The 72,089-nt window shown below is 45.3% G+C and overlaps 1 protein-coding gene and 1 long non-coding RNA gene across 2 annotated transcripts in view; both read right to left on the reverse strand.

Moving 5' to 3' along the window:
* Window positions 1-15,359: 15,359 nt before the first annotated feature.
* On the reverse strand, window positions 15,360-39,669 carry IL12B (interleukin 12B). The gene is made up of 11 exons (XM_075599192.1): window positions 39,245-39,669; window positions 38,504-38,781; window positions 36,570-36,583; window positions 30,347-30,487; window positions 27,930-28,011; window positions 25,179-25,445; window positions 24,136-24,247; window positions 22,286-22,464; window positions 21,719-21,855; window positions 18,360-18,478; window positions 15,360-16,732 (listed from the first exon to the last, which is right to left on the reverse strand). Exons 1-11 carry the CDS (start codon window positions 39,667-39,669, stop codon window positions 16,627-16,629), a joined length of 1,860 nt encoding a protein of 619 aa, XP_075455307.1. The 3' UTR covers window positions 15,360-16,626.
* Window positions 39,670-62,972: 23,303 nt separating this feature from the next.
* LOC142496003 (uncharacterized) overlaps window positions 62,973-72,089 on the reverse strand; it is a 15,897-nt gene continuing 6,780 nt past the window's right edge. The window contains exons 3-5 of the long non-coding RNA XR_012801882.1: window positions 66,576-66,680; window positions 64,577-64,852; window positions 62,973-63,035 (exon numbers count right to left, since the gene is read on the reverse strand). This is a non-coding gene — a long non-coding RNA (uncharacterized LOC142496003). The remainder of the gene's footprint in view (window positions 63,036-64,576; window positions 64,853-66,575; window positions 66,681-72,089) is intronic.

The raw sequence follows: 72,089 nt of genomic DNA on the forward strand, positions 1-72,089 counted from the left end.
TGAGTTGGTCTATTTTATATCGTGGCAGTGAGGGGTGCTGTGCGTTGGTTGTGACTTGAGCTGTGACAGGGGTCTGGGCTGCATTTGTGCAATGCTAGTAGGGGAGGGGGGGGATGCAGAGTTGTGAGGCGTTTAGCCTGGGCGAAGTGTTAGTCCCGTTACCAGGGTTGCAGCTTCGGCAGCGATCCGATCGATGAGAAAAAAAAAAAAGGGGGGGAGGGGGGGAACGTGGCTAGCACTCTCGTATGGAGTCCAGACTTAACGTTTGTCTGGGGGGGGGGGGGGGTAGGGTGGGGCAGTCAAACCTGATCTGGGCGTTGTTCACAGGCAGGTCGAGGAGTTCCCAGCGGGGCCTGGTCGGTGAAGTGACCAGTGGATCGGGTTTCCCCTCTCCCGCCACCGCGCCTCTCGACTCGCCTGTGCTGTTTATCCAGGTGCAGGGATGGCTTTTGCGGATAACGCTCTGAGGTACTGGGATCGCTGCGGTTAGCCGGTTGTACAAGCAGCGGCATGCGGTACTGCTCCGACGTGTGTTCCTCTGGAAGGGCGACTTGGGTTGCCGGTCTCTGGGCTGCTCCTCTCAGGATTTCGGGCTGGTCGTCTGGGTGTTCAGGGTTGATGTTCCTGGTGGCCCGCCAATCTTTCAGAAGCTCGTGTGGTTCTCCGCTCCTGGCTTGTGTCTCGCGGCTCTCTCCGTATGGTGTTTCTCATTGGAGGCAGCGTCAGGCCCAGTTCGCGGGCGAATCCCTGCATCTCCTCAGGGAGCCTGATGGATCTTTGTTTTCCGTTCCTGTTGACCACCAGTCGGAACGGAAAGCCCCAGCGGTAGGGGATGTTGTTCTCTCTGAGTGCTTGGGTAAGCGGCTTGAGCTCCCGGCGGCGTTCGATCGTGATTTTAGCCAGATCACTGAAGATCTGCACCGGCTCATTTTTGAAGGTAAGATTGCTATTCTCCCTGCTTGCCGCCATCACTTTCTCCTTCGTGGAGTAGCTATGGAGGCGGACTATGATGTCTCGCCTCCGCTTCGGGTCATTGGAGCGAGGGCCTAGCGCACGGTGCGCCCTGTCAATTTCCAGATCCCTGTTATCAAGTCCTTCACATAAATTATTGAAAAGGTCGACCAGATATGGTTTTATTTGTTCGGGGAGAACCGTTTCCGGGACATTTCGAATCCTGAGATTCTGTCGCCGGTCCCGGTTCTCCTGGTCCTCGATACTGTCTTTCAGTAGTCTGACCTCCTCCCCCAGGCGCATAATCTCGTCGTCCGCCATGGCCTGTGCCTGCAGGGATTCTTCCAGCTTACTCTCGAGGTCCTCTGTTCTCTGCGTAAGGCCGCTTATCTCTTCCCGCATTCCTGCCATCATGTCTTTGAGTTCCTGTCTGAGGGTCTTTTGCAGTCTGTCATGCATTTTGGATAGGAGGTCCTCAAGATATGAGCGTGTAATTTCTCTGTCCAGGGCGGGTTCTTCTGCCTGCGTGCTTCCCTCCCTTTGCGGGGATGCGGCCGCGTGGCGTCCGACGCCATCTTGGGGACTCTGCATGCTCGCTAGGCCGCGTTTTTGTTGCGGCTGAAAGAATTTGGAGGCGCCTTTGGAGGTTGGGGCTTTTGCCTTCTGTGGCATGCTGTGGGGTTCAGACACTCTGTAGAGCTGTTTGCTGTGCGATTCAAGGGGTGGAAACGGCTTTTTTTATCGTTTGCTTCGTGAGGGTTGTTAGAGCTCCCTATTTAACCCACCATCTTGGATGACGTCACCGGAAGTCCCCCCGACGATATAGGCTTTTAAAGGCCTATGACGTCACATTTTCGTCATATGGTTCTCACGGTCCTGATTGGGCCGTAAAAACCATGTGTTTTTGCCGACAGAAAAAAAATGATGACGTCATTTAAAGGCAATGAAAGCACAGCCAATCAGAATTGGCAGTGCTTCAATTGCCTTTAAGATGACGTCATGAACAGAAAGATGGCCGGCCTCACATGGTACGGTAGCCAATCAGAGCATGGGAACTCCATCCCAACTCTGATTGGCTCAAGTAGACCATGTGACAGAGGCTTTGGAGAGAACGGATGTGACGTTCTTGAAAGCCTGTCACATGGTACTTGAGCCAATCAGAGTTAGGATGTATTCCCCACGCTCTGATTGGCTACCGTACCATGTGAGGCCGGCCATCTTTCTGTTCATGACGTCATCTTAAAGGCAATTGAAGCACAGCCAATTCTGATTGGCTGTGCTTTCATTGCCTTTAAATGATGTCATCATTTTTTTTTTGTCGGCCAAAACACATGGTTTTCACGGCCCAATCAGGACCGTGAGAACCATATAACGAAAATGTGACGTCATAGGCCTTTAAAAGCCTATGTCGTCTCATTTTCAGGCTAGACGCCGAGGAGGAAAGACCTCCTATGAAGAAAGAAGACCAGGGCGTGGCATATGAAGATAAGAAGACCCCGGAAGAAGACAGAAGAAGACGGAGAAGACCCCCCTATGGATTACAACTAGAAAAAAGAAGATAAAGACACTTGTGGATGGTAATGGTTTTTTTATTTTATGGTTACCTGGTTCCTGTTGTTGGATTAGCTGCTCCAGTGCTTCCGGTTCCCCTTGATTGCTGTGACGGGTTCATCTAATGGTAAGTAAAAAAAGAAAATGTATTGTAATTTTATTTTACAGGTTTTTTGGATTTTTTTTCCTGACGTCCATTTTTTTTTAATGTCCATTTATTTGTCCTGAATGTATGTATGTCACTATGGGAATACATATGTACAGGACAAATCAGTGGTTGTCTTGTATGTTCATTTTTAATGTGTTTCAATTGTTTTTCATGCTCTTTTATTGCACCTGTATTTATGTCTATAAACTATAGATGCACATACATACAGGTATAATAAAAACTTGTTGGCTTGCCTTGTTTGGATGTTTTTTGGAATTGCAATTGGCTGCTTTGTGTTAAAATGTGTTGCTAATGTACATTTAATTTTTGCAAATGTTTAGTTAAAGGCTGGTTGCTATAGATTATTTTAGTGGCTTGTTTTTGGAAGATAGATTTTGTTTGATGGTTACTTTGACATAGATTATTGTTCACAATGGTTTGTTTGTTTTATTTGAAGTGTGTAATTGATTTGTATTGTAATTGATTGGTGATTGTATTAATTGATGGTAAATTAATTGTGTTGATGCTTTGTTTTTCTTTAATGATTGTATTTGTATCTTGTTTGGATTAGTGTCTTTCATTTGGAGCATTGTTTGACATAGTATATATGATGCACAGATTATTTGTATCATGTACATATTGTCAAATTGAGTGTTTGTATTTTGATTTATTAGATATTGATTGAGCTTGGTGCTGTTTGATATTTGGAGAGATTTGTATTTGGCCATGTACTGTATTTATTTGTATATTGGTTAATCATGCACATACAGAATATATATATATATTCTAATATATATATATATATATATATATATATATATATATATGTATATATACATATGATGAAGCCACTGTACAAATAAATGGGTAAAGGGTGGGTATCGGGTCAGGGTGGCTTAACCCCTTAATGACTGTAGCGGTTAATAACCGCTAATGTCATTAAGGGGTTAGGGGACATTAGTTTGGCACTTTTTCTTATTTTGCATATTTTTCAGCGCCCAAGTGTATGGACGGGGAGGAAGATGCGGCTGGCCTTCATCGTGGGTGCCGGACAAGGGTGAGTACAACATGTATTTATTGTATTTATTGTATTAATGTATATTTAATGGGCAAAAGCATTATTATCCATTTGTGGATAATAGTAATTTTGCACATTAATGTAGTGTATGTGTTAGGGGGCGGGGTGGATGTGTGTGGTATATTGCTATGTTTATTGGGGGCATTTGTCCCCAATAAACATGCTATTATGCCTTAACCCCTTCATTGCCTTAGTGGATAGCCGCTATGGTAATGAAGCTGCTTTAATGTAGTTTTATTAATATTGTGCGGTAGCAGGGGACCCCCTGCTCCCACACACTATTATTAAAATGTACATTAATGCAGCTTCATTACCATAGCGGATAGCCGCTATGGTAATGAATTATTATTTATTGTTATCTGTTTTTTAATACTAGTGTAGATGTGCAGGGGGTCTCCTGAGCTGAACCCCATTGGTTTCAGGTCCGAGGACCCCCTACTTCAGGAGTTACAGACCCCGTTATGGGGTGCCGGTATCCCCTGCACTTTAAAACTCCCGCGTCACGTGACCGGGACATTGAAATTCTGCAGGGGATACCGGCACCCCATAAGGGGGCCTATATCTCCTGAAGTAGGGGGTCCTCGGACCTGAAACCAATGCGGTTCAGTTCAGAAGACCCCCTGCTCATATACACTAGTATTAAAAATCATATTTGGCCAGCACGATCGCCTGTAAGGACCATGCATTGAGACGCAGCGTCTCCATGCAGTTCTTACAGGCTGCTTTGTTTATAATAGTATCGTGCTAAATAACTTTTAGCACGATAACAGGGGGGGAAAGGTGATCGTGCGCTATGGCCCTTTTGGCAAAGGCCGGCCGTAAACGCGCCGAGCAGCCTTAGTGAATAGCGCTTATGGCTTCAGCCTTTTGTGGCCGAGCGATATAACCCATTTTACCGCTAGTTAACGTAGCTTAGTGAATCGGCCCCTGTGAGTTTAATGAGGGAATTAAAACAGAAGTCAAGAGTTCTGGAGAAACCCAAACAAAAATAGTTATTACTGTAAAAAGAAACGTAAGAGCCTAATACATTACAAACTCCGATATTGCCAATGCAAAGACGTTAAAAAAAAAACTGGTGAACTCATTTCCTTATATCTCCCCAACAAGATTAACCGGATTGGAGGTGGTGGGGAGAATGATACCTGGAAAGTATGCATATATAAGATATGTAAACATGATTTGCATGGGTTTCTTCCTATTTCACAGGTATCACTCTCCCCCATCATTTTCAACAAAAGACAATTTTATTTTTTGGAACCAAAACCAAAACATCAGTAAAAGTTGCCACCCCCTTACTTGTGTTTACTTTAAGCATTTTTCTAACACTCGTGTTCACTTTCAAGGCAACCTTTTTGGAAACAGTTAGTCCAACGTTGTTAACTCTGTCTGGGCAGAAATGCTCATTTTCCTAATAGGTCCACAGTACTAAAGGGTGCGCAAACAGCAAAAAAGTGTGTGCGAGATTTTCTGGGGGTGGGGGGGAGGGTGCGGAGCTTAAGAGGCCCCGTGCTCTTCCCCCAAAGCATTTAAATTAAATGCCAGGCCCCTGTAACTCTATTTTACCTGCTCTCCAGCGACGTGTCGCCATGACAACGCGGCATTAAATGGCAACGCAACGTCACATGACGTTGTGATGTCATATGACGCCGCCTATGCCAGAGAGCAGATAGGGGGGCACAAACCGAAAGTTTTGCGCATCCCTGCTCTATCCCACAAGTGATATATAATATTTGATGTGGTATGCTATCATATATCATGCAACATACAGATGTAACGGACATTGCTACCCGGATAACGCGGAATATTGCAAGAAATAATGCGGTAAGTAATACGTGTTAAGGAAATAACAAAGGCGTTACCATCATTTTCGATGGCGCGCGCGTTAAAACTTGCGGTAATAACATGGAAGCATTAATGTATTGCATCGTGTTAACAGGAGTAATAGTGTCTGCTATATCTGCAACATAATATAATATAAAATAATACAAACTACATTATAATGTAAATAAAATGTATTTCCCAGTGGCAGAACTGGTCACAAAAGGGCCCCGGCCCCCACCTGTGGAGCAGGTCCTTACACGGTGGCGGCGGAAACAGAGTGTGGCCATCCGGGCAGTGATTGCGAAAGTTGGTGGCCGACTTCCAGTGGGGCCAACTGTTTTAGGACCACCTGAGTGGGCTCCCTCCGCCATCGGTTATAGCCCTGCACCAAGGGTACTGCCAGAACAATGTTCCGGCATGTGGAGGATGGGCTCCTGTAGAGGGTGGACTCTGGTGCAGCAGAACCGGCTGCACATATAGTAGTCACACCACTGCTCTCAAGCCATTGAATTTCTTACATCCTTTGTTGTTTTATTGTTTTCCCAGGTTTTAAGCCCACCCCTCCCCACTTCCCAAGTCAGCAGGTTCCTTTCATTTTACTGGATATGGATCCAATGTTGGTCTTTCTCCCTCCTAATAGGGGTAAATGAGACTTTTAATCCTAATAGAGGTATATTAGTATTTTATCTGGTAGTGTCAGGACTTGCGAGCAGTGTCTGCCTTGTCGGGGCTCGCAGGCTTACAACGCTTTGGCCAAAGGGTTAAACTAAATGACCCTTTTTCAAGAGAGTATATAAGTATTTTACTGTGTATTTTTGTCATATTGGATGTAACATTGGGCTTCTCTGTCGCTTGTTGTATACAATTCCCACGCTCCATAGCTCTCCTTTTTGACACTTATATACATATATATTTTGTGGGGGCTCGGGTTCCCAAAAAGAGCTTGCTGGGGTTCTGTGTGTTGTTTTATTGACCTGAATTACCTGCCAGGGGACTTTTGATAAATAGACCAGAAATGTGTTAACTGCATTTCTAACTCCTATGGGATGGACAGAGGATGCTAAGAATTGAGGCAGGAAAAGGGTTAATAAAAAAAAAGCTCTCTCAAAATGTGTGACTGTAAGGTCAGTTTTACAAGAAGAAATGTCCTGTTCCACATTGGTCCAGGAGAGAAAAGCGATAAGTTCTGTCCGAGCGGTCACGTGAGGCGTGTATGCGAAAAACATTTGACACAACTCCAGAAATGTTATCTTTCAAATAGGTTTATTTATGCTTCAAAAATACATAATAAATCAACGTGAGCTGCAAGGTTACTAGAAGTTACCACCCTTTTTCATAAACATGCCTTTCAAAACTGAAGAAAATAGGGGAATTTCTCAGCGGGTCTGAATGTTCAGTTGTCTCCCTGACATTAACCTTTGTCAGGACAAACCCAGAAGCGTTTCTTTTGGGGATTTCCTGACAAAAGGTTTTTTTTACCTTGAAACATTAAATAGAATCTTAGCTTATACAACTCAACCCCCCTATAACGCTGTGCTTGGGGTCCAAAGAATCACATTGTGTTATAAGCGGTTTGCGTTAGAAATAATGTACAATTGTATGCATTGTACAATAAAGTATTTAAGATACCAATAATTGTGTTGTAAAGTATTCATAAATACCAAAATTGGGAGCCACGCTTACACCGCGTTATAAGCGGATTCACGCTGTAACGGATTGCGCTATAACGGGGTTGAGCTGTATTATGTAATGAACATGTTTGCATTTGTTTCTATTTTTCCTGTGTGCTTCCCCCTTCTTTTCACCAACAGGTCAGGTTTTGAGGCTATCCCTGCTTCAGCACAGGTGGCTCAACTGATTGAGCCACCTGTGCTGAAGCAGGGCAATCCTGAAAACCTGACCTGTTGGTGGCCCTTGAGGACTGGCGTTGGCCACCCCTGGCTTAGACCATAGGGGATTATAACCCCGGGAGTTTATTATATTTACTTTTTAAGCATGGGCAGGTTCGCAGGCTCAAAATCCCAAACCTTCCAATGCAAACGAAATTCAAGCCAAAACCCACGAGGCTCACCCTCAGTGTTTGTTTATCTATCGATTTATTTTTATGAAACTGGGCAAACTTTTTTGAGGTCGCCAATGTAATAACTCGCAAACGTTTGTGGAAAAAGTTGAAAGTTTGAAAAAACGTGTTTTAAAATGTTTTTTTTTTTTAAATGGTATTTCTTGCTTATTTAGATTTTTTTTTCCCCATCATTTTCAGCAAAAACCAAACACAATTTTATTTTTTTGGAACCAAAACCAAAACTAAAACATCAGTAAAAGTTGCCACCCGTTACTTGTGTTTACTTTAAGCATTTTTCTAACACTCGTGTTCGCTTTCAAGACAACCTTTTTTGGAAACAGTTAGTCCAACGTTCTTACAGTAACTCTTTCTGGGCAGAAATGCTCATTTTCCTAATAGGTCTACAGTACTCTATCCCAGGAGTACCCAAACTGGGGGGGCACGAGATTTTCTGGGGGAGCGTGGCGCTTACAGAGGCGCCACACTCTTCCCCACAGCAAATAAGGCAAAATACGAATCCTCTGCAGTGGTCCCTGACTGCCCCAGGAGAGTGATAGACATTTTCAACAGCAGAGGATTCGTATTTTGCCTTAGGCCGTTCCTATAGTGCCGTCGTTGGCGATGGCGACACAGCGGGTAACGTCACCCAATGCCGTCGCCACCGGCGAAAGTTATGTTTCGCCGGGAGGCAGGGTCTCGGGATTCCGACAATTTGATTTGTTCAAGGGCCGTCATGTGACGCGACGGCCCTTGAAAAGGTTTTCGCGACGTCGCTTTGTCGCTGTCGGGGCAGCAATGTATTTGTTTTCGGGCGACGTCGCGTCGCCTTCGCCGGTACTATAAGCGCGGCCTTATTTGCTTCACTTATACTTACTTGTTTTCCTCCAGCTGTTAGTCTCAGGCTTTGACTATAGAAGGTGGAACTTGCTAACTGTATGTTAGCAATCCAATGCCTCCTATGAAGTGTTTAGCAATATTGCTTATTTGCTTATCCTTCATCACATTTTGTGATTATCTGAATATACTCATTATACCAGTTATAGGATTTAGCAATATTACTTATTCCCTTGATCATATTTTGTGATTATCTGCACTATACAGGTTACATTACCTTGATGTTATTTAGACTAGGTTTATACATCTAGTAAATCCTATATGCTCAGAATCTATTTATCTAGAGATTTTGGTGTTGGAGGGGTGTTAATTAGTGAAGTACCACAGAACATTTCTATCTGTGGGAACGGGCTTGAAGAAGGGGCGTCAGAGGCCCCGAAACGTTCGTTGCCCTCGTACTTTTTTCACCCTACATTTTTTACGTGTATTATACGTTTTTCCTGTTTTTTTCCCTCTTGTCATCACATTGTTGTTATCCTCCATCCCCCTTTTTTTTCACCCCCAACCACTCCCTTCCCTCCACATTATTGTAGTTGTTGTTTCACGAGATTTGTGTACATTGTGCAGCTGCTACAAATTTTGCCAAATATACCTTTATTGACTTATTCAAATTGACAATCTATTTGCATGCTGGGGCCCCTATATATATATGATTCTTTCGGGGGGTCAGGGGTCTTCTACCGAAACGGGTCCAAATCGCCGGGTTCGCCATAGGATTGCATTTGGTTGCAATGGCGACCTATGGGAAGCTGCAAAATGGAGCCTGCAAAGGCGGGGAAATGGAACAAAGGGCTATAGTCACGCCTTAACTATTAACCCCAATCCCAGTGTATGTGTTGGTGTAGACACTGGAATGGGAACAATACATTTTTACAGGGGAATACACATTTCGGTACTGAAGCAGGGAAAAACCACATTACTGGACCGTTGTCCAGTTAACCCCTTGCTTCCCAAGTGAGAGCAGGGGGTGGCCAAATGGGATGTAACCCCTTTAATACCGGGCCAAACCCCCTCTTCCATGACAGTGTGATTCTCAGCTGGACCCCATAGACCTGCTTCCTTCAGTCCTAGGGTCCATAACAGCCAGGCTCTCTGTTGGCTTGGAGAAGTCTCACTACCCTCCTGGGGAAAAACCTAGCTCTCTGTCTTTGGCAACTTCCTGCCTTTTATAGCTGCTCGATCAGGAGTTCATTGTCCACACCTCCAGTTTAGGTATGAAATCCGACACTCATTCAGCTTGGAAAGGGAGTTAACCTCTTCACTCCCTAAGGCTGCGGTCCCGCTGCATCCGACTGCATGCATGGCTGCGTGCGTGTCACTCACCAACTCCTGACTTCCTCCCGAGCCGGCCCCAGTCCCTCCTCACTGCAAGGCTCACTATGCCTGTGACGCGTCAGCCGGCAGGGGATGCAAGAGGATTGTGATCCCGAGCGGTGACGCATCACGTGGTGCGCTGATGAGCCTATCTGCACCGGGGGCTGTACCTTCCTGGAGCTGTCAGAGCTTCCCCCACCTCCAAAAGGTAGGGGGGGGGGAGTGTGTATGTTGTGTGTGTTGTGTATGTTGTGTGTGTTGTGTGTGTTGTGTGTGTGTGTTTCTCACAGCCCCGGGGTGTCTCACCCTCCTCTCTCACACACATGGGGGGGGGACCTTTACAGCACCCGATCTGTCCCCTTCTCCCTCCCGGACCCACAACCTCCAGACCCACACCCCACCCACCCCTCTCCTGCGGACCCACAACCCACCCACCCTTCTCCTGCGGACCCACAACCCACCCACCCTTCTCCTGCGGACCCACAACCCACCCACCCTTCTCCTGCGGACCCACAACCTCCTCCACCCCTCACCCCGGGCTTAATGGGCGCGCCCCCGACCCATTTTGGCCACGCACCGCTGCTCCCTACGGACCACAGATAGCGGTGAAGTGCCTCTCCACGCACCGCCTGTATGCAGTGCGGGTGCGCAGTCTGATGCAGCGGGGCCTCGGCCTTACATAGCCTCTTTGTTGTTTTGATAGATAGGGAAGTGCCCTTGAAGATAGGTTCCTTAGCAATGTAGGAGTCATAGCAGTACAGGCTCCCAGAGGGGAGACCTGTGTCCCCTAGGAGTTGCCCAATCTGTAGCTCAGTGACTTTTCTGATTGAGAAGCAGGCAGATGCCTGATGTCCTGTCCCTGTGGTGAGCATCCCCAATGGAATGAGGAGGGCCAGTATATCCCTGTAGTGAGCATATATAGTTATCATATCCCCTCTTAGATGTCTCTTTTCTAATTTAAACAAATCTAATTTAGCTAGCCTCTCCTCATAAATCAGATGATCCAATCTCCTTTATTAATTTGGTGTCTCTTCTCTGCACATTTTCTAGTTCCATAACGTCTTCTTCATGGAGTTGTTCCCAAAACTGTTGTGGTCTTAGTAATGCTTTATACAGGGGCATAAATAATTTTTTCTTCCCTTCCATCCATACGGTGACCAGGTGTCCCGGTTTAGCTGGGACAGTCCTGGTTTTTAATGAGCTGTCCCGGTGTCCCATCAATTGTCAAAATGTCCCAGTTTAGCCGGGACAGTCCTGGTTATTAATGAGCCGGTGTTCTTCCTGTTTGGACGGGCGGGTAGGAGGAGAGCGGAGGTTGGAGGAGATCAGAGGATGCTGGCCACAGCTGATCACATTAGAACAGCTGTAGGAGGGAAGAGAGCAGGGCTGTCTGGGTTCTTAACCACTTCTGGGCAGCAGGTGGCGCTGCAGAGCACTGCACACCTGCTCCTCTCTACATCTCCCCGTTCCGGTTCCCTGTGTTTGTGGGTCTGTGTTGGTAAGTGTGTGTGTCTGTGTTGGTAAGTTTGTGTTTGTCTGTGTGTCTAGGTTGTTAAGTGTGTCTGTGTTGGTATCTGTGTTTGTGTGTGTTTGTGTTGGTAAGTCTGTGTTTTTGTTGGTAAGTGTGTGTGTGTGTGTGTATGTGTCTGTGGCTTGGTGTGTGTCTGTGTCTGTGTGTTGGGTAGTGTGTGTGCTTGGACGTGTGTGTATTTGTAATGCATATGTGTGTTTCATGCATTATGTGTATTTATATGTTGTATATTTATTGTTTGTATGTGGTATGTGTGTGTTTTACACTAATGTTGCATGTTTGGTATTTGTGTATATGGTGTAGTGTTTGTTTGTATATATGGGGAAGGAGGAGAGGGGGGATGGAGGATAGAGAGGAAGGAGGGGAGGTTGGAGAGAGAGGATGGGGAGAGAGGATGAGGGAGAGAGAGGGGGAGGAGAGAGAATGGGGAGAGGGAGAGAGAGGATGGGGAGAGAGGATGATGGAGAGAGAGGATGGGGAAGAGAGAGGATGGGGAAGAGAGAGGATGGGGAAGAGAGAGGATGGGGAAGAGAGAGGATGGAGAAGAGAGAGGATGGGGAAGAGAGAGGATGGGGAGAGGGAGGAGAGAGAGGATGAGGGAGACAGAGGATGGAGGAGAGAGAGGGTGGGGGAGAGGGAGGAGAGAGGATGGGGGAGAGAGAATGGGGAGAGGGAGGAGAGAGGATTGGGGAGATGGAGGAGAGAGGGTGGGGGAGAGGGAGGAGAGAGGATGGGGGAGAGGGATGATGGGGGAGAGAGAGGAGAGAGGGAGGAGAGAGGATGGAGGGAGAGGATGGGGAGAGAGGATGGGGAGAGAGGATGGGGAGAGAGGAAAGAGGATTGGGGGAGACGGAAGAGAGGATGGGGGGGAGAGATAGGAGAGAGGATGGGGGAGAGGTAGGAGAGAGGATGGGGGGAGAGGGAGAGAGGATGGGGAGAGTGATAGAGGATGGGGAGAGTGATAGAGGATGGGAAGAGGGAGAGAGGATGGGGAGAGGATGGGGAGAGGGGGAGAGGATGGGGGAGAGGGAGAGAGGATGGGGAGAGGGAGAGAGGATGGGGAGAGGAAGAGAGGATGGGGAGAGGGATATGATGGGGGAGAGGGAGATAGGATGGGGAGAGGGAGAGAGGATAGGGAGAGGGAGGGAGTAGAGAAGGTGGGGGGGAGAGGTAGGAGAGAGGGTGGGGGAGAGGGAGAGGGAGAGAGGATGGGGGAGATAGGATGGGGAGAGGGAGAGAGGATGGGGAGAGGGAGGGAGTAGAGAAGGTGGGTGGGAGGGGTAGGAGAGAGGATGGGGGAGAGGGAGAGAGGATGGGGGAGAGGGGGGATGGGGGAGAGGGAGGAGAGAGGATGGGGGATGAGGGAGGAGAGAGAGGATGAGGGAGACAGAGGATGGAGGAGAGAGAGGGTGGGGGAGAGGGAGGAGAGAGGATGGGGGAGAGAGAATGGGGAGAGGGAGGAGAGAGGATTGGGGAGATGGAGGAGAGAGGGTGGGGGAGAGGGAGGAGAGAGGATGGGGGAGAGGGATGATGGGGGAGAGAGAGGAGAGAGGGAGGAGAGAGGATGGAGGGAGAGGATGGGGAGAGAGGATGGGGAGAGAGGATGGGGAGAGAGAGGAAAGAGGATTGGGGGAGACGGAAGAGAGGATGGGGGGGGAGAGATAGGAGAGAGGATGGGGGAGAGGGAGAGAGGATGGGGGAGATAGGATGGGGAGAGGGAGAGAGGATGGGGAGAGGGAGGGAGTAGAGAAGGTGGGTGGGAGGGGTAGGAGAGAGGATGGGGGAGAGGGAGAGAGGATGGGGGAGAGGGGGGATGGGGGAGAGGGATGAGAGAGGATGGGGGATGAGGGAGAGGAGAGCATGGGGGGAGAGGGAGGAAAGAAGATTGGGGATAGGGAAGAGAGGATGGGGGATAGGGAAGAGAGGATGGGGGAGAGGGAAGAGAGGATGGGGGAGAGGGAAGAGAGGATGGGGGAGAGGGAAGAGAGGATGGGGGAGAGGGAAGAGAGGATGGGGAGAGGGAGGAGAGAGGATGGGAGGAGAGAGATAGGGAGAGATGATGGGGCAGAGGGAGGAGAGAAAGAGGGGAAAACAAAAAAAGAGGGGGGGGGGGGGGGTGGCCACAGTTTGAGATAATATTTTTTCATGTGTCCCGGTTTTTAAATTTCAAAATCTGGTCACCGTATGTTTAATGCAAGATAAAATCTGACATCATGGATATTGTGAAAAAACAAGCACAAACCTATTGCACAGTGAATTATTATCACTGCCACCTAGATGTCAAAGTAAAGCTACTGGTTATTGCTGTACAGTGTTGCTTGTTACCAATTTTATTTAAATTTCTCTGAAACCTCAGATTGCCTGAAAATGTTGTACAAGTTGCAAAATAATACATTTAATGTTTTTTTTTTTTATCAAGAATCCGATGAGATGTACCATTTATTTTTAATCAAAAAACAAAAAAAAAATGATTCCAAAATGGGGGCTGCACCAATTTGGTAGAAACGTCTGACATATCTAAGTTAGGATGGCAGAAAGGTCCCCTCAAAGTGTCATCAGAATCAGTCAAAGCGTTAGGCCTGGGCAGAGAGAACACACACACAAACAAATTGGGTGGATTGTCCTATTGGGCGGTCGGGGTTGCCCCGGGGGTTGGTGCTGCAGCTCCCCAGCTCCCCATGCACCAGCCCTTGCAGTCACTGTCTGGAATCCTCTCCCTCCTCCTGTTAGCACCGGAAGTTGGGTCCAACTTCCGGCCAACTGGAGGAGCAAGCGGTGGAGTTCCCGGACTGGTGCAGGACCGGTGCAGTATTGAGGAGACCTCAACTCTTTCCCCCCAAGGTAAGATTGTTGGTGTGTGTTTGAGTGAGTGAGTGAGTGAGAAGAGGAAGAGAGAAGGGGGAGTGTAAGTGCAGAACAGAGAGAAGGGGGAGTGTAACGGGGGAGGGGAGGAGAGGGGGGAGTGTAATTAGAGATCAGTGCCGGCATAATTATGGTGCGATCGGTGCCGCCGCATTGAGCCCCACGGGTACAGAAGCCCTGCGCTCTTCCCCACAACAATTAAACTGATTGCTGGGGGAGAGCACGGGGCCTTTGTAACTCTCTTACCTTCTCCTTTGCCATCTCTTCCTGCAGGGTCCCTCGTTATGGCGCCGCGATGTCAAATGGCGTTGCGTTCCCATGACAATGGGACGTCACGTGGCATCGCATTGCTATGGCAATTCAGCGTCACAGGGCGCTCCATTGCCATGACAACGTGACGCCATTTGCCGTCACGGCACCATGATGAGGGACCCTGCAGGGAGAGATGGCGAAGTAGAAGTTAAGAGGCCCCGCACCCCATGTCTGCACTGAGCCCCGCAATAACCCCAGCCGGCCCTGGCTAGGGAAGAGAGTGAGGAGTATAAGGAGCGTGATTACAGAGGCCCCGCGCTCTTCCCCACAATTAAGCTGATTTCTGGGGGAGAGCTTGGGGCCTCTGTGGCTCTTACCTTGTCCGCGCAGCATCTCCTCCTGCAGCGTCACGTTGTCATCGCGACCCGACGTTAAATGATGCGATTACGGCACATGGCGCCGTGTTACCATGACAACGTGACATCACATGGCGATGCGTCACCATGACAATGCGATGTTACATGACGCCGCAACATCATGACGCAGCGTTGTAGGAGGGCTGCTACGGAAGAAATCGCCATGCCGATATTTGCCTGCAATCTGCCTCTACTGTCAGACAGACAGGGTTAGTCATTAAGCTCCAATAGTGGCAATCGTGGCACTACCACCCAGAAACCTACAGTGACTTCAATGGGAGTTTCCATGCCATAGTGCACTGATTGGCACTAACCCAGCCTCATTAATAAACCCCAGAGTGTCATCACTTTTTGAAAGCACTTTAACCAGTGGTGAAATCTGTTCACTATACAGTATATCAATGTATTATTTTCGTGTGGTACATTTCGGAAACAAAAAAGGCGCGCGTGAGTTTGCTGACATTCAATTTTTGTTTATTTCATTTTCTCAATATTTTTTAATATTCAAATATGTAAATAAAAAAATAGTTTATTATTAATATAACAGTGCTTGCCATGGTACCAGGGACTGCCCTTTACACCAGGCTGAGTAGCTGCATTGGTCCTTGAGTAGGGTAGATTCCGCCATGGATTCTGATACCTAACATACAGTATGAAGATGGGAGGTTTCAAACGCTCTGTACACACAATACATCTATGAAGGACTTTCTGTTAGTGGATGTATGTATATACATATGTATATAGCGCCCACAGTGTACTCAGTGCTTTACGAAAGAGACAATACAGTACAAGAAATTATAATTTAATAAGTGCAACAAACAAAATCAGACAATAGGAAAGGAAATCCCTGCCCCGCAGAACTTACAATCGAAGTGGTTTGATGGAAGACTTACAGAGACAGCAAGTGAGGGAATAAGTGTAGTAGATGGCAGTGCTTGGTCACAATGGTTGGTAGGAGTAACTGTGGGTGTGGGACAGTAGCCACGAGTACAGGCTATTGAAATGCTTTATTTAAGAAATCCGTTTTACTAAATGAGATACTTTTGTATTAAAAGGCATCTGATATTTTGCTAAGATACAAATGTATCATTTTTTTCTACTTTCGCCCAGATAAAATGCTTTCTTGCGCTGGAAAATAATTCTGCTATTTTCAAATGAATGGGGCTAAAATATTCTTCAGCGCGGGAAGTGGCTCCACAATATATTGCCCAGGGGTCAATGTATGTTAATGCAAATAAATAATATCTCCTGGACAGGGACAAGCTGGCCAGTGTGAAAGTAAAAAAGACATTAAAGTTTGGATCTCAAACGCTTTTCAAGCTTTGTCAGAACGGTGAGCTGGTCTTGTTATGGGATGGGAATTAAATCAAGCAGTGTTCCTTAGAGCAGGGGTGCTCAACTCCAGGCCCGAAGCCCCCTCCCACCGGTCAGATTTTCAGGATATACCTGCTTCATTCAGCACAGGTGTCTCCATCAGTCCCTGCTTCAGCACAGGTGGCTCAATCAGAGGCTCCGTCTTTGATTCAGCCTCTGATTGAGCCTCCTGTGCTGAAGCTGGGATATCCTGAAAACCTGACCTGTTGGGGAGGGGGGGATGGGGGGAGGAGGGGGGGGAGGAAGGGGGGGGGGGCTCGAGGAGTGGAGTTGAGCACCCCTGCCTTGAAAATGAAGGCGCTCACGGAAGCAGCACAAGAAGGAGTTTGGGTGCTCTGCCCTCTACTGGTGCAGTTACACTGAACCGATGTGTCAACCCTTGGTCAGTATGTGCCTTTTCTTTCCCCGATTTTTTCTCTTTCTATCTTTTCCCTTCTCTTCCGTTTTGGGGGGATTTTTTTGCTTTTTTTCAGGCCTTCTGTGAAATAAAAACAAAACGAGTAAAACAAAATCATATACCACTTTGAAAAGTAATATCAGCGACTCATGTCACGCCTAGAGCCAGTGACAGGATTATTGACTTTGCTAAAATTGAGTGTTCAACTAATGCTTGTTTTTTTTTAATATAGGGAAAGCTATATGACTTCTAATGTGCAGTGCCACTTACTCAACTTAAAGTAACACTAAAGCACGTGGAGTAGACTGCAGGCATCACTCCTCCCAGCAAAACTTCTACTATAGACCTGTCACAACACAAGCATTGACTGTGGGACATACTGTACACATGCTCTGTCACAACATAGAAACATGGCACATTGTGACTGCATTGGAATTACAGATCTGCATCCTTTATGTGACTTAAAGAAGTCATTTTTTACATGTGTCACTTAGCAGCAGTTGATTTCGATTAATTAAACATGAAAAGTGGCTATATGGGGCATGTGGAGGAGTTCCGAATAGGAGCTACTTAATATATATACCACAAACGTGTATATATATATATATATATATATACAGTGTTCGACAAACCTATACATTTGCTCGCCCCGGGCGAGTGGATTTAACCCCCGGACGAGTAAATATTGGCCCAAGCAGCACACGTTTGGTACTAGGTGGCGAGTAGATTTTTTTGTGTGGCGAGTAGATTTTTTGGTGATTTGTCAACCACTGTGTGTATATATATATATATATATATATATATATATATATATATATATATATATATATATATATATATATATATATATATATATATATATATGTTTGTGGTCTATTCCTCGTTTTTTTAAGATTATTTTGTTATAATGTTTCTGACTGCAATGAATAAATCTCCAGATTTCACCTAGTAATTTCAAATGTATCAAACTGGAAAAAAAATAAGTTTACATATAGCTATATTGCAGATTCTTAATACATATTCCCCTAGAATTGTAATTCCTTTAACTTCCAGATGGATCACGAATGTTTTGTTATGTTCTTATAGTCGATGAAGAACCGTGAGGGGTTTGAAAGCTTGTTACTGTACATATCAACTACTTGTTGGTTCAATAAAAGGTATCATACAACCTTCTCCCTCGCCCTCCTTTGTTACTAATGTTCTGGCAGATAATACTGTAAGTTCATTCTGTTTTCACCTTCCATGCTTCTTTTACACGTTCCCTACATTTTTCGTAAAAACAGACGAATTATGGCATAAAATGTTGAATTCTGTTTGTAAAGCTTCTTGTTTTCCAGTGTAAAGTCCATAGATAGGAAGACTTTTGAGATACAACTTGATTTTTTTTGGGTATGTTATCAACATTTTTCAAACAGTCTCAGTCTTTGAAGACCGAAGTCCTCCAGCATTTGGGTACTTGGAACTTCCCAACTGTGCAGTGAAAAACGTTATAAATATTGTCTCGGCTGCAAAAACGAGGGCAAAAAGTGGTGCAAAAATGGCATCATCTCCAATCAAAAAGAAGTCCGATTGAAAAGGAAGGGAGATTTTTGCTCTCTTAAATCATGTTACCCAAACTTTGCAGCTAGGAGACTTTAATACATCACTCCATGTTAGGATTTAATGTCGCTTCCACATACAATTCATGTTTAAAGGATCCCTTACCTACATAGAACATGTCCAGTCGCTCCATAGCGAGTTGTAATACATGTCCCTTGCCTGGACGCAGAAGTTCCACTTCCCCTTGTGTTCCACGGTGAGATTGGTGTGCTCGATGTTACTATAGTGCTGTAAAGCAAGAACACAATTGTAACAGTCCTCTGATACTTTGATGAAGTGATGAAGCTTATGCTTTATTCATAGTTGCTGCTATACAACTCCATCAATCTCGAGGACTTATCCCGTCAGAACTACAGTGTTCAAACCAACATGATTGGCTGTTTTGAATAACGAATATGAAATCTCACTCATTTGTATAATTGACATTTCAGAAGTGTGATGTTTAAGAAGTAAAATGAGAACATCCATCAGTCAGCTCTAACAAGTCAATCATTTAACAACGACCACTTTTTTTGACCATTCAATGTACAGTATGTTCTCTGATAGGTAAATACAATAGTGTTTTGATGAAATAATGGAGGATATGACAGGTGAGAGTGAAGGAACACCAAACTTATTTCCTTGTAGGACCCAAAAAGTTTGCACAATCACTGCTTGTCCTTTGGGTGCTTTAGAGGTGCTATAATAACATAATACCCGGTACATACATTTGGTGGAGTGGTTAAGAGGCTGGATACACAAACTTGTACTAGGTGCTAGCAAAGATAAGGAAATTTCCTGTTGACCATACACTTTTTTTTATGTCTAATGATACTCACTACCTTTATATACTTGCCCCAAAACCCAATCTCTAAAAATAGAATTTTACAGCGGGCATAGTAAAAAATATCAGACTCTGCAGACAGTGAAGGTCACTTTGCAAGCACCCAAAATGCGGTTTGGGAAGAAACAAATATTATTATTATTTAATTATAAAGTGCTAACCTATTTTGCAGCATGGCACAATATGTGAATGACATACAAAGTAATAACAAATTAATGCGGAGCGATACCATAGATATTAAGGGCCCTGCTCGTGAGAATTTATAATCTAGAGGTGTGAAGAAAGCTACCTTTGTTTTACTATTCCTGAAAGCTCTCACAGGCCTCCACTGAAGTGGGAGAGGGGGGGGATACTACCTTGTACCCATGTGTAAATTCATAAGTAGATGTGCTATAAATTAACCTCTACAAACAGAATGGCCCATCGCAGTTCATACTTGGAGTGATTATAATGGCACTGGTGGAGAGCATTGGTTTTCAGCAGGTTGGAATTATTTGAGAGTTCCATTAATTTTTGGGGGAGTTTCCAATGACTAAGTCAGTGGTTTCCAAACCTTTTTGGAGTTAAGGAACCCTAAGTGAAATTCTGAGGAGCCCCCGACCATCTCTAATAGCATGTCTGAGATCAGATGCACTGTAAGGAACCACAACCCTCTCTAATAGTGCGTCTGAGGTCAGATACACTGTAAGGAACCCCAACCCTCTCTAACAGTGCGTCTGAGATCAGATGCACTGTAAGGAACCCCAACCCTCTTTAATAGCGCGTCTGAGGTCAGATACACTGTAAGGAACCCCAACCCTCTCTAATAGCGTCTGAGATCAGATGCATTGTAAATTCTTCTGTTTGATACAATTTTCAATTGACTAGAAAATTGCAGGGAGCCCTTTAGAGATGCCTGACGGTTCCTAGGAACCCTGGTTGAAAAACACTGGTCTAAGTAAGAATCAGCTTGATATAATTGGATGTTTATGTCATTACGTTGCATCATGTTCTCTCTCAAGAAAGGCTGAGCCAGAGGATAGAGTGGGAGGAGGTTACAAGTATACTTTGTTTCTGTGCTGAACAAAATCCAACAATCTTCCCTCCCAATACCAATGGTTGGATGCCACCTGCTGGTGAATAACATTTGTGTGTGTACATTATTCACTGAACAGACAGAACATTGAGGGAGGATACTTTTTATATGTACCACCCCAATGTTAAGATTCCTATAGGCTACTTCAATAGCCTTCAAACGTTGCAGAGGGGGGCACCTGTCAGTAGTGGCAGGTGAATAAACAATATGGCTGCTGAAAACAAACATCAAAGAAATCTTGAAACTTAAAATGTGCTAAAGAGGCCACAGATATAGTACATTTTAAAGTGAATTTGAGGGGGGGGGGGGGGAGGTAGGTTAAATGTCCCCGTTATTTATTCAATAGTCAAATCCGCAACACTAGCTTATCCTTTAACAATTCCATCATTATATAGTTCACATATTAATGATAATATAGAGTGTACTGTAACATAGCACATCACAATTTAGATGTACTTAATGAGACAAGATACATAGGTAACGAGGACCTGCCAAACAGGTTTAAGTGTAAGTGCATTCAGCGGCACGAGTGCATATTTATGTGACAGAGAGTTTGGGGCCGCATTTTAAGCAGAAATGCCACCTGCTTAAGTAGAACTGCATTTGCCCAAATAAATTGCAACACTTCAGATTTGTACATCACTTACGTTACAAGTTACTTTCTCCTTCATGTAGAGGTACAGTAGTGGCAAGCCAGAGCCAACTAAGCTTAAAGCGGCACTCCTGGTTGCATTTTATTTTTCAGTTACAGGATTGAGGCAGTAGGGGTCTGTGGCTCTGAATCACATTCTTTTCAGACCCCCTGTGACCCCCATGCTTCCCGAGATACTGTGAGATACTTACCTCCATAGGTAAGGGCATTATTTGTTAGTCTCCCAGCTGCAAAACTGGGGCAACAAACAGCACCAAATCTATCAAAGAAAAGGTGTTCCTTCCAAAGCAATGGGATGTTATCTTTTCATTCATCTGTTGCAATTGTTTTGCGCCAAGGAAACGTTAGTAAATAATCTCCATACTATCAGGGACTGGCAGCGGCGGATTTCAAAATCCGACGCCCATACGCGCTTACATGTGGCAGACGCCTCCTTGCTGCCGCCCTCCTCCATTCGAATCCCAGCGTCAAATGACGCCGTGGACGTCACCAACGTCACAACGTGCCGCGTTGCCATGGTAACGTCACGACGTCGCTTTGCCACGGCAATGAGATGCCGTGTGACGTCGCGTTGGTGACGTCCACGGCGTCATTTGACACTGGGATTCGTATGGGGAGGGAGGGCGGCAGCAAGGAGGCAGCCACCACATGTAAGTGCATTCCCATCAGGCCCAATAGCGCGGCATTTGTATTTGGGGGCGGACATTTTTGCCGCCCCCAAAATTTTGCCGTCCTAGGCCCGGGCCTAACTGGCCTAATATGAAATCCGCCACTGGCGCCAAACACAAACTGGGGCATTAAAAAGCAATTCTTTAACCACTAATCATTTCCTATCCTAACGCTATGCAGTTATATAGTTACCATTGGCTAATATGGTCTATATTCCCTCAACGGCATTTTCACAAATGATTATATTACCTTTATATTGCTGTCATTTGTTATATTGACGTTGAATATCAGTGGGAAGAAAGAGTGTACATTACACCAGGTCTTGGGGTACTTCCATTCTAGGGAAAGGTCAGTGGATTTAAGATCGTGGGGTGGGTCAGGCTTCACTAGAAAAGAAAGAAGAAGAAAAAACAGATCAAGATACAGTACATGTACAATATCTACAGTATATGCTCATCTATAATTGAGAAACAGGTGGAAAATTGACAGAAAAGGAATGAATGGGTTTGAGAACAAACAAAAGTCTGAAATGAAAATGGTAGTGAGTATGACAAATTGCAAGAATAAGTAACTATCGTTGGAAAAATTTAACTCAAATGGACTGCAAGAGATCTGAAGAGACCAAGACAATGATTAAAAGGTAGATGGGAATGTATTTTAGGAACATAGGGAGGCTTACAACTATGGGAACTACAAAATATCATGGAAATTAATCTAACGGTGAAAAAGTAAATTCAATACTTGCTCAAAGACTTCTACTTCTCATTGGCCCTGTCCTATGTCGGTATGGCCCAGAGCCCAGTGAAATATACTCACTTATATCTCGCAGGACGAACGACAAAGTGTGATTCTTATAGCTCTTCTCTTGAATCACACCCAACACGATTTCAATGTGTTGATCTTCTTCTGCATAGTGGCAAGATTTAGTATCATGGCATTGTACTGAGTAAACAGAATCTTGTCTGACCGGAAGTTCACAGTGTATGTGGTAGGGTCTGCGAAAACACATTCGGTTAAATGGCAGAAACTACAAACTATAAATACCAATCAACCTGTATTGCATTGTTTTCCCCTCCAACATGTACAATTAGAATTACCATATCAGACTCCAAAAGACTATTCATGGTCCCAAGACTCAACAAAGTAGCCGGACATTCCTCCTTCTCCTTCCGTGCACCCCAAAACTGGAACAACCTACCAGAGACTCTCATATCCACCACCAGCTTAAGTTCTTTCAAATCTAAGGCTGTCTCACACTTTAATCTGGTCTGTAACTGTTTCATACTCTCATAATATATATTTTCTTTAACTGTGCACGCAATGTCTTGTATATAATGTATACCTTGTTCATTTATGTAACTGTATTTGTAACCATGTATTATTTTGTTTTACTCTGTGCCCAGGACATACTTGAAAACGAGAGGTAACTCTCAATGTATTACTTCCTGGTAAAATATTTTATAAATAAATAAATAAATAAATAATATCAGTTACCTACTTAGGGGTTTATTCTCGTGGCTCCGAAGTTGTCTTTACCAAACAGTACAGTTTAGGATGTTCAGAAGTAGCGGAATGAAAAGTGAGAAAAACCCCATTCTCTATTGCAAATCGCATCTTCTGAACCGCTTCTATAAAAAGTGACAAACCGCCTGGTTTCACAGCCAAACCGCCCGGATTGTAGTTGCTTTAGAAGCAGAATGACCTGAGGTGGTGCTAACTCTATCCCCAGTCTGACTGATGGGTTTTGCTCTCTCAGCCAAACCCAAATTTCAGGCTCTGGATGTAACTCCCAATACCAATCTCGTCACTCTTTAGGTGTTTTTTTTTTTTTTTTAAATGCAGGTTTTTAGCAGCGGTTTGCATAACGGTGTTACGAGAATAGCAGCCGTGGGCAAAAAATGTGAGTTGTAGGCTTTTTTAACAAACACATTGAATTGTCTGAGCCAGAGTGAGATCTCTTCTAAAAAACAGCCATTTAGACACGGTTTGGACATGCGATTAGGGCTTACAGAATAACAAAGCATGCCAATCTGCTTCTAAATTGCACTTTTGAAGCGGTTTACCACACTTCAGAGCTACCAGAATAGGCCCTATAGATGAAGGAGAATGGCAGGAGTAGAAGAGGAAGGTGGCGGCAGAAGAGGACTGAGGACCACAGGAGTGGAGCAGTGTGGCAGAGGAAGACTACGAGCAGTGGGAGAAGAGGACTGAGGACCATGTGAGCGAAGCAGGGCGACACAGCAGGACGGAAGTCTTCCGCCGCCCACTGTCTTCCTCCTGTGCTGCCCTTCTCCACTCCTGCCGTAGTCCTCCTCTCCCGCCGCTCGCCATCCTCCTCCATCCGCTTCTCCCGCTGCCACCCGCCATCCTCTTCCTCCTCTGCTGCCACCGCCGCCCCCCAATATGTGCCACCTTAGGTGATCGCCTAAGTCGCCTAGTGGTAGCACCGGCCCTGCCTGTGAGAGTCGAAAGCTTGTAACTTATCAATGAACTAGCAGTTGGTCCAACAAAAGGTATCAAACTGGACTGCTCCCTGTCCCGCCTTCGTTATTTTGCTACCACCTTAACATGTGCAAACTCTAACTTATGCTGGAATCAGTAAATAGAGAGCTGTGTTCCAGTGTCAGTAATGTCTTGGTATTTTACAGTTTGTGCTACAGTCTTACCCTCGTTGAGCATGGAAGACAAATTCAACATCCTTGTTCTTTAATACTTTCCACAAACAATTAAAATAGCCACTGTAGTTCTTTGCTTCACAGCGTATTGGTTGTTTTGAATCTGTTGTAAAACGGGAGATTATAAGTGCATAGCTAAGTAATTAATCACTTAGAATACATTTTATTGACATTGCAAGTACGTGTGAACGAGTGTAAAATAAGTACCATAAGAGTAGCCAGGGCAGTAAGAAGAGGCGGCGGCTACTGGAATGTTTTATTGAGGAGATAAGTCTTGCGTTATGTGTCAGCTAGAAAATAATAATGCCTCATTCCTCTTTCACTGTTTCGCCTACTGCTTTTCCATGGCTCAGTCCCTGTCTGGCATTTTCCAATGATATCTCCTCTTAATTTCGTCAGCATGTCAGCTTACCCCCTGCTTTTAATATTTTCAACTCCACTCTGACAATCCTCTTCTTACAAAAAGACTCTTGCAATTTACTCTGATCTTCTCTATGCTAAATAATGTCATCATATCAATGTCTGTGACCTGATATTGGCACAAAACAGAAAATGTTGAAGATGCTGGGCAAGTGGTAATCGGTCTTTGCAACCTCCACCGTCCTCTTGCTACTCACCTCCTGCCTTATTTCCCCCCCCCCCCCATCATTTCTCATTATATTACTGTATACACCAGAGCTCTTCAACTAGATTCAAAGGGGCCAGGTACGTGAAAACACTCTTATTGCAATGTGCTTTTAGATATATTCATAGATTTACAAATATGATATTTTAACATTATGCAAACATTTATAACACCCCCATTATATATTCTTTCAGAAGAGATGTTATTAACCATTGACATCATTATCTGATATTTCTAACTACCAGTGCATACATACCTTGTAATATACAGTTAACTTCCTGGTAAACTCCAAGAGTTGAATGCTTCCAGTAGGCGACTTATGACACGAGTCTGTAAAAACCCCGGCCACATTGTATCTTACAAATGAATGCTAATAACCTAGATTGGAATGACATGATGTGATGCTTACCCAACAGAGTTTTCTTGTGTGCAGAACTGGAAAGTGTGTTGATGAGCACAACGTTATATCCGGCAATGTCATTATTCATGAAGTGACAAGTGAAGTTTCCTGTGTCTGGATATTCCCTTACTTCGATCACTGGCTTTCCACCACCTTTCAGTGCACTTTTATTGGGCTTTTTAGTCCAGTAGACATTGTGATCTGCGGACGCCTCGCACTGCAATTCCACAAACTCCCCTAGTTTCTTCTTTGTTGGATCAATATCTACAACAAATGCTGAAATATGGGAGTAGCATTGAGAGAGGGAAGAATGAATGGTCCTAGTTCTTCTGCAGAGTGAAGAAGGAGGGTCTTGGAGTTTCATTATACGTCAATGGCATTATGGTCCATAAGTGGTGGTATTCCAGAAGATACCTTACCACGCTTACATATACTTTACAACCAGAGCTGGTTTAACTACTAAGCAAAGTAGGTGGTCACCTAGAGTGGCAACAAGTGGGGGGTGGCAACAAACTAGGTATTCTATGTAGTAGCAGGGCCGCCAACAGGGAGGACAGCTGGGACTACTGTGCCAGGCTCGTTAAGTCAGGGGGCCAAGCACTCTGCTGGCAACACAAAGATGATGTGTCCTGATCCACAGAGGTGCCTCTCAGAGGGGCCCTGCTGGAGTGTGGTGGAACTGACAGACACTTCCGTGGACACACTCTTAAGTCTCCCTCCAACAGGCCTGCTGACAGGCCCCTCTGCAGTACGGGCCCCCTCCAGGAGGTCTCTAGAAGCCCCCCTCCATGCTGCATGTAATCACACTCTTCTCCCCTCCTCCCTCTTTTGTGGTCCTCCCTGTCCCCCAAGCCCATACCTTTACACCCAGGCCCATACCTCTTTCTCCTCCCTGGCACATGACTACCCCCTCACAAGGGACACATAACTACTCCCCCCTCAGGGCACATAACTATACCCCCCACCCCAGTACAATAAAAATGTACAATCAATATCATAGTCTCCTATTTAACCTTTAAAAAAATCTGTAATGATAAACCCATGAATTGTGGGGGTGATGGAGGGGCGCACGGCTGAAGGTTTGCCTAGGTACAGGCACCCTTACACCGGGCCCTGTTTCAGCCCTTTCACTTTAATGGTCCATAAAGTATCTTCCAACACTGGATGGTGTCTTAAGGCAGGGGTGCGAGATTTTGCTGGGGGGGGGGGGGGGCACAGGCCGTTGCAGAGGCCCCGCGCTCTTCTCCACGGCATTTACAATTAAATGCTGGGGGATTGCATGAGGCCTCTGCAACACTTTACTTACCCAGATTCAGACGCTTTGTGACGCGTCGCCATGGCTTTAAACACAGCTTTTAAACATAGCCTGGGAGGAGATGCAACGCCAATAAACCCACTCACAGACAGACTGTTTCTTTGCATCTCATCCCAGGCTATGTTTAAAAGCTGTGTTTAAAGCAGCATGCATTGGCTTAAGGGTTTAACCATGTAATGTGGTCTTGAGACAAAAAGGTGGCACTGTTTGCTCATTTGCATGTCATTTCCCAGAATCCCTTGCTGCAGTGGAAGCACTGTATGCTAGGTGATAATGGTGAAAAGCAGGGTTGCAGACCTGTCTAAGACATGTGAATGTGCTCACAAGTAATATTTATATATAAAATCAGAAACGAATAGACGATACTGTTGTGCGAGCTTTCGAGATACACTGATCTCTTCTTCCGGCGGTGTTACAATGGATAAAACAGAAAAGGTTTCACTTAAAAACAATGCATCTTGGAATGTTCACAAACACCGTGCCTGTACCTTTCTTTTTTTATGGGCCACGTGATAAATAATGTAGCATTATTGCGATAATAAAAAAAAAAACATTTTCATATGTTTTATAAAACAAATAGAATGCAATAATTATTATTTACAAAAATAAGAACATAGATAGATTCTTTCTCTTGAAAAAGGCACACAATATATATATAGTAATAGAGACAAGGCGCTCAGGACTTTAAAAAATGCAAACAAGTTTATTTAAAAACATCTATGTTTCGGTTCCAGCAAAAACCTTTCTGAATACCTTTCTTGCTGGAACCGAAAAGTCGATTTTGTTCTAATAAACTTTGTTTTGCATTTTTTTTTAAAGTTCTGACTGTCGTCTCTATCACTATATGAATTACCTGCTTAATTTAGTGCAGCCATGCAAGTCATCTTTGAAAGTGAGAGAGATTGAGATCTGATGTGAGAATGGGGCTAGGCAGGAAACTATTCTTGGACATGCGCCATAATATACACATTTATTCAAATTTCAAAATCGTTTTGAACCTATCTGTGCTATTATTTTTGTAAATAATAATTATTACTTTCTATTTGTTTTTATGAAACATGAAAATTCGTTTTTTTTTTTATTATCACAATAATGCTATACAATTGACTACGTGTTCTAGGAAGAAAGGTATAGGAACTGCGTTCCCCCATGTTCCCCCTGAAAAAAAGTCCTGTATGTATACATGTATGTGTGTGTGAAGAGATCACTGTATATAAAATCACTGTATCTAAAATTGCCACATATACATATATTTAAAATGCTTCTTTAGACCAATTTCATGACAAAAAGAGCTTGATACATACTGTATACTATTAGGTATATAACATGTTGTCACTAAGATTATTCTTTCTAATTCTGCATTGTTCCTGCACTAAATTAATGTTATGTTCAGCCTGGTGCTAACAAATCAAATCTACAGCAAACAATGTGTTTGGGGAACTTACTGTTCTTTCTTAGCTCCCATATTCCTTGCAGAGGAACAGCAAATACGATCAGGAAAAGGGTGACAGGCTTTAGATGTAACATCTGTAAGTAAAATAATCTGTGAGAATGATAAGTAAGACTAACACCTCTGTAATAATATGGCAGTACATTTGGAATAGACATGTAAAGGGTAACATGGTAAGAAGGATGGAGGTTACTCATAGTGAGTTGTAAGGTGTTTTACTTGGACACATTGTTGTGGGTTTAAGTTCCCATCCTAATCACTGACATACTGTACATACTGTGGGTAAGACCAGTAGCTTTTATCACTCTATCCTTGCTATGCATAGTAGAGTTTTAGAAACATGTTCTATCCCAGACCTGACTGTATGATTATTTGTGCAGTGGTCAAGGTGTGATGGTACTAGGCAGTATGGTACTAGGCGGTATGTGGTACTAGGCGGTATGTGGTACAAGGCTGTAGGTGGTACAAGGCGGTAGGTGGTACTAGGCGGTAGGTGGTACTAGGCGGTATGTGGTACTAGGCGGTAGGTGGTACAAGGCGGTAGGTGGTACTAGGCGGTAGGTGGTACTAGGCGGTATGTGGTACAAGGCGGTATGTGGTACTAAGCGGTATGTGGTACAAGGCGGTAGGTGGTACTAGGTGGTATGTGGTACAAGGCGGTAGGTGGTACTAGGCGGTAGGTGGTACTGGGCGGTATGTGGTACAAGGCGGTATGTGGTACTAAGCGGTATGTGGTACAAGGCGGTAGGTGGTACTAGGTGGTATGTGGTACAAGGCGGTAGGTGGTACAAGGCGGTATGTGGTACAAGGCGGTAGGTGGTACAAGGCGGTAGGTGGTACTAGGCGGTATGTGGTACTAAGCGGTAGGTGGTACCACCAGTTTTTAATCGACAGCTCCTGAGTACCATTACTTTTTTACTTACAAACATGTAGTTGGTTTATGTTATCAATCCTCTTCCTGCTTTATACACAAGATTATTGCATAAACCTTTCTAAAATATGGTTCAAATAGCTTTTCCCCAATGGTGGAAACATTCAGATTTTGTTTTATGTCAAGCAGAGTACAATGAATTGAAAGTACTACATCAGTTACACCAAGTGTTTCCCACCTAAAATACAAGTGCCACTGGCAGGACTCACCGAGTGGCACTCACACTCCTAAGGCTTGGTCCTCCCCGGCTGCTGCAGCGCTCACTATGGCGGGCGCTGCGGGGACAAGAGCTGCCTCTCAATGGGGCCGGGCCTGTTGCGAGAGGGGCCGTTGCGCTGCGAGTTTTTCTTCCAGACCTGAAAATTGAGCTGGACACGGGTGGATGGTTCAGCCAAAGAGGGCGAACCTGCCGGGTGATGTCATGGCACCGCCCCTGTCACTCCCCGTCACGCCTTCCCCACCCCCCCCGTCTTTCCCCCTGCAGCTCACTGCAGTCCGGGGAATTCGGCTGCACGCGCCACCAGCCTGTAAGGCGCGCGTGCAGCGCAGGCAGCGGGGCCGTAGCCTAACTCAGGCTATGGGATATAAGAAGGCAAATGTAAACACAACACCAATGTAATATTTACCCAGTGTTTTGTAGAGTAAGCAAATACACAATATGGCTGTAGATAGATATTTGGCAAACCTGTAAAACTGTGGAGGTTCAAGAAGATTTGTAACATTGTATGGCAGCACGGAACAATATGAGGCTACGCTTATAGTGCCGGCGACGGTCGCTGGAAAATCAAATAGAGATGACTTCCAGCGATCGCGACCATCCGTCACTCCGTCGCGCCGCGCTTACTATAAGCGCACGCGACGGCGGCAATGCATTTGTTTTGCTGCGACATCGCCGTCGCCGGCACTATCAGCGCAGCCTAATACTTAGATTGTAAGCTCTCTGGGGCAGGGATTTCCTTTCCTATTTTCTGACTTTGTTCCGCTTATTGTATTAGAATTCCCTGTACTTTATTGTCTTTCTAAAGTGCCGAGTACACTATGGGCGCTTTATAAATAAAGATATATTAACAGTGGTTGACAAATCACCAAAAAATCTACTCGCCACACAAAAAAATCTACTCGCCACCTAGTACCAAACGTGCGCTGCTTGGGCCAATATTTACTCGCTCGGGGGTTAAATCCACTCGCCCGGGGCGAGCAAATGTATAGGTTTGTCGAACACTGAAGATATATATATACATACATATAAATCATATAAATATAAAGTGCAATTTACTATGACGTTTTTAGGTTACTTATCCTGTTTATTGCAGTCTTCCATTCCCAGTTTAACTGCACTGCATAATATATTGGTGCCTTATTAATATACAATAATAAGTAACAACCTATTAAAAAATGTAACAACTTATAAAATGTCTTTTATATTGTGAATCAGCTGTGGATATGTTGTAGACAGGCATAAAACAGCGGGAGCTTCTTACCCTTCTGTGTGTGATGTGGATGACTGGACTTCTCAGCTGTTCCTTGCTTCTGACTGGCCTCTTGCTCTTCCAACTTGTGTCACTGCCTTTGTACAAACTGTTGAAACTGAATGAGACTTCTGGGTTATATGCTGGTGTAACCTGAGGCCAAAAAGTTGCGTCATCAAAACTATGTGGTATTATTTTTCCGTGGTCCTTTTTTTTTTACATCACAGGAAAGTTAAAATGAGGAAAATCCTTTGTTGATTTGAGAGTACAAAATGCAATGAGGAAGCTGATGAGTTTCAAATCGTGTTACTCGGTGGAAGCAATTTGTGCCTTTTTCCTCTTCCCCTTTTCTCCGCTGCTGCTAAGAGCTGAAGCCAAAAGTTGTATGTGTTTTATAAACACCTGTACAATGATGCAGAACAGTGACAGGTGTCCAACCTTTACAGGAATAGTAGGAGACAAGCAGGTGGGAGCCGGGTCTGTGCTACCTCTTTACCATAATCTGTGGGTATCCATAACCATTTATGGGGGTTATTTATTCAACTGCAATAGTGCAGATCGGGCCTCTCTCGCACAGAAACTCCCATTGACTTCTATGGGTGTTTACTTGCGTTAGTGCCCCAGACACGACTATTGCAGATTAATAAGTAACCCCATATATGTATAGTCAATCTTACAGGAGCCTCACTGAAATTCAGAGTACTGTCTGACCTGAAAAAGAGAGTATTATGTGTGTGTGTGTGTGTGTGTTTAGTTCATTAGTCATCACATTATACACAGTATATTATATATATATTAATATATCACTCTATAACTAGTTATTAGTCCACTGTGTCCTGGTATCAGTAATTTTATTATTTTAATTTATTGCACTCCACATATTGGTTTAGCGCTACCCTTGCTATATATATATATATATATATATATATATATATATATATATATATATATATATATTAATTACACTGTTTGAATATATATACAGTATATATATATATATATATATATATATACAGTGGTCGACAAATCACCAAAAAATCTACTCGCCGAACAAAAAAATCTACTCGCCACCTAGTACCACACGTGTGCTGCTTGGGCCAATAGGAGCTCGCCACGATGTTAAATCCACTCCCCCGGGGCGTGCAAATGTATAGGTTTGTCAAACACTGTATATATATATATCTACTATACATTCCTGAAAGCACTGTATGTCTGCATGGCCTGTGTCATTGGTCCCTTGGCCCGCCCACCCCCGCACACCTCTCATTGGCCTGAGGCGGAGTGACGGGCCAAAGGACACATCACACACACACACACACACACACACACACACACACACACACACACACACACACACACACACACACACACACACACACACACACACACACACACACACACACACCTCTCTCTCTGTCCTCACCCCCCCATCACACTCACCTCCCTCTCCACTCACCTCCCTCCACCTCCCGCTCCACTCACCTCCCTCTCCACTCACCTCCCTCCCACTCAATTCCCTCCCCGGCGTGGGGACAGGCAGTGGGCAGGGCAGCCTGCCGCTGCCTCCACTCACCTCCCGCTCCACTCACCTCCCGCTCCACTCACCTCCCCGGCGTAGGGACAGGCAGTGGGCAGGGCAGCCTGCCGCTGCCTCCACTCACCTCCCGCTCCCTCCACTCACCTCCCGCTCCCTCCACTCACCTCCCCGGCGCGGGGACAGGCAGTGGGCAGGGCAGCCTGCCGCTGCCTCAACTCACCTCCCGCTCCCTCCACTCACCTCCCGCTCCACTCACCTCCCCGGCGCAGGGACAGGCAGTGGGCAGGGCAGCCTGCCGCTGCCTCCACTCACCTCCCACTCCCTCCACTCACCTCCCGCTCCACTCACCTCCCCGGCGCGGGGACAGGCAGTGGGCAGGGCAGCCTGCCGCTGCCTCCACTCACCTCCCGCTCCCTCCACTCACCTCCCGCTCACCTCCCTGGTGCGGGGACAGGCATTGGCCAGGGCAGCCTACCGCTGCCACGCGGCACCTAAGATGGCGGCGGACGGAAGGACCCCTTCCTCCCTCGCGGACTAACTAACATGGCGGCGGCCAGAAGGAGAGGTGAGTGTGTGTGTGTGTGTCACAGCGTGACAGTGTGTGTGTGTGTGTGTGGGACACTGTGTGTGTGTCTGTGTGTGTGTGTTACGGTCTGTAGAGTGGGGACCGGAGCTACACATGGGGGGGGTGGGGGGGTCACGAGCGGAGAAAGATACAGGGGGAGTGGAGAGGAGGGACCCATCAATTTAAAGCAAACCAACCCCCCTCCTGTCCACTGCCCCCCCCCTCTTGTCCACTCTCCCCCCCTCCTGTCCACTGTCACCCCTGCTCCTGTCCACTGTCACCCCCGCTCCTGTTCAGTGTCACCCCCCCTCCTGTCCACTCTCCCCCCCTCCTGTCCACTCTCCCCCCCCCCCTGTCCACTCTCCCCCCCCCTCCTGTCCACTCTCCCCCCTCCCATCCCCTCCTGTCCACTGTCCTTTCCACTGTCCCCCCCCCCTGTCCACTCTCCCCCCTCCTGTCCACTCTCCCCCCCCTCCCATCCCCTCCTGTCCACTGTCCTTTCCACTGTCCCCCCCCCCACTCGGCCACTGCCCTCCCTCCCCCCGGCCACTGTCCCCCCTCCCCCCGGCCACTGTCCCCCCCTCCTGTCCACTGTCCCCCCCTCCTGTCCACTGTCCCCCCCCTCCTGTCCACTGTCCCCCTCCCTCCCCTCCTTTTCCCCCGTCCCCCTCCCCTCCTTTTCCCCCCCTCTCCACCCCCCCTTTTCCTAGCGCTAAATGTAACTCACGGGCAACGCAAGTCTCTCAGCTAGTATATATATATATATATATCTTAAACAGTGTAATTAATAAGTGAATTGTTCAAACCAGTTCCAGATAAAAAAAACGTGAATGAAGGTAATTGAAGTCCCAAAACGGATCCTGTTGATAATTGGAGTTGTACTGCAGCTTCAAAGAAGTGATTCAGCCCAATTTCAAAAAGGAACATGAAAAGAGAAGTGCAGGCTCCATAGCGTAACTCAGTTAAAAAAATACAGTTAGAAAAACAACAAGGCACCAGGACCTGCACTCACAAGGGGAGCTCGAACACTCGCATGTCAGAGAGTATGTCCTCGGCTGCAACAGACATCCTGCCGTGGATGGAATGGAGATCAGCACCGGCGCCACAGGCGGAAAATCAGCGTCCACTGGAAACACGCCATCAGATAGTCCAGAGAGTGGTAAATGATCAGTTTGTGTGGTCCACAAAGGGTGTAAATGCGTAATGCTAGAGACCGATAACAGGAAAAAATATTGAATGAATAAAGGATACTTGTGGAGGGACCCCCAGAGTAGATACTAGATTGAAGACAGGTATTGCGTGTGTGTAATCCTGGATAGTGAACTCACCACTTGGTGAGAAGTATACGCAAAAGCACCAGGAGTCATAAGCAATATAAATCACCCTAGATAATACCAAATGTCCTGAAGACCAGAGAATGGAGAACATGTAGCAAGCAAGTAACTCACATTTGAAGCTGCAACGTCCATGTAATCCAGAAGTGGGGGTCCTGGTGTGCGCCTTCGTCCGGTAGATATGGCGAGAAGAGAGAGAAAAGTGGCAGAGCACTGCAACAAGTGTCCATAAAGTAATAAACAGGAGAGTGCGTTTCCCATGAAAAAATATTATTTAATGGTCATGGAGACAAGATAAGGGCAAAAAAAAAGCCCCACCAACGTTTCACGCTTCACAGAGCGCTTTGTCTGTGGTCCACAAGAAATGTTTCAAAATCGCTGTTTATTCCACGTTTTGAGCCGGGAAATTGTGCCTCTCTCCGCAACTCTACTCCACATCAGCTGGGGTATGGACGCCTCTGCACGTCCCTACGCATTTCGTCACGAGCATGACTTCATCAGTTACGCTATGGAGCCTGCACTTCTCCTTTATCTATCTAAATAAAAAAGAGATCACCTACTATTGATGTACTTATTCATTTTTACACATGTCTAAAGGTGGGAAAATGTTCATTCATGAAAGAAACTTCCAGTCGGGAGAAAGCAGTCGAGGCAAATAGACAGAAGATAAGCCTCAGCACAGGGCGTGGGTAGGGTGTAAATTATAGGAGTAGAGATGTGCAAGGGTGTCTCAAATGTGTTTGAGAGAGGTGAACATACCTGAGATGCCTGAGGAAATAAGCCAATTTAAATATGCAATCAGGCGTATATATGTAAATGGGTCTTTCTACCTCTGATCTGGCAATCATTTCGCGTATTTCGTCCAGAGACATATTATGCGTTGATGGGCTGCAGATGAATCTTGTGGTGGATTTGAGAAGGGAGTAAATTGTAGTATATCTCGGGGAGACGGAGATTTTGTATTTGGAATAGTTGGCATGCTGTCAGATGGGTGGCATGTTTGCTAGCTGGCAGATAAATGTGCACACATTGCTTAAAGAAGCATATGAATAGCACTGTGTATATTCTGAACACATGATACATAAAGCTTGGCCCCCTGCAGACGCACTTACCAGAACTCCCTCCTACTGTCTCTGTACGTTCTCCCTACCTACCAATTAGACTGTAAGCTCCTCGGGGCAGGGACTCCTCTTCCTTAATGTTACTTTTATGTCTAAAGCACTTATTCCCATGATCTGTTATTTATATTATCTGTTATATATTTGATTACCACGTGTATTACTGCTGTGAAGCGCTATGTACATTAATGGCGCTATATAAATAAAGACATACAATACACATGGGAGCTACAGCTGTGAACTTGTGAATGTGAGCAAAAAAGGATAGGAATGGACTGAATGTAAGAGCAAGGCAGACGCCTGGGAAACGAGAGACATGTGGTCCCAAGGGCCGGACTTAGGCTTTGCGGCCTCAAGGCGGTATGCTGGCGGCATGGGCCCCCTCTGTAAAACGAGAGGTACAGTAACGCTCAATGTATTACTTCCTGGAAAAACATTTTATAAATAAATGGAAAAAAAAAATGGGGGAAGTTAACTAGACGAGCAGCTCTCCTCCGGCAGCGTTATGACATCACGGTGTCACGTGACATCACGGCAACGCGCCGCCACAGTGTCATGTGATGTCACATTGCCATGGCAATGCGACACTGCAGGAGACGACCCGCTGGGAGAAGGTAAGGCTGAGATTATACAGCCAGAGTTTGCGTGCCCGCTGACGCGCCAACCGCACATTGACTAATGCATATGAGGCCGCCCTGTGTGTGCGCGCATGATGGAGCGTGCTGGCATGACCGCGATTTGAAGCGACAAACAGGTGTGTCTTTTTAAGCGTTGACGCGTGACATCAGTGTCACGTGAGCTGGTTCAGCCAATGAGGGCGAACTAGCTTCATGATGCCTCCGCCATGCCCCCGCCACACCACCAGATCACCATCCCCAATCTCCTGCAGTCATATTCACAGATCGCTGGGCTGCATGAGTGCGGCAGGCTATGCATAATCTCAGCCTAAGAGAACATATACACCCAACCCCACCCCCACGCCTACCTCTCTGCCAGTCCGGGGGCCCCGTGCTCCCTCCTCTCCCTCCTTTCTCTACTGTCGGCGCCAGGATCTGACTTCCAACTGGAGGGGGGAAGATGGAGGAGGGGGAGGCTGGAGAGCCCCGTGGGCTCCCTCCTCCAGCTACCCCCTATGGCCGGGTGAAAGTTTGATCCCGGACCCGACAAGAGAGAGAGCTCCGTGACACGTTAGCTGCGCCTCCACCACGCCCCCAAATGCCGCGACCCAACTCCTGTAGCCAAGGCACAGATAGCTGGGCTGCAGGAGCACGTGGCGGGGGCACGCATGGAAGCATGCAGCTGTAGTTCTAAACCCTGAACTCAGCCTAATAGACAATCTGCTGTTTGGAACACAGTAATAGATCTGTTTGTGATACTTTGTTGCCAAAGGGCAGAGCTCAAAAAGGTGTGTGTCAGCCTGTTTCAAAAGAGGAAGTTAATATGACTTTGTAAAGGAATGCTGTAGCAACCAAAGGATTATCAGTACATAAATAAATACTCAAAAATGGCATTAGGAATTTAAAAAAATACAGTCAGTATGATCTAATACTACATAAATCCTTTATTTTTGTAAACATATAGGATTTTTCACATTGCTGCTTTAATGCAAATTTAGTTAATGAAGTTAAGTGTCAAATTAGAGACAAAATGAGGGGACCAGAACAGAGTCGTGACGGGATACCTGCCAGTCAGCAACTGCAGGAAAAACACAGCAAATAGAAAGCAAGTCAGAAAAATAAATATTTCAGCTGCCAGTTAGTAAAAAACCATACTTATGTAACGGTTTTTCCTAGCCCACCCAATCTCACATTGGCTCCTGTGGTCTACTAGCCCCATTACATGTATGTATAATGTGTGGTGCACCTGCTGGCTTACAGGACTCCTGAGTCTCCCGCTTGATGGTAGTGGGGATATCAGCACGACAGGCATCTGAGGTAGTGGGGATTGAGTCCTACTCACATCTGATGCAGCGCCTCCACCTCATCAGGATCTCGGCGGCCGCAGGGGGATGTGTCTGATGAGGACCTCCTCTGTGGTGCCTCCCTCTGTGTAATGACTCCACACATGCACAGCAAGGGTTTGGTGGAACTGGGCATCTTTATTGACATCATCACGCAGACTGCCCCTCAAAGCGGTCGTCCTAGCCGCTCATCTCCATTTGCTGCCTCCCTCTCAGAAGTTCCTTCTGCCTCATAAGAGTGGGGTCACCTCTTCCTTTAAGGGAAATCACCCCCTGTGTCAGATCCCTGAACACAGTGTAGGGTATGCTATCAGTTGAGTCTGACAGCCTAATTGCTGCAGACACTCCTTTAACCTTGCATTCTGTAGAACCACTGATTAATCAACTTTTGAACTTGAACTCCTGGATTCAACACTAAAAAACAGCCACACCTCTGATGTCATTAATAGTGGACACCGAGCATGTTACCACTCCCCTTGTGTACATATGACACCTCACCAGGGTGTGAGGGAAAACCTCCATGATTGATGCTGGCAATCCTGCATACTTACCAGGTTTTACTGCCAGCATGAGAGAGAACTGTACACCATTTTTATACATGGCTACATTCTCCCCCTTGTGAAACCCAACGGCCCGGCTGGGACCTAAATTTGTGGAACCTTCTTCCAGGTAGCACTGCAACACATAACCAAACAGCATATTATAAAAATACATTATACAGTTCTCATCATTCCCTACATGATAAACATAATCACCAAGAGTGCCTGCTGACCGGCAGACTGCACTGCTCCTAAGGAGAATCCCCTTTCTACTATACTAATAGTAGTGCCTAGAATCTGGCTTTGGCACCTCCCTACCAGTTATATCCTTAACTGTCACACTATGCTCTCTAGGCGGCCCACTTTCTGGCCGGTACTCCATCCGGTGCATATAAATGTTGTGCCCAACACTCCACACCCTCATCAGCTGTGTGATCCGCTCCTCTGTCTTGTACCCAGCGTACCCACCTGACTTATTCATGATATACTCTTCTATGATTTCCCTTAGCCACGCATCTCTCCCATCCTCAATTTCCTGCATTAAGGGTTCTGGCACATAAGGGTACTCCAACCAATGGGACTTTTTGTACTTTGTCACAATGGCTCTTTCAGCCCTACTGGTGCGGACCAGCTTTTTGTTGCCTGCCCTGCCTGGCAGTAGCCATGATAATGGCTCGTCCGGTTCTACTGGGTCCCTAAATATGGCCGACCCTCAGGGATCCACTACCCCTGCGTGTATGTCGTGCCACCGTAGTCGAAGTTCCTCTAATCATTCCTCCTCTGTGAACTCCCCTACGCCCCACCAGTAATCCACGATTCCTTCTCTCCTCAATATGAACCGCGTACGGTCCAACCAGGCCTCATACCCCTCAAACTTGGGCGCCCACCACCTGGTCTCTGTCTCCCTGACGCTCTTTGGTACCGTCACTGTACCCTCACTGTCTTCTGGCTCCCCCCCAGACGATATCCATGAAGTACCGGTAGATCTAGAATTCGACCCTAAACATTTAGGCCTACATTTTACATCCATTATACTGTTGCTCCCACTAGTACAAGACGACTCCTTCCTCCTATACATTTCCCTCCCCGATGCCTCATCGGAGGTAAAGCAATCACCCCAGTCCAGGTTCTCCCAAGTCCGTTCCTCAGAAGTGGCCCGTGATTCCCCAGACAACCCTTGGCTAGACTGGAACCCAGATGAGGAAGTGACGGGGGCAGGTGTCTTAACTATGGCCGGGGGTTGGGCATAGGGAAACGCTGTTGGCAGATGCGGGGCTACGACCCGCAGCCTCTCGCTACCTTGACCGGTACCATCGGACTGGCATTCCGGTTCACCCGTCTCATGGTTCCCAGGCTTCCGCAGGGCCTGCCAGCTCTTCCCAGATCCAGGCGACCTGGCGCAGCACGGCGGTCGCAAGGACGCGGCCATCTTCCATCCCGCTCTGCTGTGTCCGCCGGATGTGACGTCATCGATCTCGCGGTACTCACTGCCGCCATCTTGGGTTGGGCTCCCCACCGGAATCTCTTCCTCCACAACGACATCCGCCGCCGGAAGTGAAGGTTCTGCTCTCCGCTCCGCTCCACTCTGCTCGGGCCTGGGCTAGGCCTTCCTCCGCCGTTGCCACCACCGGCGCCTGTGGAGGGTAAGGGTGTGTCTCACCGCTCCGTCGGCTCGGGATGGGGTCTTCTCCGCTGCCCGCGTTGGAAGTCACCACGGCCGTGGGACTTTGCCGCTCCGGTTGTCTCTGCACAGCCGACCTCGGCCTCTCGAGACTCCGCTCCACAGCGACACAGGTAAGTGCTGGTTCTTTTGCATCACCGCTGTAGTGGTCCGCCGGTAGGTGCATCACCACCGACGTCGGAGTCGCTTGCTCCTCGTCCGAAGATCCGAACTCCGACTCGGGAAGTGGCACTCCCGTTGGGGACCGACGATGAGGTTCCAGGTTCTCACCGGAGTTGTAGACCCCTTTCTTTTTAGGCTCCGTCGCAATCATTAACAGCGATCCCCATTCTCCGGGATCCGCTGGCTCTTTCTTGACTTTAGGCGAGGCTTCAGCCGTCAGTTTGGCTGTTTCCGCTCCCGCCTCCATGGTCTGTCCCGGCACAAAGGGCTCCACGGCCCATAGGTAGTGGATGCCACATTGGGGGCACCTAGCCGTTGTGCTGGCTACACCACCTGGCAGTCGGTACTGCATGCACAGGCACCTTATCGTTTCGGTGTCACCGGCCTTGATTACCAGGAAGCCTCCTGGTAACGAGTAGGGGTGAGCTGAGATGTCCATCTCTTTTTCCTTTCCGCCGATAGCGCTGATTACAGGGGACACTTTCTGTAGTGGTCTTGCCTGTTCACCAGCTCCTCGCAACTGAAGTGCAGGGGTCGGTTTGTTAACTCCTCCCTCAGCCAGCTCCACTCTCATTTGGCACAATTGGAAACCACTCCCCCTGGTAGATATTATGGGAGGGTCCCACAGATTCACTGGGTGCCCCAGCACTGTCTCTGAGCCCGTCACAGTACATGAGGGCGCGGCCACAGCTTTCGCGCCATACCCCCCAGCAGGGTGGGGTTCTTTGCTTGGCGCCAATCCTGGCCAACTTCTTGCAATTCTAGCATTTGCAGAATTTTCTGCACTCGGCCCACACGGTTTCCCAGGGAAGCGGGAGCCGCCATCTTGGTTTACACGGCCATTCACATAAGCAACTGAGGTAGATTTTTGGTTGTAGCTCACCGTCTGGCAAGCAGATTCTCCATTTCCTACACACATAACTACAATGTCCTCAACACTGTCCTCCAGGGTAGCACCCCGAGGTCCTAGACAGGACCAAAACGGCGCGGCCACCGCCTTGGCGCCATTCCACAACATGCTGGCAAAAGTTCCTTCTGCAGCTTGTTCTTCCTTGGTACGCACACCACGTGCGCTCCCTTCATCAGCCGCGGTCCGCCATCTTGGACTCTCCGCACCGCGCGGATCTTCCCTTCTTGCATCTTCCCTTCTTACATCTTTACTTTGTAGTGACTGTTATCGCACATGAAGCTCCTCTCTGCGGGGCAGCTGCCATTCCAATGCAATAAAGAATGCCACGATGCACCACCTACGTGTATCTAATGTACGTCTGACTCATGTTGCACTACCTCAGGCTAGGCTCACTCTCTCAGTGTATGTTGTGTCCACCTTCCTCCAGTCTGTGCTCTGTGGTTAGTGTCCTGGTTCCTGGCTAGAGTACTCTGGCTTCTCCCATGCAGTACTAGGGCGTCTACCTACTGTTGGCCAGCCTAGTGCAGACCCTCTCCAGAATTCCTGACCACGTTAATAGGCTATTCCTTCAGGCATCCTACCAACTAGCTGCCTCAAGGTGACTGGAACAGCTATAGCCCCATCTCCAGACCCACTTAACCTCACTCAGAATCCTAGGTTGTCCTTGCGAGCTGACAAATCCCATCACACTCCTGACTACCTCTAGGCTCTGTCCCTATCCACAGCACTGACTGGCAGCATACACTCTCCCTGTTTCCTAGTGTGCCTAGCAAAAGCCTGTCCTGTTGATAGGTATCTCAGCAGCGCCTCCAATTGTAACGTTTTTTCCTAGCCCACCCAATCTCACATTGGCCCCTGTGGTCTACTAGCCCCATTACATGTATGTATAGTGTGTGGTGCATCTGCTGGCTTACAGGACTCCTGAGTCTCCCGCTTGATGGTAGTGGGGATATCAGCACGACAGGCATCTGAGGTAGTGGGGATTGAGTCCTAGTCACATCTGATGCAGCGCCTCGACCTCATCAGGATCTCTGCGGCCGCAGGGGTTGTGTCTGATGAGGACCTCCTCTGTGGTGCCTCCTTCTGTGTAATGACTCCACATATAAACAGCAAGGGTTTGGTGGAACTGGGCATCTTTATTGACATCATCACGCAGACTGCCCCTCAAAGCGGTCGTCCTAGCCGCTCATCTCCATTTGCTGCCTCCCTCTCAGAAGTTCCTTCTGCCTCATAAGAGTGGGATCACCTCTCCCTTTAAGAGAAATCACCCCCTGCATCAGATCCCTGAACACAGTGTAGGGTATGCTATCAGTTGAGTCTGACAGCCTAATTGCTGCAGACACTCCCTTAACCTTGCATTCTGTAGAACCACTGATTAACTATCTTTTGAACTTGAACTCCTGGATTCAACACTAACTTGAGGCAGTTCTGTGTCTTATATAGACTCAGAAAACAGCCACACCTCTGATGTCACTAATAGTGGACACCGAGCATGTTACCACTCCCCTTGTGTGCATATGACACCTCACCAGGGTGTGAGGGCAAACCTCCATGATTGATGCTGCAATCCTGCATACTTACCAGGTTTTACTGCCAGCATGAGAGAGAACTGTACACCATTTTTATACATGGCTACATTTAGAACACTTTATAACCACTGTAGACCAAGCTCATAATATGCTGATGTGTTTTCTGCTCTAGTCCAGCATTTTTGGACTTGTGCGCTGTGTTTCTTGTGTTTTGCTGTCAAGTGATTTTTCAAGTTCTAATTTCAACAGCACGGTGACTTGAAGCAGCAAAATGTATTAAAGGAACTCGAGCGGATAACTGTTTCTCTCACATTAAAGGTATTACTAGTAGGCCATGCCGCTGGAACAAATGAATGTACTCTAATGCAGCTGCACATAGTTCGTGCGTGGTGCGTGCGCTGCAGAGCGACCGTGCAAGCTATTCCCAAGGAGATTTTCAATTTGGCGCACGGCGGCCGCGTCACATGAGCGGTTCAGCCAATGAGGGCAAAACCGCTCACGGCCACGCCTCCCTGATGCCTGCAGTGCAGGTTTCGGGTGTGCACATCGCCCTAGTGACGTCACGAGGGAGCGAGCGCACGCTGCCGGACCAAGTATAATCAAGGCCTTACATGGTGAACCTACTTTAAACTTTCTATTGTTGTGGAGTGGCGCACATCCTAGCTTCTAGGGTAGAGACAGGACTGGCCTTTGAGCACAAGAGAAAAATAACGTTTGTGTAAAAATAGAAAGCAAAGCAGGATAGGGCCTTTGTCATAGGTCTCTATAGAGAAAAATTGTAGGATAAAAAATGTGAGAAACTCTAACAAAGATTCAGAGATAATAAGGAACATGCGGAGGTTGCGTGTGCATGTGCATGTTATATATATATATATATATATATATATATACAGGCATACCCCGGTTTAAGGACACTCGCTTTAAGTACACTCGCGAGTAAGGACATATCGCCCTATAGGCAAACAGCAGCTCGCGCATGCGCCTGTCAGCACGTCCTGAACAGCAATACTGGCTCCCTACCTGTACCGAAGCTGTGCGCAAGCGGGGAGACTATAGAGCCTGTTACACATGCGTTATTTACATCAGTTATGCATGTATATGATGATTGCAGTACAGTACATGCATCGATAAGTGGGGAAAAGGTAGTGCTTCACTTTAAGTACATTTTCGCTTTACATACATGCTCCGGTCCCATTGGGTACGTTAATGCGGGACACTGCGGTTGTTCCGGGGGATAATTCACAACTGATCATCCCACATTTCTACCTTATACCAAGTTACGTCTATAAGTGATTTTTAACCGTTTTCTCTATTGCATTAAATCAATCAATCTACACTATGGGTTTTGCGCTTTTTTCTTTTTTTCTTCTGTTTCTGTAGTATCTTTCTGGACCCGAGGGTTGGATCTGGTGAAAGAAGCAGTACTACCCATATATTGACTGGACTCTACTCCATATATATTTTCCAACTGGACTTTGTTCTAATTTTAATGTGTCATATCATAGGGGTATTATATCCTTTCACACATTGTATATTTTGTACTTTATATTACTGTTCTGATCGGCAAGAGCGCTAGCTGAACTTGCGTATTTTATATTCTATATACCTTAGGGGGCATTAGTACCCTCTATTACACTACAATACATACTTTTTATAAGTCTTTAGTCCTATCAGCATTGAATGTTTTATATAATCTGTAGAGTGCCATGCAGTGTCTGTAGAGTGCCATGCAGTGTCTGTAGAGTGCCATGCAGTATCTGAAGGCAGACACAGTCGGGAGAGAAGAAATCTCCTGTGTGTGCCTTCTATATCAGCACCGCACTGCAGACCAGGCCCAGAGCCCAATATCTGTCTGTCTCTTGTGAGTCCCGGGCGCTCATACCACCGAGACTGAATGTGACGTCAGTGATAAGAACTCTCTGTTCCTTGTTCCTCCCCTTATTCCCCACGTACACCCAACGTACGTTTTACTCTGTGAGCTTTCTCAAAGGCAATCATTATGTTGTTCCCTAGACCTGCCTTTGTATATCCTGCTGGTTATCTTGGTAACCAGCAATGCTTCATTATTACCGTGTATCTGAGTAAGTGAGGTAATACAAGGATACAGGTGTTGGGAAACTATCATAATGTTGAATGATAATAGAGTAAAGATCTGATGGAGTTCATTGACATCCTAAATAGTAATTATCTTAATTTGAGACTCACACAGGAGTCAAGTAATAGTAAAGAATCAATTACCTTCCTGGATCTTCAAATTACAATGGATGAAAATAGCTCAATACAAACAAAGGTATTTTGGAAAAAGACATCCACTAACAACTTGCTCACAGGAGCAGTAAATATCCAAAGTTTCCATTGTCTGGTATTCCTGTGGGACAATACCTAAGGCTACAGTGCATTTGCTCTACAAATACAGAGTTTGAAATACATGCCAAAGATCTGAACAGAGGTAACAACCTCAAAAATGTGGGGAAAAAAGCTTACAAAAGAGCCAAAAAAATGATTAGAGATCTTCTAGTTGGCAATCCTGTACAACATGGTAAAAATAACTTGATTAGATACATAGGAACACACAACAAATGGTGTTATGAGATCAAGAGCATCATGAACAAACACTGGCAAATCCTTACTGCAGACCCAGATCTGAAGGAAGTATTGGGTCCACATCCACTGGTAATGAACAGAAGATCCAGGAATGTAAGGGACGCCTTAGTACATAGCAAATACACTGACATACACATACAAGCTGGTTAATAAATGTAGCCAGATATCCCCATGGCTACTAATCTGCCCTGCCTAACACATGCCCTGGTACCAGTGCAGGCAGTGTTAGGGTTAAATCCATGCTCCTTGTTGCAGCAATAAACAACTCCCTTGAGTGACAGGGGGTGGGCCTAAAGTCTGGATACTGCCTTGTCAGGGGCTCAGCCCTAGACTCTTCCCTGGATACAAAAGGAGCAGCAGCGCCTACATTTAGTAGTTGTGTTGGAAGTGTGGTTCCTGGGGAGTGGGATCAGCTACACCATATTCCACCAGGGAGTGTGGGAGTCAGGGATAGACCTTTGGGGCCTCAAGCCCTGGGGGTTGAGTCCAGAGACCAAGGGAAAGAGTATGCTGATATGTATGCTGTGTGCTGCTGTACTTTCTGCAATAAAGCACCGTTCCTGTTTTATACTCCTGCCTGAGGCTGCAGTTTCTTCAGGGAGAGAGTGAGTGTTTTCCACAGGGGACTGCACCTATCCCTATAGGCCCGGTGGAAATGGAGGCATTGCAATACCAAGCGAAAGAGCTGCCAAGATGCCTAAAAGCCTGTCCTGATGATCCCCACTACCACCGGCGGATGCTCAGTGCCTCCTATGAGCCATATAGGTAGCACCATCACCAGGTAACCGCAGGAAATCTCCCATAAGGTGGGGGAACCCGAGTTACATAAATAAAACTGGACTTTTTCTTTGTAGTGATGTACGGGACAGAAAATAGAAACAGAGATGTTTGTTAAATGCTTTTGTCATGCTTCCTCTTAATAAAATTACCGGGGGAAACCTTTCAGAACTATTGACTCTTGAGGTCAGCCACCTGAAATACCGTAGGGGAACCTGAGACACTGAACTGGATTCAGAAATTGACTTCTACAGCGACTGAATGCATTGTAGACATAGACAAAAACCACCCATTATTATCATTGTAATGTCAACTTCTGTCCAGCAGTTATACGGTGTGTACACTTATATATATCATACAAATCACATCCCGGCGTGAGACGTTTTGAAATTACATTGATGTATAAATAAAGTGATAGTAATTATTTAAATATTATTCATTTAAAGCAGCAATCCCTATTCACATGTTGTATTACTGCTTTACTTTGCAATGCGTTGCAGGCCTCTCTGGGAGCAAAGGAGTTAATCCGATATATATAAGACAAAATTAGTTACTGTCACTCTTCTGAATTTTTAAAAACTGTTTTGCTTTCTAACAATGAAAATCCAATCTTCCTACCCTATAATGTCTAATCTCTCCAGTGCAGACTTCAAAGAATGATCCATGTAATCCTGTAATCTTTTAAACGCTCAAATCACTTAAATTACATGTTGTAAGTATTACGGAAACAGACAGGAGAACAAAATGTTTATTAAAAGAAAGGATATTATGTAGAATGCTTTGTATTGTAAAGTATATAGGCATTTAGGCACTATAGCTAAATGTATGTATGTCTTTATTTATATAGCGCCATTAATGTGCATAGCGCTTCACAGAAGTAATAAACGTGATAATCAAATAAAATAACAAATAATACAAATAACAGATCATGGGAATAAGTGCTTCAGCATAAAAGTGACATTTTGGAAGAGGAGTCCCTGCTCCGAAGAGCTTACAATCTAATTGGTAGGTAGGAAGAACGTACAGAGACAGTAGGAGGGTATTCTGGTAAGTGTGACTGCAGGGGACCAAGTTTTACGTATTATGTGTCTAGTATTAGCCACGGTGCTACTTATATGTTTCTTTAAGCAAGTGTGTCTTAAGGTGGGTCTTAACTGTGGTTACAGAGGGTGCTAGTCGGATATTGAGGGGAAGGGCATTCCAGAGGTGTGGAGCAGTCAGTGAGAAAGGTTTAAGGCAGGAGAGAGCTTTTGATACAAAGGGGGTAGAGAGAAGACATCCTTTAGCAGAACGCAAGAGTCTGGATGGTGCATAGCGAGAAATTAGGGCTGAGATATAAGGAGGAGCAGAACAGTGTGAAGCTTTAAAAGTGAGGAGAAGAATGGAGTGCGAGATGTGGGATTTGATCGGAAGCCAGGAGAGGGATTTCAGGAGGGGAGATGCTGAGACAGAATTAGGAAAGAGGAGAGTGATGCTGGCAGCGGCGTTTAGGATAGATTGTAGGGGAGACAGGTGAGAGGCAGGAAGGCCGGACAGCAGGAGGTTACAGTAATCGAGACGGGAGAGAATGAGGGCCTGAGTCAGAGTTTTAGCAGTCGAGCAACAGAGGAAAGTGCATATCTTTGTAATATTGCGGAGGAAAAAGCGACAGGTTTTAGAAACGTTTTTAATGCGAGAGAAGAGTCGAGTGTGACCCCTAGGCAGCGTGCTTGGGCTACTGGGTGAATGATGGTACTTCCAACAGTAATGTGGAAGGAGGTATTAGAGAATAAAATGTATTTTTTTTAGCGTGTCATCTTATTTCCCATCTCGCCTGTTAATATCTGTATTTTGTCTCATTTTCCTTGTGCTCATTTCTGACGATATGTCACGTTTTCAGTTCTCTTGTAATTGGGTCCCTGGTTTTCTTTACACCATACTCGGTAGAAATAGTTGCAGCCACACACATGAAGACCAGCCACCAATGAGTACTAGAGACTGGAAATTGCCATTGGTTAAACTGTCACATGAGTGCCATGTCTCTGATGCTGATAACCACGGTGGGGGAAAAAGGGAATTGTGACAAATTGTTTTATACTGACACATCTCTCACTTCCCCTGTGTTTCATTCTATAAAAACAAGTTACACATCCTCTTATCATTTGGCCTAAGTATCAACCCCAAACTGAGAAAAACTGTTAGATAAAGAAAGCCCTTGGAGAACGAGACTGGCTCTTGTTCCGTGTCTTCCTACAGTAAGTTCCACAACATGTCAGGTTTTGTGTGTGATGCTCATCAGGGTAAATCCAACTTCTGCATTCTGGTTAGGGCAGGCTAGGGGTGAAAGAGAATATGAGAAGAAAGGGTCCGAGATCATTTTATCCATGAATGCAACCAGACTGGTTATTAAAGCAAGTAAAGGTACAATACCGTGGTCATGCACTAGTCACGATTACTGGACATGTCCTTCCTTCTTTTGTCTTGGAGCTTGAGGTCAAATCGTCTGGTGACCCCCAGCTTAGGTGATGTTAAAAAGAAAAAAAATGAACAGCGTGGATTGCTTCTTGAACTGGCTCTTTCCTCTGTGGATTCTATTACACATCTAAACGCCCAGATAGTCAGCAGCGTTAGGAGTGAAGAGACTGCCCTCCTCCAGCAGGGAACATGGTAACAAAAGAAGATTCATGTTATAATGGGGAGTCGTCATCTCTTCAAACATCTGGGTGTAGTAATGTACTTGACCCAATCTCTGCAGGTTTGATGGGAAACAGATGTCCCATTCCATTAGATAACCACTCCTGCTGAGCAATGTACATCATAATTGCAATAGAAAGTGAAGGCACTCACCCATGTAACACTTTATCAAGCATTTCTAACAATTGTTTCATCATTGATACAATGGGTTGAAGGAGCAGCTCAGTGAGTAAAAGGGCTGACTCTGAGAACAACGACACCGAGTTTGGAGCTGTGGAACCTGGCTCAATTCCCGGTGTCGGCTCATTGTGACATTGAGCAAGTCACTGTATCTCCCTGTGCCGCAGGCACCAAAAACATCGATTGTAAGCGCTACCTTTGCCTGCAAAATCTTCTATGTTCAGCACTGCATACACTGTCAGCGCTATACAAGAAAAACTATGATCATATTATCCAGGTTATGCAATAATATTGCATCAGAAAATAGTTACACTTCAGTTCCTCCGGTAATGTGGCATACCGAGGCTTTGATGCCAATGAGCAATTTATTATATACAAAGAGGAGTTGACAAATAAAAATTGTATTTGTATTATAAAAATATATAAACAAATAGAAGAAGTGATAACCCACTGATAATGTATTAAATCACTGCTATAGTTAGCAGAAGGTTCTGAGCTTCAACGAAAAGGAGGCAGACAGTGCTGCTCTCCACACAGGTAGAAATAGTGTAGGTTTTTAAAGGCACAGGGCATGGAAAATAGGTACCTGCTAAATAGTTATACTGTATTTTCTAGGGGCATCGTACCTACAGTAAATGAGAAAAGAAAGCTGCAGCAACTTCAGTGTCACAGGAAAGTGTAGTATAGCCCGGGGTTCTCAACTCCAGTCCACAAGATCCCCCAACAAGTCAGGTTTTCAGGATATCTGTGCTTCAGCACAGGTGGCTTCATCAGTGGTTAAGCATAGCTATCCTTAAAATGACTGAGCCACTGTTTTGGGCTTCCTATGCTGAAGCAGGGATAACCTGACTTGTTGGGGGGGTGGGGGGGTGGGGGGGGGGGGGCTTGAAGGCTGGAGTCGAGAAACCCTGGGGTAGAGATCTGAGAAACTTTGCAATGGTGGCCAGTTTTAATGTTTTATCAACATTTCTTTCAAATAGAACAATGTTTGATAATAAAGTGTGTGATTAAATATTACATTGTGTTTTCAAAGTAATTAAACATAGTTGGCGTCGCCAAAGTAGGAGACAGTTCTCCTATTGTTCCACCTATTTTAATTCCAGATTTCTGAGCATGTTACCCCTTCAAGGTCAATAGAGGCATATGAAGTATATAAGAGGCTAATAGTAAACGTTCATCCAGTGATACTACGCAAGACTTTGGGGTCTCTTTAACGCCAGGCTAGAAAAGTGGGGGGGAAATATTGCCGGAGCCCCCAAAAAAGCAGCAGATGTTTCAAGGAGTTGGAATTTCATAGAAAGCAACTGGATTTTTTTCTTACACTGGTCTTTCCTCAATTTTGCAACTGGACTTGTGAAGAATGAGATGAATTACTCTACATTAGCAGGTAGGAAAATTGACATACAGGTAAGAGGTTGTTTACCAACTACTGATGTCACCTGTAACCGAAGGACACACCTGTAGATTATTAGCACAGATTCCCGATGCTACAATCTGTACACTAATATTTAACTAGTGAGATAAGTGAGTGGGCGGGTAATGTGGAAACTTTAGCTGGCGGGGTTTTCTCATTAGAATTTCCATCATTTCACCTCTAAAGCACAGGAATGTAAACAATACTGTTTGGCTCAATAATCTGAAGCTAGTCGTCAGGATGTGGGAGGGGAAGTGACAGGTTTTTAGCTATTGTACCATCCATCTGATGCTCTGCTTCTCTCTGAACAGGATATGCATACTCCTAGAAACGTATACACCTGTAATTATCGTTCTTACGTTGTTTAAGATATTTAATGATACTTTATTAGGAAATAAGAGGGTGTGAAATATTTTTTTTTCCAATCACCTGCGCGAGTCATCGAAGCGTGATATGTGCTATCGAGGCCAAATACCTGCCATTAAAGTAATTGGCAGATAACGCACTTTGAGGACTCCTGGCCACTGTGTATCAGGCCACTTTTTATATTTAAAACAAGAAACAAAGAAGTCTAGAGCAACATCCAATGTGACAAAAATACACAGTGAAATACCTATATATCTCTTGAAAAAAGGGTCATTTAGTTAACCGTTTGGCCTGCGAGCCACTTTCAAGGAATGACCATAATATCGCAGGTCCTAACACTGGCCACGTCCAGTAGCACTCCTTATGACACATATATATTTTGTGGTAATTTTGGGGGGTTTCTGAGAGCTTGCTGTGTATCTGTGTGCACTTTTTATATTTGCCTCCCAGTGGATACTTGATTTGCCATATTGTTTGAGACGGATGCTGTCCAATCAGTCTGCATATTAAACTCTCTTTTCTGTTAAATTCTACCAACATACAGCTCTGTACTTTGGAAACAGACACAAGGGGACTCACATCTCAGATGTACAGAGAAGTAACCTGTTCTGGCATGGGGTATGATCAGAAATTGCAGTACATGTCCCAATGGGTAGCAGACCTGGGCGAGGTGCCAGAGAAGGAGGAGTGGGACGAGATGGTCACAGCAGCAGCTAAGTGCTCGATGTGCACGACATTAAAGCTGCAGTTCAAGCAATATCCTGCATGTGTGTTTTTTAAAAATAAATCAGTTCTGTACTAAGAAAAAATACTTTTAGCATTTTCTGTTTTTAAAAAACAACAACTTTGAAAGACCAATTTTCTTGTATTCTATTTTAACAAGCATGTTTGTTCCTATAGCAACCATTTACATTCCCCAGATCTAAAGATGTCGCCAAACTTTCGCCGATCAATAGACGGAGAACGAATTGACTGGCAGCTATGCAGTTCTTTAGGTAAGTAGAGATTGCCCACATGAAACTATTGAAGCATGTTTGTTCCTATAGCAACCATTTACATTCCCCAGATCTAAAGATGTCGCCAAACTTCGCCGATCAATAGACAGAGAACGAATTGACCGGCAGCTATACAGTTCTTTAGGTAAGTAGAGATTGCCCACATGAAACTATTGAAGTAAAAAAAAAAACAAAAAAAAAAAACGGGAGCTTGAAGTGCAGCTTTAAGGGAGAACCCGTATAAAGTTTTAATTAGATGGTATCTCCCCCCACTAAAATGATCAAAATTTATACCAGGTTACTCACCACTGTGGAGAGCAGGCAGATTTGTTACATATTCTGTGGTCCTGCCCCAAGTTGGTGTCCCTTTGGGAGCAAATTAGAGATTGGCTACAGGAGATGTTGGGCTTCACAATTCCGTTACACCCGTGGTTATTTCTTTTGAATAGACCCATGCAAGGTTTATCCAGGGTTGAGTGTAAATCGGTTGCTCATTTTGCAACGGCAATGAGATGCGAGATGGCGGCATTATGGAAACAGCTAGAAACCCCATCCATACCCCAAATCAGAAACAGAATTTGGTTTGTATACCAGATGGAGAAATTAACGAGTTTGGCTAATGACTCTGGCGCTAAATTCCAAAAAGTCTGGATGCTTTGGCTGACACAGACGGATATCCCAGGGATAAACAATACCACGATCATGCGTTCATAGTAGGGAAATGTGCTCTTCCTTGATGGACGGATGGGAGAGAGGGGGGTCCGGAAGAAGATACGGTAAGACCTAGTAAGAGGAAGCCGGTCACGCGGCGGAGGCCTCACCCTGGCCGGTCGGGAGAGAGTAACGACGCTTCGTTAAATATATTAACTAGGAAAAAAGGATGAGTTCTCCCCCCCTCCTCCTCCCATATCCTCCTTTCACCCCTTTAATTTTATTTATTTTGACTACCTTACAAGTTTGATCTAGATGAACAGGACTGTCCCACAAGGAGCATAGCTCTTGCCAATGTACAGCAGCGGCAGCTCTTATTCGAGCAAATGCCGCTGGCTGTATGAGGCTGGGAAGCGGGTAGCCGCGGCGCGTGGCGGCGCACTGTGACGTCACAGTCACATGCGCGCCCGGCTTCCCCGTCTTCCCCGGCTTCCCCAGGCTTCCCTGACACCCCTGGAGTTCAAATCTAGGTAAGCGGGGGTGCGGGGAAGCAGAGGGGCAGAGTAGAAGCCGGGTTCGGGGTGTCTTTGGGGGGGTAATTGCGCGTGATGTGGAGGGGGGGTGCGTGGGGGAAACGCGGCGGCGCGCGTTTGTGACTGGCGGCAGCTGGGGTAGATCCCGGCATGCCGCCGGCATTTACTTCAATAAAGTATGTCGCTACTGTATCTGGATATTTGTTGGACTTTATTTTCCAAGGCGCCGGTCTGTAGTTATGTTTTCTTTGTATGTTTCCTGACTTTGTTCAGTCAGCGTTATCAGGCTGCCTACCTCACACGTACATGTGAGCGTCTTTGTACTCTTGTTTTAGATTCATTTTATTTTTATCACATTGAGTATACACATATATTTTCTGCATTATATTTAAGTGCTTTTTCCAGCACTTTTTCTTTTTTCTGACACATGCATTCATATTTACATACGCACACATGCATTAATATACACATACACACATGCATGCATACACATGCATGAATATACACATACATACACATGCATTAATATACACACTCACACTATACAGACATACACAAGTATACAGATACACACTAAACAATAATAACTTGTATTTGTCGTGCTTCATTAATATCACTTTACTGTTGATCCAAAAATAAAAAGCACGTATATTATTAATAAATAACTTACATTTTTGTATAACTCTTTATTTATGAGTGTCACAGGAGAAGTGTACTCATAGCACTGTTGTGAATAAGCAACGTATGGCAATATATCAAAAAATAAATACATGTATACAATTAAACAGTTAAATCTTGACACGTAGTGTAACATATAGGTGTATGAAAGTTAAATAATCTAAATAGCTTCAAAGTCAAAACATCTACTATCTAGTGAAAAAATACACATAAGCATGTGTCAATATATAAAAAGGTTATATATGAATACTTCATACTAAAAAAATATACTTGTGATCAAGTTCAAAAGCAAGCAAAAAACTACAATTGAAATGTGATTTCACAACATCTCCCAGATTGATATGCAGCTCTTTCGACAGACAGACCAGTCTGTTGGTATGGACCATAGAGAAAAGACTAGCACCTAGAATCCGATAGTGACGCATGTTTGAATGAATCAGCTTTAGCTGGTGGGGCTTTCTTATTAGAATTTCCATCATTTCCCCACTAAAGAGCAGGAATGCAAACAATGCTGTTTGGGTAAATAATCTGAAGCTAGTCTATGTACAGCAGCACGTAACTCTTTTTCACTCTTACTTTTAAAGTAGCTGAACAGGTATTACAAGTATTAGAAGTTCAATGTACAAAATTGTTACTAAATTTACTTTGTACATGTAGCCAAGTCCCCTTGGACTACTGATTCTCTAGCCCCTCTAAGGCTGAGTCCATAGAGACGCCAGCCGTGCGGAGGCACGCGGAGGCTGAGGGAAAGCGGGTGCTTCCCCTGGCCTTACTATTTATTTATTTATAAAATATTTTACCAGGAAGTAATACATTGAGAGTTACCTCTCGTTTTCAAGTATGTCCTGGGATGCGCGCCATCCGGGGGCGGGCCAGTGACGTCACGGAGCTGGTTCGCCCTCATTGGGCGAACTGCTCATGTGACCGGCCCTCCGCTCCCATGAGCACTTAAACTAAAAAAAAATTGACGGCTACGCCTTCACACACCTGCGGAAGCGTGCACGAGCCCTTGCTAAAGCCGCTCTCAATGCGGCTGCAGGGGCTCACTGGCAAGCGTGAGCGTGGCTCAGCGTCTAAGCGCTGACCATGCCCGCGGCCTAACACTGTAAGTCCCAGTAGAGTGGACAGTGTTGGGAGTAATTCCTGCAGGGTCTGATATATTGTTCCGTTTGTATTATCAATAAAGTTCAGGAATAGCCAGTTATTGTAAAGGGAGCCTATGACTGTAGGAAGTCCGGCTTACAAGCCACTCCCCTGGGAAGGAGGGGCTTCCCTCTAGAGTTAGAGCAAGTGTTTCTGGGAGTAGTTCTGGGCTGCCCTCCATGCTATGAGGACGCAGCAGAGAGCCTTTCTCAAGTAGGAGCAGGCTGAGGTCTTCACCCATTAGGGGGTAAGGTATATTGAGGAGGGGTATTTAAGGCCTCAAGCCGGGTACTATATTTAGGGACTGTATCCTGTGTTATCTTGCTGTGTACCCAATAAACCCCAGTTATACCAACTCTGGTGTGCTGATTGAGATATGACTTCCCAAAGAAGAAGTGCCCCTGAGGACCATCCTGGCCCCACCAGGATCCTCTTGGGCTGGAGGCGCTGCCACTGAACGATGAACTATCCATATAGCCTGTCCTGATGCACTCCATCTATAGGGTGACCAGATGTCCCGGTTTAGCCGGGTCAGTCCCGTTTTTTTTATGAGTCCCGGTGGGCCGACAAACCTCGAAATGTCCCGGGTTTTTACAGAGTGTCCCGGTTTTCACAGAGCAGGGGATGCCGGTGGGGAGAAGAGCAGAGCAAATGATTGGCCTGGTAGATGATGGGGGTGGGGTTAGCAGCAGAGAAGGTTGGATATTGCTTGCTCTGCCGCTTTAAGAAAATAGTGCCCACAGTTTGCTAATAGTAACAAGTTAGTAACAATGTATGCAGAATCCACACATCTTCTTCACCTCTTCCATTGGTTCTTTCGAGGTCCTTTGTCTTCATAAACAACTACTCTTTCTCCCACAAAAACAGCGGGTTCTCACCAGCAAGGAAATAAGTACAGTACAGCAGAGGTGCGCAAACTGGGGGCGGGAGATTTTGCTGGGGTGGCGTGGGCTGTTGCAGAGACCCTGCGCTCTTCCCCGAGGCATTTTAATTAAATGCTGTATATGTATATGATTTTGTGTGAACGGTATCGTATGTTGATATATATGTATATATATATATACACACATACACACATATATATGTAGATGTAGCAGACTTCAGTGGTCTCACAACATATCCCGTTATAATGCAGGGACACTCACCTATGACAAGGGGGCCGGTGATCCAACGCTGGATGCAACCACCCATCGGGGACAACACAGAAGCTTGAACCTCTAAGTGATTATAATGACACCATTTGAGGACTTTTCACTTACACAAGGCCGTGTAAGTAGCTGACCAAATGTATGATATATGTTACAACCCCTTACTTTGCTGTTGAGGCTATGTATGAGAGGTAGCTAACTTAACACTTGTGCATCTTTCAGTGTCTGGGTGTTTCTTTGCCAACCTACCATTGGCTCTATATGTTCTGGCTGTTTTGTGATTGCTTTCTGCGCTCACCTTTTATTTTGTATCTCTTCTGTCTTGGGGACCCTGGAAAGATTCCCTGGGGTTTGAGCAGCAGACATCGGACACCGAAGTAGTGCACTGTTCATTTTGGCGCATATAGGAGTCCGTTTGTTTACGGTAGTAACAAACCCGTTTATTTTCGTGATTTATCTTCATGTAGAGAGAGCGCCTTAGTCTTTCTGTTACGATAATGCAGAATATCACAGTTTCTATAGGATTCAATGGCAGTGACAGCTGAGAATATCACAGAAACTCCACCATATCGTGCCCTGGTGTGTGTGTGTGTGTGTGTGTGTGTGTGGTCATAGACAGGGCAGTAGACAACTTTACCGGGGCTAAGGACAACGTTTTCTATTGCCCCAACCCCAGTGTCGACGGCCTTTGCGAGACTCCCCCTCTATCTCTCACCCCACATCTCTCCCCCTCACACACAAACATAATAATCCCCCTCCACACCCCACACACCATCCCCCATGTACACCACACACATCCCAACCCCCCTGCACATTGCACATCCCAACCCCCCTCCCCCCCACCTCACATCACCCTCTCCTCCCCCTGAACCTCACATCACCCTCTCCTCCCCCTGAACTTCACATCACCCTCTCCTCCCCCTGAACCTCACATCACCCTCTCCTCCCCCTGAACCTCACATCACCTTCTCCACCCCTGAACCTCACATCACCCTCTCCTCCCCCTGAACCTCACATCACCCTCTCATCCCCCTGAACCTCACATCACCCTCTCCTCCCCCTGAACCTCACATCACCCTCTCCTCCCCCTGAACCTCACATCACCTTCTCCTCCCCTGAACCTCACATCACCCTCTCCTCCCCCTGAACCTCACATCACCTTCTCCTCCCCTGAACCTCACATCACCCTCTCCTCCCCCTGAACCTCACATCACCTTCTCCTCCCCTGAACCTCACATCACCCTCTCCTCCCCCTGAACCTCACATCACCCTCTCCTCCCCCTGAACCTCACATCACCCTCTCCTCCCCCTGAACCTCACATCACCCTCTCCTCCCCCTGAATCTCACATCACTTTGGATTTTTTTTAACTTGTGGCCCGTTGCTGTTTGGGATCGTGGATTGGTTCGAGAACTTGCAGTAACCACAGGAATCGGAGGGTGAAGACATCTAAATGTAAGAAAAAAATTGAATGTATGTAATTTTTCATTTACAGGTTTTTTTTTATTTTATTTTTATTGTGATTGCATTTTTTTTTTACACATTCAATGCAATGTATTTATGTTTTGCCCTTTAGGTCTATACATACGTACATACAGTAAGAAGCAATCGTTGTTTTGGCAAATGCTTGTATGTATTTTAAATGTATATTGGTTCTTTGTTTTTAAATTTGTATGCTATTTATATTGCATTTTGATGGCATTTTTGCGGGTGTTTTAAATTGTTTATTTCTGGCTTATGATTGGTGTTTGCTTTTTAATGTTGGATTATTTTTTGACTTTTGAATGATGCAGTTTATTTAGATATTTATTTTATTTATTCATGGTTTTGTTTTGGTGTTTTAATTGTTTATTTTGGTCTTTATTTTGGATTTGATTGATTGGTGGTAATTTTGTTTTGTTTACTTTATTTGTTTTTATTTTGTGATTGTTTTGATTGCATTGGATATTGCTGGTGATTGTTAATTTTTTAGGTTGACCATTGACTGGCATAGTGTTAAATCATGACCATATTATATGGGCATGATGTACCCACTATGCCATTCAATTATTTGATTGGCATTAGTAATGTGTTCATTTTGCAAAGGAATGTGTTTTTATTTGGGCCTGTTTTTTTTTTTTATTCCTTTACCATTTCTTGCTATAGTGGTAAATCATGCCCATATGATATGAGCATGATGTACCCACTGTACCAATGAATGGGTGAAGGGTGGAGGTAGTTGGCTGGGGAGGGTGGTTAGGCCTCCTGGGTGGGTGGTGGGAGAGGGTGGGTTAACCCCTTAATTACTATAGCGGTTACTAACCGCTAAGGTGATAAGGGGTTAGGGGACATTAGATTGTATTTTTGATTGTATTGTTTGTGGCAACGGAGGACATAGACGGTGATGAGGATGAGGACGGCCTTCATCGTGGCAGCCTGGCAGGGGTGAGTGCAAGATTTATTTATTTTATTTCTGCAGATGAATGTTTTATGTGTAATGGACAAATGCACTATTATATATTACCTGGCTAATACTAATTTGGACCATTAATGTACTGTGTTAGGGGGCGGCGGGAAGTGGGCTGTATTTATTTCAAAGTATTGCTTGTCTTGTTTTTTTGGCCACACGATTGGTACCGCAGGCCAGCGGGGACCCACAGACTCCCGCGAGGATCACCCGAGGGCCCCGGACTCCCGCGAGTATCATCCGGGGACACCCGCCGGCATGTTGTATTAATTGTGTGGTGAAAAAAATATAAACAATGATTTTTTTCATGGCTCCATTTCTTTTGCACAGACAAAAAAGGAAGCGCTCTAACTAAAGTGTCTAAACGTAAAATGTCTAATTCGGTGCAGCTTGAAAAAATAGAACTGTTCCCAATTCTTGGTTGTTTTGTATCTCAAAGATGATCAGCGGTGCCACATCATAAGGGAAGACAATAAGGGAAAGAAACACACAATAGTGAAGCAAGTTCACAAATCAGAGTGTGTACAACAAATGGTGAGATATGCACTTACAGTACATGCCAGTGCCTGCGTTCAGGCACATAATGGTTTCTTTACAGCTCCCCCACCTCAACGTTATTTAGGAAGGAATCCGAAGCTTGTTTTGTTGAAAAGGCCAACTTTTATGTATAAAATCAGGATACACTTACACAGGCAGTGTAAAAGCACATGGATAGACCAGTCCAAGACACTTTGAAATTCTCCCCGGTTCCCGCGACATCCACAGCCATACTGCGTCACTTCCGGTTTCATGGTGGTTACACAAGACTGGTCCCCCCCGGCAACCCTACACGTTTCGAAGGTATTCCTTCTTCGTCAGGGGTAAGTATAGTGTGTCTGTGTGTTCCCTCAACTTATATCTCTCTCTAGTGCTGCCATACAATTAACTTTAGCTGGTGCAACAATCTGGCGTGCTTTTAAAGTCTGATTCACTTATCACTGCTTAGTGAATCGTGCTGACTGGCAAAAAACGGAGCGTTTGCTGTTTTTTGCCCAATTGGACGTATTTTTTTTTCACATTTTTTTTTGCCTGAAAATATGCCTTTTACGGCCGATAAAGCACTGTTATCACTGCTTAGTGAATCGCGCAGCAGGCAGTATCGGTCTTAAAAGCCATTTATCGTACTTAAAAGCAGTTATCACTGCTTAGTGAATCGCTCCCTATAAATCCAGAGGGTTTAAATGTAGACATTGACATAGGGGGGACATATATCTTTTAAACATGATGGTCGTGCTATCACTTTTTTAGATTAATATTTTTTCTGTCAATTGGCATTTTGATTTGGGTGTGCGATCCATAATTCTGATTTATCAGTAATTAATAAAAAATAAAAAATAAGTTTTTTCTTCCACGTTATTCTAATAATTTGTAACATTGCCCCTTTGTTTTGACGTGCAGCAGAGATGAGACTTTTCTATGTTCACTTCCTGTACTGGGCATTATCTTTTATATTACCTGTTTATTACAAGTGGCATAGAATTAGTGTGCACCTGGGTTCAGGTTTGTTTCATTTATGGATTCTATGTAGGAATTCATGGTGAGATTATTAACACTCACATCATTTTAGGAATATGTTTTTTTTTTTGCCTGTACACCTGGGTAATACCTGTCTCATGATGCTAATGATGTGTATTTGTAGCTGTTTTTAACACCCTTTTTTCCTTTGCGCCATTTTTGTATATTTGATATTGGATCAAATAAATATTGATATTATTTTTACCTACAGTACACACTGCTGTGGGCCTTGCTATGTAGTGCAGGGGTGCCCAACAACAGTCCTCAATACCCCCCAAACAGGTTAGGGTTTCAGGATATCCCTGCTTCATCACAGGTGGCTCAATCAGTCCCTGCTTCAGCACAGGTGGCTCAATCACAAACTCAATCTTTGACTGAGCCACCTGTGCTGAAGCTGGGCTATCCTTAAAACCCGACCTGTTAAGGGGTCTTGGGGACTGGAGTTGGGGACCCTTGATATAGGGTGGTAACCACCCTATATTCGGGAGTTCTTCCTGGTAGATGATGGATTTATAGTTAACCGGTGCACCAGTACATATAACATTATTCCATAGAGATGAAGCTGTGTATAGGAACTGTCTTTATTTGATGCTTTCCTCTAATAATTATTCTAAGTATTTTTTAACCAGGGTTCCTAGGAGGTCTTGTGTTCCCCGGGCACCCCTAGCGGGTTCCCTTTAATTTTCTGGTCATTTGAAAATTGTATCAAATACAGAAGAATTTACAATGCATCTGATCTCAGAGTTGCTATTAGAGATGATTGGGGGTTCCTCAGAATTTCACTCAGGGGGGGTCATGCACTAAGCAGTGATAAGTGGGTTTTCTGGGTGCTATGCACAAAGCAGTGATAAGTGCTTTTAAGTGAGATACATGCCTTTATAGCGCGATACTGCCTGTTGTGAGATTCACAAAGCAGTGATAACAGTGCAATATCGTGCTATAATTGCATTTTTCCCACTTAAAAGCACTTATCACTGCTTTGTGAATCTCATAGCAGACAGTATCACGCTATAAAGGCATTTATCTCACTTAAAATACTTATCACTGCTTAGTGCATAACCCCCAGGGTTCCTTAACCAAAAAAAGGTTAGAAACCACTGTCCCAAATGTACAAGAAAGCAATATCAATCATTCAAAATAATTTTCTTTCTCAGCGGAAAACAAGGAGATTTTATTTGTAAGCAATGCCTATAGTTTTGTATTTCCATCTTCATTCAGAAAATACATTTTGAAGAGGGAAAAAACAGAAGTAAACTAGCTTTAAAAATTGTACTGCAAGTTCCTCTTATATTGGGTCTTTCGACTGAAATTCTGAAGTGTGGTATAGGTCACTACCACTAGAGGGAGATAGCACAAAGCGTTTGGTCCCATTGTTTGCCAAGGACTGGCAGACACTTTAGCCGCATGAGCTCTGAGATGGGAAGATACCCGGTGATTGAAACCAGACAAGACAAGTCATTCACTTTCCCATGGGCTCCAACACGAGCCGTTTCATAAATAACTAGCAGCCTCAGCTCTTAAGGGCCCAGGCGTTTGAAAATAGCACAGACTTATTCCTAGGATGTTTTTTTGGAGATGTATCAGAAACAAAAAGTGACTTTTCTGCGAAAATGTAAAACCCCAAAAATGTCAGCTTGTCGGGAACAGACTTTTCCAGCTGGCATAGGAATTTGTGACTTTGTTTTTCTATCTAAACCTTATTTTTATTTTTTTAATCCCTGCAGATTTATATAAACATCTTAAAAATAAATCGTCCTCGCGTTCTGACATTAAAATCCAAAGAAATATGTGTTTAAGAAGAAAAGTATTCGGACGATTAAAAACTCAGCTCACATTACTGTTCAGCAAGGTTCATCTGCACTGACAGCAAGAATCAGAGAGAAAATGTGCCTTTGGTTGCAATGCTGTCCTGGTTCAATTGTGCAAATATATTAAGAAATAAGCCAGAAAGATAAACATTTTGCAATTTCAATTTTTTTTCTATGAAATTGCCTAAATCATGAAAGCTTCTTTCAGATATTTTTTTTTTCAAGTATTCATGAAATGATTGAATTTTGCAATTAAAAAAAGGATGGTAACTTGTGGTGAGCAGTGTCCACAATTTGGCAAAAGTCCTCTAACTCAAAGGAGAAAAGGTCCTCTCTAATAAAGGTATTGATGCTTCTTCATTTTGGGGGGTTTGTCACTTTTGTGACTTGCACTATCCCCCTGCGCAGCAAGGCCCAAACCCTCGCTAAACCAACACTGCGCGTCATTTCCCCGCCTTCCCGCTCAACAAACGCTGAGCCAACAGCGGCTCCTCCCACCTCTGCTCAACTAACAACGTCGAGGGCCCCAGATAGTGGCTGGGAACCTGGACCCTTTTCATCCTGCCGGCCGTAATCCGGAGCTCAGATAAACAGACATCTAGGCTCTCTGGAACCCCAGTACTGGACTACATACTGTATATGTATTAACTCTAGTCCAGGGTAACAGGACTTTCCTTGTTACACTGGGTTTTGCTGTCCTTATCTCTTTCTTTAGCCCTTATTATTGGTGCTCAGATGGTGATAAGACATGGATGAATATTATCATTGCAATTTAGCAAACAACTTACTATCGCCCTAAAAACAAAGGAACATTTTCATACTTTCAACATCTGATTTGAAGATAATTGCATTTCTTTTTTTTTAATAACACGGGTCACTGCCATTAGTTACATTTAGCTGTAACAGTACTGTGCTTTAAACACAATTTTTATTTTATTTTAAATACATTCGGGCCTATGCACTAAGCGTTCATAAGCCACTTATCGCCCAAAATGCCGACTCCGATTCAGTTTTTTTCCAGTGCAATTAAGCATCAAGGTGCCAACTCAATTCACTCTTTTGCATGTTACATCTACATATAAAAAGATTTCTATCACTCAAAAGTAACCATGCGATTCGCAATACAACATCTCATCTAATAGTACACAATACATTGCCCAATTAATCCACTACAGCTGTATGTAAAGGTTTCCTATACCCACCAAGTATGTTACACAGGGAATATAATGATGGGATATGGGATAAGTGCAGAGACAGAAGTACTGTAATGAGTGGAGACAGTAGTTCCTGTCCTGGGGATCTTACAGCTTAATACCCATGTGGAGAGACAAGCAGTAGATGGTCACATCACTCCGGCAGTAACATGATAGGAGGGCAGAGCTCCTGAGGAGTGTGCATGTGTCACATCCCGCAGTGCCCGAGACCTACAACCAGGAGTCACCCAAACCGAAGCAGCCAATGGCAGACCCAGCCCACAGACTGCCAAAACCTGAACCCAAACACCAACCCCAATGCAGGGACTGGATAATCAATGCAAACAGCTACAGCCTGGGAGATTGCATCACACAGCGAGCTTATTCCTGTGCTGCCTTCTTCCTCCGCTCCCGTGGTCCTCTTCTGCCACCTCCGCCTGCCGTTCTCCTCGGCTGCCCACCTCCACCGAAGCTAGGTAGGTGAGAGGAGGGGGGTGAGAACAGAAGGTGGTGGGTGAGAAGAGAAGGGTGAGAGGCAGCATACGCCATTAGGGGGGCCAGCCCGTTTCTTGTCTGGCGAGTATCATTTGTCGAGCCATGCTAATGAGCATGTCTAAAGGTTCTGCCAGTGCTGTAGCTGTACTATTGTATTATTTGAAGTGTTGTTGTATTGCTGTTATTTATGTAACTCCTGTAACTTGTCCTGGGTTAGTGATTTGTGTTCATAAACTAAAATACCTGTTAGAAATCTGTCATAAATCCCCAGTCTCATGCAAACGTACTACAGATGTAGCAAGGCGTTATGTTTTCGTGACCTAGCTAAACCATGTGCAATTCCTCAGAATTTCTTTGCATGTCGACCCATGGCTGCCAAATTGAGTTTTGCAGCTGACGCAGTGATGATAGGTGATGCGAGTGTATCTTTAACCAAAATTCAATGCACAGTATTCTGTGGCTATTGCTACTGTATAATGATATACATTTTATACTGTTCTGTGTAATGTAACCCACCGCTTATTCCCATACACTCTTTCAATGCTAACAAACTTCAGATAACAGACACAGGCAGTCTTTATAAATTATGAAATATTTATTAAAAGTAAATTAGAGAAATATGAAAAATTTGGAAAAATAAAAACTTTGGGAAAATAATACAATCTTCTTCCACCAACATGTTCTTTGCTTGTCTTTTTTACAGTCTGACCTGTAAGATAACAGAGAATATGTTGCATTAAATAAACGGTGCTGCTCTCTCGATACATTGGTACGCATGCGCGCTTTGAGTAAACGGTATGGAACGCATATGCTCGCCACTGGGCATCCTGATTTTCTAATGCTCCTCCCCTGCTGAGGAAGCGACTTATTCAGTAGCAGAACATGTTAAGGACTTTATAGGATTCATAGTGCTTAGCTGGAGACATCCATTCAGCCATGAATTTTTTTTCATTTTTCTGTTTATTTGTTTCCATATTTTTATGGTACCCTTATTGTATTGTATTGTATGTCTTTATTTATATAGCGCCATTAATGTACATAGCGCTTCACAGTAGTAATACATGTGGTAATCGAATAAATAACAGATAATATAAATAACAGATCATGGGAATAAGTGCTTTAGACAAACATAACATTAAGGAAGAGGAGTCCCTGCCCCGAGGAGCTTACAATCTAATTGGTAAGTAGGGAGAACGTACAGAGACAGGAGGAGGGAGTTCTGGTAAGTGCGTCTGCAGGGGGCCAAGCTTTATGTATCATGTGTTCAGAATGTTCACAGTGCTATTCGTATGCTTCTTTAAGCAAGTGGGTCTTAAGGTGGGTCTTAAAGGTGGATAAAGAGGGTGCTAGTCGGGTACTGAGGGGAAGGGCATTCCAGAGGTGTGGGGCAGTCAGTGAAAAAGGTTTAAGGCGGGAGAGGGCTTTAGATAAAAAGGGGGTAGAAAGAAGACATCCTTGAGCAGAACGCAAGAGTCGGGGTGGTGCATAGCGAGAAATTAGGGCTGAGATGTAAGGAGGGGCAGAAGAGTGTAAAGCTTTAAAAGTGAGGAGAAGAATGGAGTGTGAGATGCGGGATTTGATTGGAAGCCAGGAGAGGGATTTCTGGAGGGGAGATGCTGAGACAGATCTAGGAAATAGTAGAGTGATTCTGGCAGCAGCATTTAGGATAGATTGTAGGGGAGACAGGTGAGAGGCAGGAAGGCCGGACAGCAGGAGGTTACAGTAATCAAGACGGAAGAGAATGAGGGCCTGAGTCAGAGTTTTAGCAGTCGAGCAATAGAGGAAAGGGCGTATCTTTGTTATATTGTGGAGGAAAAAGCGACAAGTTTTAGAAATGTTTTGAATGTGAGGGGCGAATGTGAGAGAGGAGTCGAGTGTGACCCCTAGGCAGCGCGCTTGGGCTACTGGGTGGATGATCGTAGTTCCAACAGTAATGTGGAAGGAGGTAGTAGGGCCAGGTTTGGGAGGAAGTATGAGGAGCTCTGTTTTAGCCATGTTGAGTTTAAGGCGACGGAGGGCCATCCAGGATGATATAGCAGAGAGACATTCAGAAACTTTGGTCTGTATAGCAGGTGTAAGGTCAGGTGTTGAAAAGTATATTTGTGTGTCGTCAGCATAGAGGTGATATTTAAACCCAAAAGATGTTATTAGGTCACCTGGAGAGTGTGTACAGAGAAAAGAGAAGAGGTCCCAGGACAGGACTTATTAATAATGTCTTGCATTGAACCGTATAATTGTCTAATTTCATACCCATTAGTATCTTTTTCTTCATCCTCAAACAGTTCTCATCTTTTTTCTCTGTCATCCTCCCACGTTCCCTTTTTTGCGTTTGTTTTTTTTATTCAGTTCTCTTTTTTTTTTTATCTTCACTTGCTTCAAGATTTTTCCTTTATGTTTTTTCTCCTTCCCCCCCCCCCCCTCTTCTTTATTAGTTCTCTCATACTTCTCCATTGCCTCCTTTTCTTCTTCCCTTCCTCCCTCTCTCCACCTCTTCCTGAATTTCCAGAGAATCCATCTTCAGGGTTTCTAAAGTATAACATTATACTTGTATAGTTACATAAAGTATACTGTATAGTTATTTATACTTTATAGTTACATTATCATCCTAAAGTATAACATTCTATTAGTTACATTATCCTAAAGTATAACATTCTATCAGTTACATTATCCTAAAGTATAACATTCTATCAGTTACATTATCCTCCTAAAGAATAACATTCTGTCAGAACGTTACACTTTGGGGATAATGTAACTAATAGAATGTTATACTTTAGGATGATAATGTAACTATAAAGTATAAATAACTATATAGAAACTGAGGGCTGCGCAAACTTTAATGTAACTGACAGAATGTTATACTTTAGGATAATGTAACTGATAGAATGTTATACTTTAGGATAATGTAACTGATAGAATGTTATACTTTAGGAGGATACTGTAACTATCAGTTACACTATCCTCATCAAGTATAACATTCTGTCAGTTACATTATCCTCCTAAAGTATATAACATTCTGTCAGTTCTCATAAAGTGTAACATTCTAACAGTTACATCAGGGGTGCGCAAACTGCGGGACGCAACATTGTCTGGGGTGGAGGCGCCGCACTTAGAGGCCCTGTGCTCTTCCTCAAAGCATTTATATAAAATGCCGGGGGAGCGCGTGAGGCCTCTGTGTGTCATTTACCATGTGTCCGGCGGCATCTGATGACATGTCGCCATGGTAACGTGGGGTCACATGACATCACGACGTGACGTCAGAAAATGCTCAAGACAAGGTAAGTGGCGGGGGGGGACGAGAGCAGGCAGGGGGGGCGCAGACAAAAAAGTTTGCACAGCCCTGAGTTACATGATCCTCCTAAAGTATAACATTCTATCAATTACATTATCCCCCTACTGCTCCATATAACCTCTACCTATAACTCCTCCCACTGCTCCATATAACCGCTCCCTATAACTCCTCCTACTGCTCCATATAACCTCTCCCTATAACTCCTCCTACTGCTCCATATAACCTCTACCTATAACTCCTCCCACTGCTCCATATAACCGCTCCCTATAACTCCTCCTACTGCTCCATATAACCTCTCCCTATAACTCCTCCTACTGCTCCATATAACCTCTTCCTATAACTCCTCCTACTGCTCCATATAACATCTCCCTATAACTCCTCCTTCTGCTCCATATAACCTCTCCCTATAACTCCTCCATATAACCTCTCCCTATAACTCCTCCTACTGCTCCATATAACCTCTCCCTATAACTCCTCCTACTGCTCCATATAACCTCTCCCTATAACTCCTCCTACTGCTCCATATAACCTCTCCCTAAACCCCTATTGCTCCATATAACCTCTCCCTATAACTCCTCCTCCTGCTCCATATAACCTCTCCCTATAACTCCTCCTATTGCTCCATATAACCTCTCCCTATAACTCCTCCTATTACTCCATTGAACAGCTCCACCTGTTCATCTATATAACCTCACCCTATAAATCATCCTATTAATCCATATAACTCCTCCCTATATATTCTCCTGATGCTCCCTATATATTCTCCTGTTGCTCACTATAACTGCATGTACAACTCCTCCTATTGGATTTAACCGTTCCTTCTAACTCTTCCCCAAATCCCAAACTGACACAAAATATGAGCAAATGACCCTAATATATGGGGTTTTATTGACCCAGGATTAACATCTCTATTTTAGGGTCAGTTGAACTGTAAAATACATCATACAGTATTTATGTTACCTCTTGGCATGGCTGGGACATAAACATTCTCTGTGTCCTCTTGTTTAATTTGTGTTCCCACCAACTCCTCCAGAACCTTCAGAAATTCCTTTTCTTATTTTCATGCTTAAAATAGTAAAACTGATTAAAAGTATGGCATCAACAAGAATTTACAGCAAACCCCCGGCCCCAGAGTATAGGCAGAGTTTGTATGGTGCAATAAGAGGAGTTATAGGGCGTGGTTATATGGCGCAATAGGAGGAGTTCTATAGGGCAGGGATTTGGTATAACAGGAAAAGTTATAGGGAGGAGTTATATGGGACAATTGGAGGAGTTATATGGGACAATTGGAGGAGTTATATGGGACAATTGGAGGAGTTATATGGAACAATTGGAGGAGTTATATGGGACAATTGGAGGAGTTAGGCTGACATTAGTGGGAGCGCCTCTTCCCCGAGCGATGGGTGAACTCAGCTTCCAGCGGGTGCGGAGGCGATGAAGAGGCGTGGCGGACGCGTCACCAGGCTGGTTCGCCCTCATTGGCTGAACCGCTTACGTGACGCGGCCGCCGCACGAAAATACAAAATAGTTTGTCGTTTAAAAAAAACAAAAAAACGGCGCAGTCGCTCTGCATCGCTAGCACGCACTATGGGTGGCCTCATAGGGAATCGGACTGCTGTTCAGGGTGCGAGCGCCATCGCACGGACTATAATCTCAGCCTTGTAGGGAGCTGTTATACCCAGTAGGGGGTGGTATAGAAAACCACCTTGTTTTGGCGGGAAAGATCAACGCGTTCTTTGCCTTGCATCAGTGGTCCACCTGCTCCAAGTGACGCGCAAGGTATAAGTGAATCGGTCGCAGCTGGAGATATTCTCTCTCTCCCCCTCTCTCCACCAATCTTACTCTGCCGTCCCCCCCCCGCCAGTCTCACTGGTCCACACCAGGCTCTCTCCCTCCTCCCCCCGTCTTACTCCCCCTCCCCACACCAGTCTAATTTCCCCCTCCCATTCTTCCTCCCACCTTTCAGTCTCTCCCATTCCCCCCACCAGTCTCTCGCATTCCCCCCTGCCTCCCACGGGCTCTCTCAATCCCCCCTCCAGTCTCTCTCACTCCCTCCTCCCCCCACCAGTCTATCTAAGTCCCCCTCCCAGTCTCCCTCCCCCCCACCATCTCACTTCCCCCCTCCCCCCACTGGGCTCTCACTCCCCCCCCCGCCAGTCTTACTCCTCCCTCCAATTCTCCCTCCCCGAGTCTCTCACCCCCGTTGCCCACCAGTCTCTCTCACTCCCCCCTTCCATTCCCAGGTCTCTCTCCCATGCGCCCCACCACTCTCACTCTCCCCTCCCCCACCAGTCTCTCTAACGCCCCCTCCCATTCTTCCTCCCCCTCTAATTCTCCCTTACTCCCCCAGCACTCTCTCACTCCCCCTGCACGCACCAGTCTCTCTCACTCCCCCCCCTCACCAGTCTAATAGTAAGTAATTAAAACATGTATAATAATAATTAGTACTATTAGTAAAATATGTATTATAATAATAATAATCTGTAGTACTAATCAGTAGCACTCTTAGTAATAGTAAGGAAGTAAATCATGTATTATAATGATAGCAATAATAGTGTAGTGTAACTAGACAAACTGTATGTGTGTGTGTGTGTTGTGTGTGTGCGTGCGTGTGATATATATACAGTGTTCGACAAATCACCCAAAAATCTACTCGCCCAACCAAAAAATCTACTCGCCACCTAGTCCCGCCCCCAAACCCGCCCTAGTCCCACCCCCAGGCCCACTTAAAAAAAAAATGAATAAATTCATAGTAAGAACAACATTCGTTTTTGACATTAGTTTATTTATTGTATTACATTATACTACAATTAGTCCTTGTTACGTGTGTGTGTAAATGTTCCTGAACCCCATAACCAGTGCCTGGACACCCCCGCGTCACAAAATCTAAAGCAGCAATCCCGCCTGGGATCTTACCTGATCCGCAGTCCCTCAATGTCCAGGTACCCGCATTCCCGCAATGTTATACATTGGAGGGGGGTGTTCCCTACCTGTCTTCTGGGTTAGGGGGGATTCCGATGCCTTCCGTGTGAAGCTTGAGTCAGAGCTGGAATAAAGCAGTGTAGGTTATTTCGGTGTAGTATAGGGCAGTTAAGATATATATATATATATATATAGGGTAAATAAGAGATCCAGAGTGTGAGAGAGAGACAGAGAGAGAGACACACACACACACACAGCGGCACACACACACACACACACACACAGAGACACACAGAGAGAGAGAGAGACACACACAGAGAGAGAGAGACAGAGAGAGAGACACAGAGAGAGAGAGAGAGAGACACACAGAGAGAGAGACACACAGAGAGAGAGAGACAGAGAGAGAGAGAGACACACAGAGAGAGAGACACACAGAGAGAGAGACACACAGAGAGAGAGAGAGACACACACACAGAGAGAGAGAGAGAGAGAGAGACAGAGAGACACACAGAGAGAGAGAGAGAGAGAGAGAGAGAGAGAGAGACACACACACACACACAGAGAGACACACAGAGAGAGAGACACACACACACACAGAGAGACACACAGAGAGAGAGAGACACACACACAGAGAAAGAGAGACACACAGAGAAACAGAGAGAAAATGAGGGAGACACAGAGAGATAGAGAGAACACACACACAGAGAGAGTGCGACAGAGCAACAGGGAGAGTGCGACAGGGAAAGGGTGAGGGCGACAGGGAAAGGGTGAAGGCGACAGGTAAAGGGCGAGGGTGGGACAGGGAGAGGGTGACACAGGGAGAGGGTGAGAGGGTGACACACTCACAGACACACCCTCACAGACACACACAAACTCACAGACTCTCTCACACAGACACACAAACACTCACTCACACAAACACATACACTCAGACTCAAACACACACACAGACACTCACGCTAACAGATACACAGACACACCCACACACAAACTCACTCACACAAACATTCTCAAACACACAGACACACACAGACACACACAGACACACACAGACACACCCACACACAAACACTCACGTGGCAACTTGCAAGCCGTGCGTGCGCATAGGCTGCAGCCAGGAGGGGAGTCAGGGGGAGGTCAGGCAGCCAGACATTAGTAGGGGTCGGCATTAGTTACGGGGGGATCGGGGCCAACGGGATATCGGTTCCCTGCCGCACGGCCACACCAACCTCCCCGATGGGAAACGTGGCCGGGAACTCCACGTGCCCCCCCCCCCTCCAGCGCATGCGCGCGCTCCCCCCTCCCTCTACCTCCCGCCCAGACTGCTTCCCTTCTTCCCAGCTCCTATTACCCTGCCCGCGCGGGTGCCAAAGGAGCGTGGGACGGAGGGGAAGCGATAGTCAGCAGCCGCGGTGACCCCCCCCCAGCAATGGTCAGCAGCCGCGGGACCCCTCCCAGCAATGGGCAGCAGCCGCGGGGACCCCCCCCCAGCAATGGGGACACCCTCCCCCCCAGCAATGGTCAGCAGCCACGGGACCCCCCCCCCCAGCAATGGTCAGCAGCCGCGGGACCCCCCCCCCAGCAATGGGACCCCCCCCCAGCCTACATCCCGCCCCGGGCAGCAAGCCGGCCCTCTTCCTCGTGTCAGGCCAATCAGGGAAGGGGATTACTTATTTATTTATTATGGGGGAAAAAAAATTGGCGCGAGCAGGAGAGTTCATAGAGCCGCAGCAGCGGCCTAAATCCACTCGCCAGCGGCCTAAATCCACATGCCATGGGCGCGTGGTTATCATTAATTGTCGAACACTGTATATATATATATATACAGTGGTCGACAAATGACCAAAAAATCTACTCGCCGAACAAAAAAATCTACTCGCCACCTAGTACCACACGTGTGCTGTTTGGGCCAATAGGAGCTTGCCACGATGTTAAATCCACTCGCCCGGGGCGTGCAAATGTATAGGTTTGTCGAACACTGTATATATATATATATATATATATATATATATATATATAGTTGCTTACTCAGTATATAATTGATGAAATGTGTGTGTGATAATAGGGAGATAAGAGGATAATGATCAGAGGGAAGAAAGTATGTATCTTTATCAGTGTACCTTTATTTGTGTTTCATGAGCACTTGCAACATTAATTATGTACATATAATTTAGAGATTAATATAAAAAAAAGCCCTACAAGTGGGATAAATGAAAAAAGAAAAAGTGCGCTCCCATAAAAATGAAAAAATTATTAGGTCACATTAAAAAACAGAGGCATGTAACCCACCTATGTGTTTCACCCCGAAGTGCTTTATCAGGGTGCTCCCCCCCGAACTTTGTACCTATAATTTAACATGATGCCCTCCATACTAATACTAAGAAGAGATGCGACACATGTCAGGACATGAATAATCACATACCAACATACAGTACTGATGTATCGGACAGTATCGCGCCTGTCACTGTACCCCGCGGCAGCACCCAACATCGTGTGATTACCTTGCAAAATGGCGCAAAGTTACTGGAAGCTCCATGTGTTTCGGTGGAACCTCAGCAAACTGCGCACTTAACGCTGCGCCAGCGGCAACGCAGCATTGTGTGTTAACAAATCCTGTAACATTTGCGAGATTTGTGTGTCGCGAATGCATTTCAGGTAACCAGGTGCGATCACGGAAAGTGGCTTTTAGCTGCTGGCTGTTTCGGGCCGAGGTAGGTGATTATTGTTCGGATTAGGGTTTAAGGCTTGGGGGGGAAGGGGTTAAGTTTTTTAGGGCAAGGGGGTTACCTGCCATTGACTTGAATGGCAGTTATTACCATTCAAGTTCTGATTCCTATTACTGCAATTTTAAGAACCACCAAGCATGCAGTTATCTCAATCAGTTACTATATATCCTTAAATCTGTCTTACCTCTTAGGAATCTCAATATACTGCAGCCTCGCAACATAAAATATCCAAGATGTCTACGTCTTAACTCCTGTGAAAAAAAAATAAGGATTTATTTATATTTTTTTCTCTCAATTTTTGTACAGTTCCTTGATGTTTAATATGTGAGGCTACATTATAAAAAAGGGCGCCCAGTGAATTGGGGAATTAAATTCTGATTAAATTCACATTTTGAGCACTAGGGGGACACATCACGATGTAAAAATGTACTTACAAAATATTATAATGGAGCTAAAGCTGGAGATTATGGCAGACACGTTTTATTTGCTTGTGTCTGTAAAGTGTATGAAAGAGACTTAAGTTCTTTGTGATGTATTGCTAGTCTTTCTGGCTTCCAATTACTCTGGAATAGCACAAAATGATCCATCTCCCCTTCACCTGATATTTTAAATAATTAACAGTGATTATGTGTTAATAAGTTGACTTCAGAGAGTAACATGCATCAGTTATTGTATTTAGATTGTCTTTCGCATTGCTCCTATAGTGTACAGCAAGGCCCCGCTTCTCGGCGATCCGCCGATACCGACATGGGGGTCGCCATGTCTGCGCATAACGGGCCGGTCCGATGTCGCGCATGTGCAGAACGGGCCGGTCCAGGGTCACGCA

The sequence above is a fragment of the Ascaphus truei genome, chromosome 5 (genome assembly GCF_040206685.1).
Source record: "Ascaphus truei isolate aAscTru1 chromosome 5, aAscTru1.hap1, whole genome shotgun sequence".
Lineage (NCBI taxonomy): Eukaryota > Metazoa > Chordata > Amphibia > Anura > Ascaphidae > Ascaphus > Ascaphus truei.

What these genes read in the sequence shown, in the direction of transcription:
- IL12B (XM_075599192.1), bottom strand. Translation starts at nt 39,669, where the DNA reads ATGGACATCTCAGCTCACCCCTACTCGTTACCAGGAGGCTTCCTGGTA. An exon ending in TCCACATCACACACAGAAGG is followed by an intron (nt 28,012 to 30,346) that starts GTAAGAAGCTCC and finishes TTTTACTTACAG; the next exon opens with ATGTTACATCTAAAGCCTGT. An exon ending in GTTCGTCCTGCGAGATATAA is followed by an intron (nt 21,856 to 22,285) that starts GTGAGTATATTT and finishes TTTCTTTTCTAG; the next exon opens with TGAAGCCTGACCCACCCCAC.